The 72089-nt window shown below is 34.5% G+C and overlaps 2 protein-coding genes across 3 annotated transcripts; both read right to left on the bottom strand.

Annotated features, from left to right (window-relative positions):
- Positions 1-16143: 16143 nt before the first annotated feature.
- On the bottom strand, positions 16144-36071 carry ak7b (adenylate kinase 7b). 2 transcript variants are annotated; one of them, XM_022673280.2, is made up of 18 exons: positions 35949-36071; positions 34958-35134; positions 34534-34642; positions 34331-34425; positions 33331-33441; positions 33151-33234; positions 32016-32104; positions 31821-31911; positions 31638-31715; positions 29666-29815; positions 29411-29539; positions 26411-26516; positions 24267-24395; positions 24083-24148; positions 22644-22841; positions 20897-21117; positions 19626-19784; positions 16144-17388 (listed from the first exon to the last, which is right to left on the bottom strand). In XM_022673280.2, the coding sequence occupies exons 1-18, from the start codon at positions 36036-36038 to the stop codon at positions 17350-17352; spliced, it is 2121 nt and encodes a 706-aa protein (XP_022529001.2). In that variant the 5' UTR covers positions 36039-36071; the 3' UTR covers positions 16144-17349. The 2 variants fall into 2 exon arrangements, with proteins under 2 accessions (XP_022529001.2, XP_022529002.2); XM_022673281.2 differs by lacking the exon at positions 16144-17388 and adding an exon at positions 17439-17532 and having other exon boundaries at positions 35949-36051.
- A 3769-nt stretch (positions 36072-39840) lies between these two features.
- galcb (galactosylceramidase b) lies at positions 39841-59595 on the bottom strand. Its single transcript, XM_022673282.2, has 17 exons — positions 59410-59595; positions 58027-58095; positions 57844-57907; positions 56782-56895; positions 56125-56264; positions 55971-56009; positions 54687-54817; positions 52827-52982; positions 52563-52687; positions 51725-51852; positions 50090-50179; positions 49901-49990; positions 49386-49530; positions 48041-48221; positions 45457-45620; positions 42404-42480; positions 39841-40335 (listed from the first exon to the last, which is right to left on the bottom strand). Exons 1-17 carry the CDS (start codon positions 59572-59574, stop codon positions 40192-40194), a joined length of 2022 nt encoding a protein of 673 aa, XP_022529003.2. The 5' UTR covers positions 59575-59595; the 3' UTR covers positions 39841-40191.
- Between the last annotated feature and the right edge of the window lie 12494 nt (positions 59596-72089).

Below are 72089 nucleotides of genomic sequence, written 5' to 3'. Positions count from 1 at the left end.
AATCATCTGAACACATACCTGTATGCATTTCAAAAATGCCACTTTCACAGAAGTTACTGTTTTCTTATTGTACCAACCCCTATTTCTACTGTTTTGTGTAATTGCTACAATAAAGTATCTCTCTATCTATGTCTGTCTAAAAAAATGGTAGTTTCACAGAAGTTCTTTTTTTTTAAATGTCGTAACTAAAAGTGATTTTAGTCCAAATTACTTTGGAGTATTTCTATTTCATCATGAAATTTAGACTATATAGTTTTTCGATCTAAAAAAATGCCAATTTCACAGAAGTTACTGTGTTTTCTTATTGTACCCACCCCTAGAGAACAAGCCAAGATGCATAAAAAAACTGTGATTAAAACCATGGTTATTCCACCAAATATTGATTTTGTAAAACTTGAATATGAATATGAAAAGCTCTGCATTTTTTTTTCTTTTTTTCAGCCATATATTCATGTATATATTCTTCATTCAGTATTTTTTTTTCACTTATATCTTATAAGGTATAGTTAATATTTTAAATCTCAGTTACTGTGCTTTCTTATTCTACTGTGTTGTGTTGTGTAACTGCTACAGTAAAATATCTATCTATCTATCTATCTATCTATCTATCTATCTATCTATCTATCTATCTATCTATCTATCTATCTATCTATCTATCTATCTATCTATCTATCTATCTATCTATCTATCTATCATCGCTTACAGGATGAGTTCCTGATTGAAATCCAGAAGACTCTCCTGAGCAGGATCTCCGAGCTGTGTGCGGCGAATGCGGCGGCATCGGCAGCGGTGGCAGCAGCAGCGGCGGCAGCAGTGGCAGCAGCGGCGGCTGCCTCAGAGATCGACGCTCAAACGGTTTCGCTCTCTTCGTTCTCTCCGCGTGACGGAGACGAGACGCCGGCTCCCCTCCCGCCGGCTCCCTGCGACGCCACCCAAACAGCTGACTAGCAGATATATAAGAATAATAATTCTATTGCAAATAATGATAACCATAAAACTCCAAATCCCTGTAATAAAGCCCGAGCCCCTCGCCCTAATGAAGCAGCCGCCTCCCCGCTGTTTCAGGCCTAATGTTTCCGCCGAGGCCTTCGCCACTTTCCATAAAGCAATTTCGCGAGCCCACTCCAAATGTGAATCACCTAGAAATGAAGAGAACGGCGTTCCAGACCTCTTATTCCTCCCTCTCCCTCTCTCTCTCTCTCTCTTTCTTTCTCTTTCTCTCTTTCTCGCTAAATCTGTGTTGATACAGTGGTGTGCAGTAAATCCTGTTTGCAAAGCTCCTATATTCTCTAACTACTCTCTCTCTCTCTCTCTCTCTCTTTCTCTCTTTTGTGCTCTCTCTTTTTCACTGTTCACGCCTGTGTGTGTGCTAATGTAGCAGAACATCATCCGGCGGAGGAGAGAGAAACACACGGCGTGGGAAGGGAAACATATGTGAGGATAAAGAGGCCGTGATTCACTCTGTTCATTGGTTTACGTGGTATCTGATACCGTTGTTTAGTACGTTTAGCGCGTTTAGCTTGTTTAGTGCGTGAGGCTGTACACTGAAGCCCACGTAGGATTTTTCTTTTTTACTTAAGGGCTTGGTTTTGCAGTGTAATGCGAGATATGAGTGTGTGTGTGTGTGTGTGTGTGTGTGTGTGTGTGTGTGTAAGGTTTCTGTGTGTTTGAATATAAAACCTGTACATTAGCATCTCAAACAAGGGCTGGACCAAACCATTTTATTAGTACTGGAGTATATCCATTTATTACTCTGTAGGTAGAAGTATATTGTAGATACTAGGAGTTTAAAATACTTCTGTAGAAGTTGAAATATCAACTCAAGCTTTTTACTCTTTAAATAAAAGTACTGTAAAAGTACTGCTTTCAAAACTACTTATAAAAGTATAAAAGTAAAAGAAATTAAAGCAAAAGAAGAAAAAAATTTGGCCGCACCACAGAGTCCTATAGTGCACTGTAAGGAGTGAAAAAGTTTGGATAATTGTGTGTAAATGTAAGGAGTAGGAATAAAAAAATAATTACTCCAGTAAAGTACAGATAACTAAAATTTCATATACAAATTTATATTTGACTCCTCTTCTTAGGGTGAATCCCATTTCTCCCCTTGGCCCTACCCCTTACCCCATTCCCCTCTGTTTTGCGCGTGCACGTCAAGGGGTAGGGGTGTCCCGATTCCTGTTAGGATGAAGTGGTAGGGGTAAGGGGTAGGGCTAGTTAGCCCTTCAAACGGAGATTTTCCAGACCCACACTTCGTACCGAGGGGTATGAGAATGACTGGCAAGATGGCGGAACAAGCGACCAAAGAAAGTATTTTCCATGTTAAAAATTACGATTAGCACTGTATTACCTTAGTTTATTGTGTAGTTTTGATGTTTTATGGCTGAATTCTTCGTAACAAGCATAAAAAGTTCGCCAGTAGTTCGTTTCGGTAGCTAGCTAGCTAGCTAACTTTCCCGTTCCACCTTAAATGGTGCAACAGACGGCAGGCGCTACCGCATTTAAGGCGGAACGGACAAAAATAAATCAAATAAAAAATAATCAGAGCTAATTTCAGCTCCCCATCACAGAGGAATTAAGGAATGGACAATATTAATTAATTTCTGCACCTCCTGCCCCCTTTCTGTACACATACCATGCCCTAAAGTTAACTAGTTAACCAGCAGCTAGGCTACTGAACTTTAGCGCTCCACTGCTATCATCACATCAGCCCAGCAGGGTCACCTACACACCACCGCTAGTAGCCTGGTCATAAATCAGTGCTATTTATTTATGTATTTATTGTTCATTGACAAACGTCATTGTGATATACCAGTGATTCCTCTGTCACTGAGGACCCATATTCTTGCACATTATATTGTTTTTGTAACACATTACCTGCTCCAGGACCAGTGTTGGGAACCAGTGTGATATACAATTTCTAGTATATTATGGAGGCTATTTTCAATAAGATTCACCTTTCACCGGGTGCTTGAAGGGTTGTCCCAATTCCTAGGGGTAGGATTTTACCCCTTCCCCTTGTAACTCCGTTCCAAGGGGAAGGATTACACTCGAAAAGAAGGGGTAGGGGTAAGGGGTAGGGCCAAGGGGAGAAATGGGATTCACCCTTATTCTCTGTCTTCTCAATTAAATTTAAATCGAGTTTATCCTGCTTTTGTTAAAGTAATTGTCTATACTATGAAAGGATTCCACTCAATTTCTTTTCTTTTGGGACCTCCTGGATGAGTTGTCCATGCCCTTTTGGAGTAATTTCGATCGGTCGCTCACTCATAGGAAGGTTCACCAGTGTCATGTGTTTTCTCCATTAGTGAATAATAGTGAATCACTGTGGTTCTCTGGAGTCCCAAAGCTTTAGAAATGACTTTATAACCTTTTCCAGACTGATAGATGATTAGTGACTTCTTGTGTTTTCTTATCTGTTGTTGAATTTCTTTATATCACAGTATAATGTGCTGCTTTTTGAGATATTTTATCTGGGTTGGTGCTCATCTTATCCAACATTCTGGCTGAAATGATGCTCTAGAAGTTGCTGAATGCAATCAAATCCTCACAGCAATGCTCCTTCAAAATGTACTAGAAATTTCTCTGGTCAGTAGAGACAGTAACTCCAACAAAAGCAGGATAGACTCCTTTTATTAACCTTGATTTCAGAAGAAATTAACAATATAAGGAAGTGTTCCAATACTTTTATCCACAGCCACTTCAAATACAGCTCTGGAAAAAAACAAGAGTCCACTTAAAAATGATGAGTTTCTTTGATTTTACCAAATTGAAAACCTCTGGAATATAATCAAGAGGAAGATGGATGATCACAAGCCATCAAACCAAACTGAACTGCTTGAATTTCTGCACCAGGAGTAAAGCAGCATAAAGTTATCCAAAAGCAGTGTGTAAGACTGGTGGAGGAGGAGAACATGATGCCAAGATGCATAAAAACTGAGATTAAAAACCAGGGTTATTCCACCACATATTGATTTCTGAACTCTTAAAACTTTATGAATATGAACTTGTTTTCTTTGCATTATTTGAGGTCTAAAATCTCTGCATCTTTTTTCTCATTTTTTTTTTTTGCAAATAAATGCTCTAAATGACAATATTTTTATTTGGAATTTGGGAGAAATGTTGTCTGTAGTTTATAGAATAAAACAACAATGTTCATTTTACTCAAACATAAACCTATAAATATCAAAATCAGAGAAACTGATTCAGAAACTGAGGTGATCTCTTAATATTGTTTTTTTTTCTCCAGAGCTGTATATTATTATTATATATATATCATAGAATATTAAGACTTGATTTGAATCACCTGCCTGCATCATCAATAGAGAATTAGAGAGATAATTAGCATTTATTTATGGTGCCCTACTTTTTATTAAGCTGCATTAAACCCACTTTACAGATATACTGATTAATTAATCTGACTGACAGACAGTTTTCTAATGTATGTTTGATATGTATTTATTGATGATTGTGTATTTGTTGCTGTGCAACACTCGAAACTCCCAATAGATGCCTTTAATTGCTTTAAAATGAAAGAATAAAATGTTGAAATGAAAGTCTGTGGATGCTGTTGATGTTTATCGCACTCTTCCAGGTCATGCGCTATTATGCATATTAACAACCGCAGCTGTTTTTCACCACTTTCACATTCAAATGCTCCGTCGCACGAGTCCTAAATTACTCAGACAGCTCCTGATTGACAGGTGAGGAGAGAGATGTGTTTAGCGACAGCCTCTTCCCCTCGTCTGGAGTGATTTGGGATTTTACGCAGGATTGTGCCCCTCGTTTTCTGCCCCCCTCGGCACGGGGCAGGGGCAGATTGACAGAGCAGCATGGGGCCAAAATCCGCTGTGCCAACACACCCCACCCCGCCCCCCTCCCTCACTCTACCTGATGTTTTTAACAAAGGCTTCGTCTCTCCAGCCTCAGCCTGAACGCACCGCAGCTCTGGAGCCGACAGCGGCTGAAACCCGAGCGAACGGATACGGGAACAGATGCCCAGACAGTGGGAGAAGATCCTCTATACGGCAGCGACGTATGGAGATAAACCTCTTAACTCTGTTCATTTACAGTCCAGTTACTCAACCAATCAATTAATCAATCAATTAATCAATCAATAAGTGAAGCAGTTAATCAGACAGGCTTTGTTTCCACACCAACTTTTATACAAGCAAGCAAGTGCTTAACTCTCCTGTTATGTTCTGGGTCAAAGTGACCCGTTTTAAAGATTAAAGATCTAGGAAAAATGGAAAAAAAATATATATATATATTTTCAGTATGAAAATTCGACTGCTTGCCTTAATTAGTGTAATCAACATATCATATGAAAATGTATATATATGTATATATATGAAAATCTCACATATTTGCAACCACCCCCTGCAAAAACTTAAACTAATTAAAACTAATTACAATGTTATGTTTTAATGTTATGTAAAACTATTGTTTTATATGTTGGTCTTTTAAAAGTAATACAGTTTAAACATGCATTTTTTTTAAATGGAAAAACGAGTGAATTATCCTAATTAAAGCACTACCTGTTAGAGGTCAGATACACCATTGCACTAAATATTGACAGAATAATTAGTAATAGAGTTAGTAAAAAAATATTTACACTGCTTGTTGATTAAAGATGCACCAGGTCAAATTAACCCCAGAACACCATTGGTGTTCGTGACAAATGAACATAACAAGAATAACGTTTGGTGCAAAAAGGAGCTCTACTCAGTAATAAAAATCCTGCATCAGGACTGCAATTGAAAAAACAGGAGGACCAGTGAGTTTTTTGGCTTTCTATGTCACATGACCAAGAACAACGCGTTCAGTAGCTCCTCCATTTCCACTCGCTGTTGTGTTTAACATGGATCTCCGTGGAAACACACATTCAAAGTGTAATTATGGTACGTGGCAGTGGACAAATACTGTAGCTGTTTAATTAAACACAAGGAGAAGAAACTCAGAGATGTGAGTCCGGACAGGATTAAAATTACCGGAGGACCACAAAGTTCAGAGAAAAACAGTAGATAATTCACCCTGTAATTTTCTCAGAGGACGTCTGAGAAAAACATGTACATGGTCGTTCTGTACAGGAATAAAATCACAGAAGAGAGAAAATTACCCCAAGACCCCCTGAGAAACTAACCCCATCCGGATAGGGCTTTAGTTTTCTTTCTGTAACTGGAATAGGTAAAGACGAAAAGTCTGTGTAATACATATAGAAACAAATATGGTAACACTTTCTATGAATGTCATCTCTATAAAACTCTATAAACATACTCATAACACATTAAAATGCATTCATAAGGCATTAAAAACATGGCTATACATATTTATAAAAATGTATAATTAATCATAGCCATGTTTATTATGCATCATGAACTGTGATTATAAATCATTCATAGCTGTGTTTATAACATGTTATACATCGATACCAAGAAACTCAGTCTCAGCTTATGACTAAAAAAGCTTCCAACTTATAAACACACCCTCAATAATAACCACTCATAAAGTATGCTTGTTGTGAATATAATATTTATTATATTCATTATTTTCAATTATAATGTATTATAACAGGTCTTTGTGCACTCTAAGTAAAGTGCCAGACTTTTATTGTGGGACTAGATTATTAACGATAGCTATATACTATTTTAACATATATATCATAAACACAGCTTATATTGTATTATGATCAAAAGTTATAATGCTTAATAAACATGGCTATAATGCTTAATAAACATGGTTATGCATTTTCATAAATATTTATAGCCATGTTTATAATGCCTTATGAATGCATTATAATATGTTATGAATGTGGTTATAGAGTCTTATAGAGATGACATTCGTAGAAAGTGTTACCAAAAATATTAATATTATAATCAATGGCGTTTTCCTTAAAGCATCTCCTAATCTCTCCTCCTTATCTGAGTTTATTAGAGTTACTGTCTTTCTATCAACACCTGGTTTGGTAAATTGGTAAATGTGGTGAATCAGGTGAGCTGCTGACGGAACTGAACATATATATGTATATATATATATATATATATATATATATATATATATATATATATATATATATATATATATATATATATATATATATATACACACATGCTGGCTGAGGGAAACCATCCAGGAGAAATCTGGAGAAACTATACTTTGTTCTTCAGCTTCAGGCTCACAGGATATATCATACTAATAGATAAAAATGAGAAAAATTCCTTGTCACGTAAATCGTAATATGTAAATCATATGTGGTGCTTTTTTTCAGGTAAAAACACTCATATTGCTGAGATAAATGGATTATTGTAATTTGCTTTGTTGCCTAAAACTTGTGCTCAGTACTGTATATTTTTAAAGCACTGTATGCAGGTTAAACAGCACTATTTGTAAAGGAAATTGGCTTCAGACAGTTAAGAGAAGCATCCAGAACAATATGAGGCTCCTGTACGCAGCCGAGCAGCAGAGGTCAGAGAGAAATGTATGTTTTATCTCAGTTTGACATCAAGGTAAGCAATTAGTGAAGACCGTCTGATTCATTAATAATGAGCGCCAGTGTTCTGACTGACCTCATCCAGAAGCATCATCAATCACCGCTCAGATCTGCCTGACTTTCCAGAGAGAGAGGGATAGAGAGTGAGAGAGAGAGAGAGAGAGAGAGAGAGAGAGGAACACAGACCTGGTGTGACGCTGCACACTGCACTTCTTGGAGGAGTTCCCCGGCCCTGATGGATTTCCGGCGCGGGGGTCTCAGCAGCCCCTCTGCACGCCCCTGTCTCTCCTCCTTCCTCCTGTCAGCTCGATCCCGAGCGCGATCGCTTCTGATTCGCCGGCTCGCCGCAGGCCGTTCCGCTCCTCGTCGTGTCCTCTGGCCTCTCTCGCGCGCTTTCTTCTCTCTGCGCTAATGCTGCAGACTCTCGCGCACCCCCAAACCCACTTTTACACTACTCCTGTAGATAGATCACACTCACTCACAGTACAGCTGACAATTTTTATGAAGATCTGGATTTCATTTTCCAGCAGGACTTGTCACACTACCTACACTTACAAAAGTATCAGTTGGTCTTATATAATATTCAAATTTACTGTCTGACCTGTCCCTGGTTGAGAATGTGTGAAGAACTCTTATTTTGAATGCCTAAGATTTTGTAAGAAACGGTAATTCTGAGAACTTATCTGACTTTGATGGGGAGAAAGTTTCATAAATAATTATTTGATATTCTCTTTGAGCATATGGTGCCTTATATTCCAGGGACATTTCCATGGACATCTCTTTCCCTTCTATCAACAAAACTACACTTTTACACTTTTACACTTTTACACTACTCCTGTCGATAGATCACACTCAATCACAATACTGCTGACAATTTTTATGAAGATGTGGATTTCACTTTCCAGCAGGACTTGTCACAATGCCTACACTGCCAAAAGTACCAATTGGTCTTATATTGGTAATATTCTAATTTTCCACCCGACGGGTCCCTAGTTGAGAATGTGTGAAGAACTCTTATTTTTAATGCCTTAGATTTCAGAAGAAATGGTAATTTTATATGAGCAGGTGCTAAAACAATTAAATAAATATAATTCAGACGGGGGGAGAAAGTTTTTCCCACTCTTACATTAATAATTCTTTCAACGCTCTTTGAGTATATGGTGCCTTATATGCCAGGGACATACATCAACAAAACTACACTTTTACACTTTTACACTACTCCTGTAGATCACACTCACTCACAATACAACAACTTTTATGGAGATGCAGATTTCATTTTCCAGCAGGACTTGTCACACTGCCTACACTTCAAAAGTACCAATTGGTCTTATATAATATTCTAATTTTCCTCCTGATCTGTCCCTAGTTGAGAATGTGTGAAGAACTCTTATTTTTAATACCTCAGATTTCGTAAGAAACGGTAATATTATATGAGCAGGTGCTAAAAAAAAAAAATAAAAATCAGTAAAAAAAAAAAAAGATTTTTTTTTCTGAGAATTTATCTGACTTTGATAGGGAGAATTTTTTTCGCTCTTCCATTCATAATTCTTTCAACACTCTTTGAGTATATGGTGTCTTATTTTCCAGGGAAATTTCCATGGACATCTCTTTCACATCTATATCAGTAAGACTACAGTTTTACACTTTTACACTACTCCTGTAGATGGATCACACTTACAATACTGCTGACAATTTTTATGAAGATGTGGATTTCATTTTCCAGCAGGACTTGGCACACACAATATATCAAATAAAATGCTTATAGCAAACAAGAGACCTGCAGAAATGTTATTTATTATTATTATTATTATTATTATTATTATTATTATTATTATTATTATTATTATTATTATTATTATTATTATTATTATTATTACTGGACTGTTTCCTCACTTCCACACACACACACACTAGATATCTGCATATCTACATAGCATTGTAAATTTATTCATTAGGTCTTTAATTAAAACAAATCTACCATTATTTAATTCCAAATAACATTATAATAAAACACAGGGAAAAAATAAATAAAGTCTGTGGTTAATGATTAGAGTATTAGAGTATCTAATTGTTATTAAGTCTATATAACATTAAACTAAAGTAAGTGTCTATATAATATTAGAATAAATCTACATAAACAAAATCAGTGGTAGGTGTGAGTGCCTACCTGTAATTAACTCTATATAATGTTCAACTAAATTGAGTATATACCTTTAACTAACCCTATACAACAGACTAAAGTGAGAGTGTCTACCTGTAATAAACTCTATATAACATTAGACTTAGATCTACAGTACCTGTAATCATCATTAGACTAAAATGAGTGTCAAATAAAGGCATGAAAGTATAAAGGCATAAATATATCAGATAAAATGCTTATAGCAAGAATTATTATTATTATTATTATTATTATTATTATTATTATTATTATTATTATTATTATTACATAGCATTGTAAATTTATTTATTAGGTCTTACTTAACATTTTTCTGTACAATATATTTGTCTATAGTGTAAGTTGTCATGTGTATTGTTTTTGAGTATATTGTGTATATTGTTTATACTGTTATCTGTATGTCTTATTTTATATTATATTTTATTTTATTATACTTCTTGTAAATATTATTCTCTGCACATTGGTGGGAATCTGCACCCAAGTTTTCTCTCACATGTACACCTGTCTATTATTATTATTATTATTATTATTATTATTATTATTATTATTATTATTATTATTATTATTATTATTATTATTATTTCAAACCAGTTTAAAGCCAAATCTGAGCTACTCTCTAAAAAGAGATTGTGTGAAAAAATAGTCCTGAATTGTCCTCACTGAAAGCAAATTGGGCTGAAGACATTAAGAGCGTGAAAGTTTACTTTCCCCAACTTTGGGTTTTGCTTCGTTAAAGCACGTCTTTCTTAAAGAATGGAGAGACATTATTTAGATAAGCTATTATTCTGATACAATGATAGTCATCATCGGCGGCCGTCTCTGCCCCCTGATCAATGAAAGCGTTTTCAGGCCACAAGAGAGAGCGCAGCCCATGATAAATATTGGCAGTCAAAGAAAATGTGTGTTTTCTGTCGATTGAAGAGGACATAATGATATTCAGCAGGAGATCCCCCGCAGAGACGAGGAGAACACTGTTCCTAAGCAACAAAACACATTGTTCCTCTACGCGCCAGCAGCTTCTGAGCACCGTCTACAAACACTGAAGGATTCTGGGTACAGACAGTGAAGATATCACCACACATAGCGCAGTAGAACAGCACTGACCAGCACTGACCACAGTGGACTTACAGAGTCCATATATAACCTTTCCAATTAAATTCATTTAATTAAAACAAATCTACCTTTAATTAACTCTAAGTAACATTATAATAAAACACAGGGGAAAAAACTTAAATAAAGTCTGTGGTCAGTAAGAGTATCTAATTGTTATTAGGTCTATATAACATTAAACCAAAGTAACTGTCTACCTGTAATTAACTCTATATGACCTTAAACTAAAGTGTAATTAACTGAAATGACATAAAACTAAAGTAAGTATCTACTTGTAATTAACTCTATGTAACATTAAAATAAATCCAAATAAACAAAATCAGTGGTCAGTGAGCATGTATAGCTGTAATTAACTCATGTCTACCTGTAATTAACTCTATATAAAATTAAGATAAAGTAAGTGTCTACCTCTAATTAACTCTATATAACATTAGACTAAAGTGAGCGTCTTCCTGTAATTAACTCTATAGAACATTAGACTAAAGTGAGGGTCTACCTGTAATTAACTCTATATAACATTAAACCTAAGTAAGTGTCTACTTGTAATTAACTCTATATAAAATTAGATGAATGTGATTATCTACTTGTAATTAACTCTATATAACATTGAACTAAAGTAAGTATCTACTTGTAACTAACTCTATATAACATCAGAATAAATCCAAATAAACAAAATCAGTGGTCAGTGGGAGTGCCTACCTGTAATTAACTCTATATCACATTAAACTGAAGTGAGAATCTATCTGAGAGTATCTACCTGTAATTAACAATTTATAAAATTAGAGTGAGTATCTACCTGAAAGTGCATACCTGTAATTATCTCTATATAATGTTCAACTAAATTGAGTATATACCTGTAACTAAGCCTATATAACAGACTAAAGTGAGAGTGTCTACCTCTACAAAACTCTATATAACATTAGACTTAAGTGTACATATCTACAGTACCTGTAATTAACTATCAGCAGACTCAAATGAGTGTCTACCTGTAATTAACTCTATATAACATTAGAATAAATCTAAATAAACAAAGCCAGTGGTCAGTGAGAGTTTCTGCCTATAATAAACTCAATAGAACATTAGACTAAAATGAGTGTCTACCTGTAATTAACTTTACATAACATTAGACTAAAGTTAGTATCTACCAGTAAATGACTCTAAATTACATTAAACTACGTGAGTATCTACCTGTAATTAACTCTATATAACATTACACCAAAGAGAATGCACCTGTAGTTACCTCAATATATAACATTAGACTAAAGCGAGTATCTACCTGTAATAACTCTAAATAACATTAGACTAAAGTAAGAATCTACCTGTATGTAACACTACATAACATTAATCTTAAGTGAATGTCTAACTGTGATTAACTCTATATAACATTAAAACTAAAATAAAGTGTGTACCTGAAATTAACTTATGTAATATTAAACTAAAGTGAGTGTCTACTTGCAATTACAACAAATACAACAAATACAAATAAACAAAGTCAGTGGTCAGTGAGAGTGTCTACCTGTAATTAACTTTATATAACATTCGACTAAAGGGAACAGGTATACCTGTAATTAACTCTATACAACATTAGAATAAATCTAAATTAACAAATGCAGTGGTAGGTGAGAGTGTCTACATGTAATTAACCCTATATAACATTAGAATGATCCCAAATAAATGTACATAAATTCAGTGGTCAGAGAGTCTATCTGTAATAAACTCTATATAACATTAGACTGAAGTGAGTGTCTACATGTATTTAACTTTATATAACATTGGAATAGGTGTGGTTATAGGATCAGAGGTTTGTTTGCTGTATAGATCTTTCAGGTTCTTCAGCAGTGAATCTGATATAAATGTAAATTGCTCTGATTCAGAGATGCTGCATAATTAAACAGGTATAAGATGTGAATAAAGTCATTGGGAGGGTTTTGGTGTGAAAAGCTTTGTTCTGGAGGAAGTCAGGACTGTTGGCAGTGGTGATGAATGAAGACGTCAGAAGAGTTTACGCCTCTAAAAGCTGCTCACGAAACTTTACAGCTGATGCTCTGAACCTTTCAGAACACTGTCTGATGTCTGAGACACTTTTTTATAATCAAAAATAATATTTTTTACATAAAAACATCAGCCTTAAATGCGTTATTTTAGTGTTGCCAACATTAATGCATTAACACACATGATTATTTTGTAAATATTAACATAATAATATTAATATTAATAAACATGACACCAACAGCGTCCCTTAATTCACTGTTTTACAGGTATATTAAGTGTGTGTGTGTGATGTATTAGTGGATCTATGCTGAGTTCTGGAGGTAGTTAACTGTCGATTTGTATTGAAATATGGATTAAATCTCATAACTAACTCTCACTACTCTACATCTAATCGCTCTCTCTCTCTCTCTCTCTCTCTCTCTCTCTCTCTCTCTCTCACAAACACACACACACACATCACGGTTGCATAAGTCTATGTTTTTTCTCCTACCTGCTCTGAACCCCATTTATCAGTTTTACAGTAGGAATTTTACTATTTGAGCTGAGAGCTGCTGCTCTGTGTTTCTCACCATTTTTTTATTTCTTGATTTAATTCATTTTCCACATTGTAGATTAATATTAAAGACATGGCAAAATTAAGGGACCCATTCTGAATTAAATACTAAAGAGTAAAAATGTTTAAAAATCCTTCAAATTAATCCACTAATCTAATCCTGATGAACTGAGATGGTGATTTGAGGCGATTTGATTGGGATGAGCTGGAGCTTCACAGCAAAGTGAACTATAGTTCAGCACCTCCAGGAACTCCTTACTTCAAGACGCTGAGAAAACTATTCCAGGTGACTCTCCCTCATGAAGACACTGAGATTACTATTAAACCAAGAGTCTGCAGATCTGTCCTCAAAGATACATCTGATACTTATTTAAAAGAATCTAAAGTATAAACTATAATATTCTGGTTTCTTTAACACTTTTTGTTTGCAAAAAATATATAATGATCATATATTTTTTGTTTTATCATAAGTATATCTCTCTGATTTAAAAACACATTTTTTAAATAAAATTAAACCCATAAAAGACAAGCTTTCTCATTGTGATAGCATGGTCACATGACTATATATAAAGGTTAAAATCATGTAAATACAGTTTTATAACCTGTATTTCAACATTTTGCTCTATATAATCAGGTCAGATCGAATGTGAAACATTTAATTAAAGTATTTAAATTGTTAAAATGTTAGAACAGACCTCTAGAAGCTAAACTACACTTTTAAAATGATCTAGTTTAGTTTTATCTCCAGCACTAACCCTTAAGCTCTCCTACATTCTGTGAATAAGCTCAGATGATTCTCTATTGTAAAGTGCTTTATTGCTTATAATAATGGATATATGGATAGTGGATCATAATAATAAATAATTGATCACAAAAAATAAATAAGGTGAGATAAATGAAGGTGAGATAAATGAAGAAGGTGAGATAAATGAAGGTGAGATAAATGAAGACAGCACATACCCTGTGCTGTATGTAATAATGCTCTCAGCATGATCATTATATTCTAAAAGTAACTTATAATGAAGGACAGAGTGCTGTAAGGAACTATATATGCCTTTTAAAGCATCTGTTAAAGATTACATCAAAAAGGATCTTTCGATAGTTAGTTAATTAAAGTGTAGAAATGAGATATTATATGTTAAATATAAATACTAAGCTTTGCCACATAAAACAGCCCAAAAATCACTGTGTGCTTGTGTTTATTTATTTATATTGTACAGTGTATTATACAGTAATACAGTAGTATTATACATTATACAGTGTATACAGTGTATATCAGTCTAGCAGTCTATAATGGTAGTCTATAATATTACACCCAATAAAGTTACACTATACGTAGATACTGCATTACTGATGTATAGTCAGTGGAAACCGTAAGAAGGCCAGACTGTCCCCCCTATTGCTTTGATAAGACTGCCATCTAGTGTCAAACACTCCATTCTGAAGAAACCCCTTCAGTTTCTGAATCAGTTTTTCTGAGTTTGCTATTTATAGGTTTATATTTCAGTAAAATGAACCTTGGTTTTTTATTCTATAAACTACAGACAACGTTTCTCCCAAATTCCAAATAAGAATATTGTCATTTGGAGCATTTATGTGCAGAAAATGAGAAATGTCTGAAATAAAAAAAAGATGCAGAGCTTTCAGACCTCAAATAATGCAAAGAAAACAAGTTCATATTCATAAAGTTTTAAGAGTTCAGAAATCAATATTTGGTGGAATAACCCTGGTGGTTTTTAATAACAGTTTTCATGCATCTTGGCATCATGTTCTCCTCCTCCACCAGTCTTACACACTGCTTTTGGATAACTTTATGCTGCTTTACTCCTGGTGCAAAAATTCAAGCAGTTCAGTTTGGTGGTTTGATGGTTTGTGATCATCCATCTTCCTCTTGATTATATTCCAGAGGTTTTAAATCTTGCAATATAAAGATACTATACATGAAATATTCAGTATTAATCAAAATAATAAGGCTACATTAACTGTACAGTACTTTTTTGTCTCAACTAATTATTAATTGACACAATTTAAGACATTATTGAACATTACAAATTAATCATTACAAACTAATGTCTCAATTCATTATTATTATTATTATTTTTTTTTTTACAAATTCTTAATCATTAAATGTAGTATTGTTTAATAATGTCTTATCTTATCTAGTATTTATAGTTAATAATTGGTTCAGATATTTGTATGTACTGTTATGTGTGACTCTTATTGTAAAGTGTTATCAGTTTCTACAGTCTATTATAAACTGAGTATTATTGTTATTTTAAAATTTGCAAAAAACTTTAAAGTCAATGTTAATTCCACAGTAAAAAATTATATTTACTATGTTATACATAAAATAAGTTAATTTGCTACATGAGGTTTCAATTAATCCAGTAAAACTCACTTTAATGTTTAAGCAAATACTGTTCATATAATTTACAGTATATAACATCCACTAACTATTAAAAATAATCAATAAAAACAGTAAAATAAAATAAAAATATCAGTACAAAACTTACAACTAACAATTTTCTGCGATTAATCGCGATTATTAATATTTTTCCTTCTTAACGCTGAATCTTTTATAAGAGATTTTTATGTAAAATAAAATAATCCATGTGAGATCATTGAAATAGGATTTTATTCATATTTAACTTACATTTTAATTTTGAACACAGATTGTTCTATCATCCAGCCTTAACTGAAAAACCCTCTTAGATACACTTGATCACTTTCACATCACATTACTTACTACATTACTATCACCATTAACATTAAATTTAATAGGCCCTACAATTAAACCTTGGGGAACACCACAATATATACTCTATCAAACTATTATTAACTTACTTATAACAGTTTAAAAAAATAAAAAACACCTAGGGTTCAAAAAGTTAGTGTGTCTTACTTTTGTTTTCCATTGAAATGATTGGTGTGTAGTAGAGATTTTATATCCAAAAAAAAAAAAAAACACATTTAAGCATTTTTCTCTTATTGTTTGACAGGGTGTTTATTAGGACAATAAACAGGCCAGTAATTGTCAGCCGTGAATTGTGAATACAAATCACACAGTACTGTAAATAGAAATAGTGTGAAAAGGTGTGGTGAAACTTTATAAACGGCATCGACCCCAGCTTTCATTCTCGTAACGACCTCGACGCCCAGCCCTGCCTGAAAGGGCGGCTGAATGGTCTTTTTGTTTAGCTATAGATCCTGGAAGAAGAGCCCTACTTGACTAGTTTTAAAGGTGTGGGTTTGCTCCACTTCAGCTTCTCTCCATCACTTCATTTTCACCCGTTCTCACACAATCTCACGAGGACTTTTTGTACTTTTTCTTTTTTGTTTGTTTTAGTTTTTATTTTCTTCTTTTAAAACCAGTTACAGAAGAAACGCGAAGGCCGACTTTCCACGGGGACGGATGATGAAAGCGTATAGGGTCATAAACAATGAGCCCATTAAAGAGCCGAGTCTGGATAATGAAGGAGATTTCTAAAGATACTTCAGCCGTCGTTACTACATTCAGCCCTGTTCAATAATCATGTCTGGAAACAATGAACTGAATGAGCTGCTGTAGTCGCAGAAATGGAATAATTTTGTTTACCGGTGTAATTAATTATGTGCACTCTCTGAGTTGTGTATGAAAATATGATAGAGCTATTTAATTATCTGCCATTTGTAACATTTATCCTCTGAAAGCACGGGGCAAATCAAAACAATTATGTCGTGACATGTCTACTTTTCCAGTTACAAAGCACTCCCAACTACATTATATTAATGAACTTTTAATTAGCAGCTGGCTTTTATTCTGCTCCCGAAGCTTTTAAATGCATAGGTACACAAACAACAAGGTCAGAACTGAGAAACTTCACAATCAGTTTCCCGCGCAATATAATCAGCATGCGATCGCGGTACTAAAATCTATTATCAACCCGTGACGGAGCGTCTTTTATATCCCACTGTAAGACTTTAATAAACATCTCAAAGGAATAGGAAACAGTATTGAGATTCGTCCTTTATGCAGATGTGCCGGCGGACGCTTTACTCCGCTTCCGGATTGTTTTTCAGGAGATATTCAGCCTGAAACATAAAAGATAATGAGATTTTTGTGTGTATTTGTGAGTGCGTGTGAAAGGAAGAAACACTTTTATGATCAATTCATACAGATTATTATTACATATTTATTCTGCCTGGATCCTGAACACGCTGCTAATGCTGCTGCTCCTACAACAATAATAACGGTTAAAATAGAGGTTAGACTTTTGTTGTAGTAAAACATGATAAAAAGTAGTACTTCTGTTCTCCCACAGCATTCTGAGATCCAAAAATGTAACAGTTTGTCCAAACACCCTTCAGACTGGATGATACGGGGCATTATTTGCCCCAGTAAATCGCTTTTTCCACTGTTATCCAGCTCAAAGTAGCTCCACACCTCCTTGCTAGAATCTGGAGAGCCCTGACATTTAAATTTGAGGCATTAATAACTTAAAAAGTGCACAAGAAGCTTATTAAAAAACAATTTTTAGTTTATATCCTATAATGCTAGCTTCAGCTCTGAGCGCCGCCATCACTGTACTGATAATGACATAGACATATATAAACATAGACTCCGCATAAGGTAGCAGCTGGCACCAGGAGGCAGGCTATGTGGAGTCTATTTATATATATATATATATATATATATATATATATATATATATATATATGTCTATGTTATTTTCAGTACAGTAATGGCGGCGCTAAGAGCTGAAGCTAGTAGCGTTATAGGATGTAAACAGTAGTCTTTAATAAGCTTCTTGTGCACTTTTTTAAGTTATTAATGCCTCGTTTTAAATGTCAGGGTTCTCCAGATTCTAGCAAGGAGGTGTGGAGCTACTTTGAGCTGGATAACAGTGGAAAAAGCGATTTATCAGGGCAAATTATGCCCCGCGTCACCCAGTCTGAAGGGTGTTTGCACAAATTGTTAAATTTCTGGATCTCAGAACACTGTGGGAGAGCGGAAGTGTGCTATCCATCAAAGGTAAGTACTTTTTATCATGTTTTACTACAACAAAAGTCCATTTTACACCGGAGTTCTTCTTTAGCAGTGACGGATAACCATCTTTTATTTAGTTCTGGTCAAATTTGAGACAAACACAGTCCTTTAAACATGATTCTAAGTCATAAGCTTCCATGACTTTGACTTTTGTCCACATCAGGTGTATAAACACACTGATCTGGTCCTGATCCGACCCAGCTATCAAATATACTCCTTTTATTTGAGCTAAACTGCGGATAAGGCGCAGTTTATTCTGATATATTAGCCAGATAATGCTAATTATCACAGCTATGAGCAAACGCTGTTCTGCTGCTCCATGCTGTTTACACGCGCTGTGTGTGCTGCACTCACTGCTCCAAGCCGCATGTCTCCATTTACTATGTGTACATCTTTTTCAGTGTTCTGTGTTAAAGAAGCTTCACACTGCACAGATATATGTGCTGGAACACAGAATGTTCTCACTATATTTACTTTTTCAGAGGAGACAATATGCTCACATGGTTTATTTGTGAGCATTTTGGTGTGTTTAGTTTTATGCCCATGTGAAATCAAACCGAACAGAAGGAGTAAAGGGTAACACTTTACTTGGATGGTCCATTTGATGGCCTTTTTGATGCTCAAATGACATTCAACTAATATTCAACTACATGTCTATTAAATGCAAATGAACTAAAAGGTGAAAGTAAATGATTCTCTATTGAATATAACCCAACATTCAACTCTAACCCAGGAGAGTTCTGGAGGGTTAGGGTTAGGTGTAGGGTTAGATTTTAGGGTTGATTAAGGGTTAAGGTTAGGGTTAGGTGTAGGGTTAGATTTTAGGGTTGATTAAGGGTTAAGGTTAGGGTTAGGGTTAGGTGTAGGGTTAGATTTTAGGGTTGATTAAGGGTTAAGGTTAGGGTTAGGTGTAGGGTTAGATTTTAGGGTTGATTAAGGGTTAAGGTTAGGGTTAAGTGTAGGGTTTGATTTTGTGGTTGATTAAGGGTTAAGGTTAGGGTTAGGTGTAGGGTTAGATTTTATGGTTGATTAAGGGTTAAGGTTAAGGTTAGGTGTATGGTTAGGTTCTATTTTTAATAATTTACATTCAACATAGGGTTAAGTTAAATTTAATGGACATTCAATTCAGTGTTAGTTAAATGTCAGTTGAGCATCAACAAGGCCATAAAATGGACCATCCAAGTAAAGTGTTACCGGAGTATTTTCTGGTGTTATAAATTACAACTGCACTAATACTACTTAACATAACATGAACATAATAGGAGAGATGAAGTAAATGTACCAGAAAGTCCACTGGGTCTTCAGGCCGGATCCTGCAGCATTCGATAAGGCCCTGAGTAAGAGTGGGCATCACATCCCTCATCAGGTACTGCCTCAAAGGAACTGACTCTGCCTCCAGCAGCTCATCCTCCTGCCTCTGTATCTCCTCCAGACGCCGGCTCTGAGAACACACAGACACACACACAGTCAGGCAGAGGAACAGGGTGTTCTGGAGAAGTTTCTGCTGGTGATGGTTTTGGAATTTAAGCTAAAGTGTACAGTGTTTTTAGTGGGAGCTGGTTAGCATAATGACATTATGATGGTAGACGTGTGGCAGAAAAGCAGATATTTCATTTTTCTCTTTCACAGAGAAGAACTGGAAAATCTTGCCACATCCATTAAGATTTCCCAACTTTTTTGCATTAGAATAAACTTTTGTTCTTTTTTTTCTTTTATTAATTCAGACACTGACATGTCGTCTTTCCTGGGCTTCCTAGAACATTTCTGGACGAGCCCCAAACCCTGAATGTAATGTTTAAAAGCATTAACACACACATTTAATTTGGAATCAGTAACGCATAATTTTTTTTTCATGCAAATTAATTACGCTACCAAGTTTGACACGCAATCCGACTCAGCTATTAAATATACTTAATTTAAATTGTGCTAAACTCATTGATGATAAGCCGCAGTTTAATCTGATATATTAGCCAGATAATAAACTGCTATGAACAAATGCTGTTTCTGCTGCTGCTCCATGCTGTTTACACACTGAGCGTGGTATGTGCAGCGTTCACTGCATTCACTCCATTAAAAACACTGTGTTTCAAAAGCACAGCAGCACATTTTCAGCGTTCTGGGTTAAAGCAGCTTCACACTGCACAGATATACGTGCTAAAACACAGAAACGTCTCGCTATAATTACAGCTCTGACCAATCAGAAAAGACGATGTGCTTGTGTGATTTATTGGTGCGCATTTTGGTGCGTTTAGGTTTTTATGCATGTGTGAAACCAAACCAAACAGAGGGAAAAACACTCCAAATAAACAAACTCATCAACTGATTATACTGTGGATGGATGCATGTTAAACACCCATACCACACTAGAATCACCACAGAGCAGCTATTATTATTATTATTTGGGTGGTGGTGTATAAGGTGTTAGTGTGTGTTGTGCAGGTAAAAATGGATCAGATACAGCACTGGACATAATGTTATGCTTAATCGAGGTATAATCCTAATATTATATAAGAAGGGAATATGAATGAAGCAGTAATCTCCACTCATTCTTACCCATTCCTCCCACTTCTGAGTTCTCTGAGCCGCCTCCTCCGCCTCATTCCGCTCCATCTCAGCCTGCAGGGCAGCTTCCTCCCTGATCCTGATCTCCACCTGCCTCCGCTCCTCCAGCTCCACCTCCTCCGAGCTCGGCCCGTAGTTCCTGGGCTGACCCACGCACTTACTGACCTTCTCCATCACCAGCAGATAGTCCAGGTCATCACTACTGGTGATCTCTAGAGGAGTATCATTGAATATCATTGAAAGTTACTTTATTTCAGTAATTCAGCTCAAAATGTGAAACTCATATATTATATAGATGTATTACAAACAGAGTGATCTATTATAAACTTTTAACACAGCATAGAACACAGTGGATCAACACCAGCAGATGACATGTCTCTCCATTAAACCATCACTGATCATCAGTACATTTTACATTTCATTTAAAGTAAATCAAGGGATCAGAGTCTGGAGGAAAAGTGGAGAGACACACAGTCCAAACTGCTCGAGATCTAGTGTGAAGTTTCTACCAATCAGTGATGGTTTGGAGAGACGTGTCATCTGCTGGTGTTGATCCACTGTGTTTTATTATCAAGTCTAAAGTCAGTGCAGTTTTGTTTTCCCACAAAATCTTACAGCACTTCATTCTCCCCTCTGCTACTGACAACTTCTATAGAGATGAGGATTTCATTTTCCAGCAGGACTTGGCACACTGCCCACACTGAAAAGTACCAACTCGTCCGAAATAATATTATTTTTATTTTTTTTTTATATACCCCTCCAACCCACACCTGACATTTGGCATGGTGTCAGTAGGTTTGTTTATCTGATCCAGAGAATCTTATTCTATTGCCAATAATTCTCTCCACGGAATTAATTAATTAACTAATTAAATGAAGTCTGGCGTAACCTAAACAGAGCTGTTAAACTCTAAAATCTCTTATGTGAATGCTGCATTTTTTATTTCGCTTTACTATTTTGGCTAATTGGCACCTGATTTGTGTAAAAAACAAAGAATTATCTAATTATTTAACATGATGTAGATTCTGAGAAAAACAATGTCCACATATTTTGATAGAACACAATGTCACAATTAGTAATTATGTGCAAAACATTTATTTTGCGCCTGAACACAGCAGCATTTTTTGCCTCAAAAGTAGAAACAACAATTGGGCCCCACTGTTCATTTAAATTTCTGAACACAATCAAAACTGTAATGTGTTAAACTTTTCTGCCACCACTAGGTGAGACAGTATAATGGCCTCATTAGAGGACACCAGGCCCTTGTACAGCAAAATTTAGTGTTGTGGCCTAGACAACCTAAAATGTGATGTCCACACATGTGGACACCAGGTCTTAGGAGGTTAAGGCTAAATACAATGGTTACTTACTGATGGAAGCAAGGCTAAAATAATTAACTACCTGTTAACTGACCGAAAAAAGGTAAAAATTAGACCAGAGGAAGCGGCTGAATAATTAGCCATAATGAGCCATAATTGAGCCATAATGGTGCTGTACAAGCCAACAAATAAAATCAGAGGTTATAACTTGTTAAATAAAAAGGCCATTTGAAAAAAAGCCAAATGACAGGGTAAACAGTCTTATAAAACCACATCTGTGCATTTTGAACCCCAACCAAAATAACGTACCTATCACTGACACATCAAACATCAAACTAAACACTCAATAAAATCTTTTAAATGATCTTTTAAGTTATTCCACAGTAATAAAATGAGTTAATTCCGTGTTCCAGCTCTACCTATATGCTCCAGAGGAATCTCCAGCTCATCAAAGAAGTTGAGAACAGTTTCATCCTCTGAGTTGTTCTCTCTGAAGCTGGCCAGCCGACGCAGGAACTTCTCCTGAGAGTACGACGTGCCCTCCACCACGCTCTCCGGCAGGTTTAACACTCGCTTCTTCAGAAACGCATCAGTGGCGTCCAGAGAAAAGATAAACTCTACATACATACATACATACATAGAGTCAAAACAGAGATCAGTAAGGAAACGGTTAAATCCTTTCTAGCTAGTCTATTATGTATTGCAGCTATGGATGCTTTAAAACAAAAAGTAAAGGAGTTAATGGGTGAATTATTGTAAGAAAATGGTAATATCAAATGCAATATTTTAGCTGTTTTAAAGTGCTCTGGAGATTTTTAATTTCCACACAGTAGGTGAAGTGGTCCACGTCTGATTTTTTTCACCACATCCCTGATATTTTTTTTAGGCTGTTCATACTATTTTTTTCGTGTTTCTAATATTTGTATGAACAGCTGACGTTTTAAAAAATGCACTAAAGAATAACGCTTCATGTGTTCAAATTTAAGTTTAATTTTCTCCAGCATCACAGGAGATATCAAGAAGTTTAAGTGACTGCAGCTGGGCTTATTAGTGAGGATGTGTTTAACTTGTTGTTAAGCTTTTAAAAAGAGCAATTATATTTAAGCAATAATACACAAGAGGGAGTGCTATAACATGTAATATTGGCACTGCTGTGCTGCTGTCATAGACCAAGCAATGCCAATATGACATGTTATAGCACAAACCTCGAGTGTATTATTGTGGTTATACCACAGTTCTATTATCACTGTTTACTGAAAGATTTTCAGTTATAGAAGACTATAGAAAATATGATCTGTTTGGTTATAAACACTACTGTTTGGCTTGTAAGCGGTGCATGGTTGCTAGGTTACCTGTATGAGTAATACATGGAGAGCTTCGGTTACAGTGCATTACCAGCTGATAATGTCATTCATTGAATGCCTTTCAGCCAATCACATTGCAGGGTCGGAACTAACCTCTGGTATAATTGAGCTTCAACAGAGGCATCAGTCCAAATAATTATGAGGTCAGTTACTTTGCTAACCTACCACTGAAACCCTTACTCACTGCTGCCATCCATTTCCATTTCCCCTTCTTATCTATATATGTCAAGTTGGATTGGTGTAAAAGTCATGGCATGGCTGACTGTTCAGATTGAGCTGCATTGTTGCATATTGGATTTTAATACCACATATAAAAGCGGCCCAAATTAGTGGTCCAAATTTTTTGAAAATGTCAGATTCAATGTGCAATTCACACTGCCAAACCTTAGTTTTCACAGTTTCACAGTATTAATTTATATAATCCTACTTACTATAAAAAGACATTTCTCATGTTTATCCGAGAAAACCAAACCCTGACAAAACGATCTACAGACCTGGTATGATCTTCTTGTTGTGTGGTGGGATTTTTGACCGTGCATCTTCCAACTCATCTTCTTCAGCTGCACAGCATAACAAAATAAAAAAATATTACAACCTATTACAATTAACATATAATCAATTCATCAATAAATACCTTATTAAAAAAACAAATAAGTATAATAAAAAAGTTTCTCCCACCGGAAAACAGCTCTTTAGCCTGGTCATATGTCTTCGGAAAGCCGTCCAAAACAAAGCCTTGATTTGTGCAGGGTTTGGACTTCAGCTTGTCCTTCATGATTTGGATAATAAACTGATCATCTAAAAGACCTGAATAAAGAAGAGATGGATCATTAGTAAAGCTGAGTCTCTTAAAGTTTTGTATAAAAGTCAGAAAGCAACTTGTATCATTTGTATCTGTGAACTTTGAACCTCTAAAAGCTTTAATTAAAGGTTAGACCCATTTTTTTTATATATAGTAGTCGTGTCAATCGATTAAAAAAATATCATCAGATTAATTAAGACAATATTCTGTGATTACCGGTGATTATTGCATTTGTTCTTCTTAAAATTTACATTTTATAGTGGATATTTAAATGTAAATAAAATAATTAATGTAAGAAATGTAAAATGCAAGTATCCGAGAAGAGAACATGCTTGTGTGGTTTATTGGTGCACATTGTGGTGCGTTTAGGTTTTTATGCCTGTGTGAAAACAAACCAAACAGAGGGAGAAACACTCTCTATTGATATATATATATATATATATATATATATATATATATATATATAAAATATATAAATATAAACTAAATGCTACAAATGTATATATATATTAAAATAAATAATAATTCAGATTTAATAATTCATATAATATTGATATTATAAATAATTTATATATAAATAATATTTACTTTCTCATGTTTATCCGAGAAAACCAATCCCTGACAAAACGATCTGGTATGATCGTCTTGTTGTGCGGTGGCATTTTGGACCGTGCATCTTCTTGTAAAATGCAATTATATTTATATTAGTGGTGTCAATTAAAATGCTAGTATATACTTGTATAATTTGCTCTGTACAAAAGAACGTTTTTACGCCTGTTGTTGGTTTTTATTATTATATAGTTGTAATAAAATATTCAGAATGTATCATGTTAAACAGAAAATAACAATAAATGAACATTGTTTATATCATATCAGCCAAAAAATATTTATTTTACTCCAATACTGAGTAAATAGACTAAAGCATTATTATTAGTGTTAAAATATAATTTGGTAAAAGTTCTATAAATATCTATATTACAGTACATATCACAGAATATGTCAGCATTTCTCAATATCATCAATATCATGCAGTACTGGAAAGGAAATATTATTTATATATAAATTATTTATAATATCAATATTATATGCATTATTAAATCATAATTATAATTTATTTTAAATAACTATATATTTGTTGCTTTTTTTTTTTGGTTTTGTATAGCGTAGTTTATATTTATATAGTTTATATATTCGGATCAATTGATGATGTGTTTCTCCCTCTGTTTGGTTTGTTTTCACACAGGCATAAACTGGCACCAAAATGAACACCAATAAATCACACAAGCATATTCTCTACTCTGATTGGTCAAAGCTGTCTGGCACAGGAGCAAGAAAGTAAATATAGTGAGGAGATTCTGTGTTCCAGCGCGTATATTTATATATATATATATATATATATATATATATATATATATATATATATATATATATATATATATCTTTGCAGTGTGAAGCTGCTTTAACACAGAACGCTGAGTAATTGCTGCTGCACTTTTAAACACAGTGTTTTAATGGGAAGTGCAGCGCAGATGTGAGCAGTGAATGCTGCACATTGTTCACTGTGCTCAGTGTGTAAACAGCATGGAGCAGCAGCAGAGACAGGGTTTGTTCATAGCAGTGTATTATCTGCCTAATATATCAGATTAAACTGCGCCTTATCAGCAGTTTATCTCAATTAAAAAATAAGAATAATTGATAGCTGGGTCGGATCAAAACCAGATCACATTTGTTGGGTCAGAAAGATTCAGAAATGATAAAAAATATATATATTTAAAACCTGATGCTGACGTTATTTAATAAAATGGATGAGTTTGGCTTGAGAAATGGATGGATGAACTGAAAACCAGACAAAACACAGAGAGACAGAGACTGCTATAACTGAAAGCACTGGAAGTAGTAATCTTCCTCAGATATAGTCAAACACATTTAAAATACATCTCCACAGGCTCATGCTGTCAGTGTGAACAGAAAAGAAATAGAGTATTAACTTTCTATAAATAAAGAGATATTTTTTTATTACCTCCATTCTGCTCCATATTCTCTCTGAGGGTCTCCAGAAACTCCTGCGCTCCCCCTGATGATTCAGCGCCTTCGTTTTCTCCCTCATCCTGATATATTCCCGCCTCCTGCAGCACAGAAAAACATCTCAACATAGCCATCAATAAAACATGTACACATCACTATCGTTTATCATTAAGCATCGAGCCACTCAGTGAAGTTTCAGAGTAAAAACTGGACACAAAATATGTGGAGACAGGACTCAAGAACTGCTGTAGTAATATAGACAGTGTGGCAGTATTTGATATGACTTTATAACAGTATGGTGGTCTGAGACACACTTAAAACAGATACAAATCCAATCACTCAAACCCCTTCAGAAGGTGGTCTGAGATGCATTTAAAACAGATTCAAATTCTATCACTTTAACAACTTCTTAAGGTGGTCTGAAATGCATTTAAAAGACAAGACATTCAAATCTGATCACTCAAACCACTTTAGAAGGTGGTCTGAGACGCATTTAAAACAGATTTAAATCTGGTTGGACAAACCACTTTAGGAGGATGGTCTCAAACGCATTTACAAGAGACTCAAATCTGAAAACTCAAACAACTTCAGAAGGTGGTCTGACACACATTTAAAACCGATTCAAATCTGATCACACAATTTACTTGACACTAGATGGTCTGAGATTAATTAAAAAATTACCGACCAACTTCAGAAGATGGCCTGAGACACATTTAAAAGAGATAAAAATCCAATCACTTAAACCACTTCAAAAGATGGTCTGAGACGCATTTAAAATAAATACAAATCTGATCACTGAATCCACTTTAGAAGGTGGTCTGAAACGCATTTAAAAGAGATTAAAATCTGATCACTCAAACCACTTTAAGAGGTGGTCTCAGACACATTAAAAACAGATTAAAATCTGGTCGGTCAAACCACTTTAAGAAGCGGTCAGAGATTCATTTAAATCAAATACAAATCTGATCAATTAAACAACTTCAGAAGGTGGTCTAAGATGCATTTAAACAGATACAAATCCAATTACTTAAACCACTTCAATAGATGGTCTGAGACACATTGAAAATAAATACAAATCTGATCACTGAATCCACTTTGGAAGGTGGTTTGAGACGGATTTAAAAGAGGTACAAATCTGATCACTCAAATCACTGTAGAAGGTGGTTTGAGACGCATTTAAGAAGATACAAATTTGATTACTCAAACTACTTCACTAGATGGTCTGAGACACATTTACAAGAGATTCAAATCCGATCAATTAAACAACTTCAGAAGATGGTCTGAGACACATTTAAAGGAGATACAAATCCAGTCACTCAATCCACTTTAGACGGTGGTCTAAAGTGATAAAACAGATACAAATTTGATGACTCAAACCACTTTACTAGATGATCTGAGAAAAAATTTATTTGATAACTTTATAACAGTATGGTGGTCTGAGACACATTTAAAACAGATACAAATCTGATGACTCAAACCACTTCAGGAGATAATCTAAAATTCACTTAAAAGAGACACAAATTCGATCACTTAAATCACTTCAGGAGGTGGTCTGAGACGCATTAAAAACAGATAAAAATCTGATCACTCAAACCTTTTTTGAAGGTGGTCTGAGATGCATTTACAATGCATTTTGAAGGTGATCTGAGACACATATGTAATAGATACATATCAGATCACTCAATCCACTTTAAAAGGTTGCCTGAGACGCATTTAAAAGAGATTCAAATTTGATCACTTTAACAATTTCTGGAGGTGGTCTGAGGTGCATTTAAACAGATACAAATCCGATCACTCAAACCACTTTAGGAGGTGGTCTGAGACACATTAAAAACAGATAAAAAACTGAGCACTCAAACCACTTTAAAATGTGGTCTGGGAAACACTTAAAAGAAGTACATATCTGATCAGTCAAGCCATTTCAGGAGGTGGTCTGAGGCACAGTTGTAATAGATACAAATCAGATCACTCAAACCACTTCACTAGATGGTCTGAGACACATTAAAAACAGACAAAAATCTGATCAATTAAACCACTTTAGGAGGTGGTCTGAGACACATTTACAAGAGATTCAACTCTGATTACTCAAACAAGTTTAGAAGGTGGTCTGAGACGCATTTCAAAGAGATACAAATCTGATCACTCAAACCACTTCCGATGGTGGTCTGAGACACATTTGTAATAGATACAAATCAGATCACTCAACCCACTTTAAAAAGTTGTCTGAGACGCATTTAAAAGAGATTCATAATTGATCACTTTAACAGTTGGAGATGGTCTGAGGTGCATTTAAAAAAGATTAAATCCGATCACTCAAGCAACTTCAGAAGTTGGTCTGAGACACATTTAAATCTGCCATTCCATTGTTTTTTGTATTCACTTTAAAATGTCAAGTTGTGGTCTCTAGTATGAATGAATGTCATGTGAGCTGGTTTTGTTTTTGTGAAAAAAAAAGTGCTCTGGTGATCCGATATAACGCTGTTTTAGTCCGGTGAAGGAGTGTGCAGGGAGAAACGATAGAATTTCAGCTCTCGCTCATAAATATTCATACATGCACACATATCGCCTCTGATTGGCTAACAGCACTGCGACACCAGCAAACGGACAATGGTTAGAAAGCAGGAACCCTGCTAAGTGCAGTTCAGCCACTGATCTAGTCTTCGAGTCTTTGTAACGCAAAATCCACCGGGGATCCTATGTTAACCTATAGTTACACACAGTGGTGGAACTAGTTTAAACAGAACTACCTATCTCAAAGAACAAAAAAAGTGGATTTTAACAAATGGGCACCTTTAAAAGAGACTCAAATCCAAACAATCAAACCATTTCAGAAGGTGGTCTGAGACGCATTTACAAGAGATTCAAATCCGATCACTCAAACAACTTCCGGAGTTGGTCTGAGACAAACTTAAAAAATCCAGTCACTCAAGCTTCGTCTACTGCTATTATTCTGTATATAAATGTAAGTGTTAAACACATTGTATTAAACACATACGAGGTTAGCGAGAGTCTCAGCGATGGTCTCTTTGAGTCGGACATGGTGCAGTTTGTAATGCTTGCAGATCTTTTCAGCTACAGTGCTTTTCCCAACAGCAGGAGGTCCGAGGAGACAGATACGGACAGGCTGAAAAACAGAAAACATACAGTATCTGTGGGAGTGAACAAGCATCATAATCTGCCCATAAATAGACTGTAATTAATGTGGAACCCATTTAAAACCACTAGCAGGGCATGGTTGACCTTCACCCACCAGCAGCCCTCTGGAGAGCTTGTACTCCTCTGTGACCCGCTCAATGTTTTCAACAATGCCAGTCTCAGAAATCCAGCGCATATTAAAATTCTCTTTCAGGAAAGCTGCTTCCATTCGCAGGCTGACAAACAAGGAATCAATATCTGCTTGCTGAGAAAGAAAGAAAAATCGTGCCAGTCTTAAAAAGACAATAACTCTGAGTCGATATCAAAAAACATGCAGAACTGTATCTACAGAAATTTCACAGGTAAAAACTGGGAAGATAAGGGCTTTCATATTTTGGGATAAATACTCCAGAATATGGGTTTGAAAAACATAATCAACAAAATCAATGGTTTCCTAACAAGCAGAACTGATCTTCAAATGCTTCCTGTTTTGTGTTCCAAACGCAACAGAAATGTATTAAATTGGTTGGAATAAAATTGCACAAGATGGATGTAGCCTAATTTCACACAATAGTAGGTTTGGATTAAAGTAATTAGATCCAGAAGTTGTCTCAGATAACATTTAAAGACATGTTTTAGTAATTTTTAGGCAAGCTATCGACCATGAAAATCAACTGTGCACTGTGCAACTTGATTTAGGGCATATCGGTGTGTCGTTGCTATCATAACGACAGGAAAAGTATGCCTTGTGTGGCTTGAAACATGTGAAAGTCATGTACTAATTCTCTTAATTAATCATGGATGTGGTTAATTTTGCTCATCATTATCTTTAAGAGCCAGGTGCGCTCTGACTTTGGCGGATTGCTATTTTAATGGCGCAGCTACCTGGATGTGTACAGATCCATTTCTCAGCAGAGGAAACTAAACTGATCTTTCACACTGTGAAGGTGCACAAGTATGTAATTTACGGGAACAGCAATGTTATTTTATTTAGTATTCTGTTTAATGTTGGTTTTGTGCACTGCTGCTAATCCATATGTGCATAACAAGCAAGAATGGATGCACGTTGGGGATGCATCTGTGTTGACAGTTCACTGCCAAGATAGCAATGATATCAACGTCTGACTCAACTGTTGACATCTGTCTAGGTTGTATTCAGTCAGTGGAGCACCTGTGTTGTCCATTGCCAAGATAGCAATATTCCAGAAATGTACCTGAACACACCTCATTTCCGGACCACCACGTTTATCTGCGTAGATTTATTCAGAAGCACTGTTGCTATTTAAACGAGGCAGGTGCAAAAAGGTATGAAAATAGACTGATGGCACGGTGCCAAATACAGTTTGTACTTAAGCCGAATTCTCTATTATACTCAGCAACCGGGGTGTTGGCACGTGCAGCACCTGGCCCAGATATAAACCGAGCATTAGGGCCAGATTAGAGCCTGGATTCTATGCCAAAGCCAGACCTATGCATCTCAGGATTACTTTGTGGTATTTGGTCTGTATGTTTTTGCCATCTGGGGTGGTTATCGCCTGTTCGAATCCTGTTCATGTAGCTTGCCATCAGCTGCCAGAGCCCTAAAAGAGCACAATTGACCTTGCTCTCTATGAGTGGGTAGATAGCGCTTTTTCCCCTCATCACTCCTTGGGTGATGTGGATCAGCACAAGACTGCGTCTGTGAGCTGATGTATCAGAGTCAGAGTCGCTGCACTTTCCTCCGAGCGTTAGTGCTGTGATGATACTCGGCAATGCTGCATCAGCAGCAGTTTAAAAAGAGGCGGAGTCTGACATCACATGTGTTGGAGGAGGAGTGTGCTAGTCTACACCATTCTTGTGTGTTTGGTCATCACTAGTGATAGATGGAGTCCTAATAAGTGAGTTGGGTAATTGGCCAGCTTAAATTGGGGAGCAAATGGGAAAAAAATCTAAATAAATTTATTAAAAAAGGAAATTTTTGAGTGTAAATTGCAATTTTTGCAATTCTGGTTCTTTTGGCACATAGAGAACAGAAACTTTTTATAGCAGAGCACTTTTGAAATCTTTCTGGACTAATATAATATAATATTATACTATTTCAAACTTACAGTCAGGTCCTGTGTTAGATATAGATCATCTTTTGGAACTGTCTGTGTTTTTCCTGAGCCAAGATTATTTGCTATTGCCTGTTACGAAAAGAGAAATATACTGTATTTAAAAAGTACATTAAATCCAAAAACAAATAGAAAAAAATATATATACATATTGTTTCTGTGATTAGGGAATCTTACTCTCACAATTTCCTCCATAGTATGTTTTGAATCATCTACAGCAAGAAAGTACTGTGGGTTTGGTTTACGGTCAATTATATTCTGGACAATCCTTTAAAAAAATAAGACACAAGTTATTCAAATGTTTAATAAATCTTCAGAAGCATACAAACTCTGTACCACTGTATTCAACCAAACTGTGTGAAATCCTCTGACCTCGCCAGATCTGTGACGTGAACAGTGGGAACTATATTGGATCCGTCTCCAAACACCGGCACTCCCCCAGCCTCCCCCAGCCAGGCTTTCTACAGAGAGAGAGGACAGAATTTACAACAATAAATTACTGATATAGAGTTAAAACAATTACTTTATTTATATAGACTCATATTACTTTAATTTTTTTTTTTTACATTTAATACTAAAAATTAAATAAAAGAATAAAAAATATATTTAACCAGTAGTTTCCAATACTGAGGTCCACAAGCAACTTCCATATAGAAATCAATAACATGTATAAATATGGTTTGTGATTGCAATTTTTTAATTAGGAATGCCCCAAACATCCAGTAATTTGGCTAATTATGATGGATGTATGGATGGATGGATAGATGGATGGACGGACAGACAGATGGATAAATAGATGGATGGATGGATGGATGAAACGATAAACAGACAGGCAGGCCAACAGACAAACAGGCCAACAGATAGAAAGACAGGACAAAAGATAGATAGATAGATAGATAGATAGATAGATAGATAGATAGATAGATAGATAGATAGATAGATAGATAGATAGATAGATAGATAGATAGATAGATAGATAGATAGATAGATAGATAGATCAGTCAGACAGATGGACAATCAGAATGTCAGACAGACAGACAGTAAAACAAATAGAAAGTCATAAAGACAGACAGCCAGACTGTTAGACAGACAGACAGATATATAGACACAACGACGGGTAGATATACAGTCAGTCAGACAAACAGATGAACAGACAGATTGGCGGGCAGACAGACAAACAGACAGACAGTCTGAACGATAGATAGACCGGAAAACAGCCAGATAAAAAAAAGGCAGACTGACAGAGATAAAGACAAGCAGATAGATAGACAGTCAGACAGATGAACAATCAGAGAGACAGACAGATGGACTGACTCAGAGACAGCCACAGTGAGAATTGCAAGCTGACTGGTTTACAAACCGGATACAGAGATGCATCAATTTATAACTTTGTTATAACTAAAGTTGAATAAATTGACATAATCACAATAAAAGTTTTATTTTTACAGCTACATGATATTAAATGATAAAGAGTAAAATTAGAACAGTAATAATTTCCCTTATTTACCTTAAAAAACAAATGAAAGACTTGCTCCTCCAGACCGTACTGCAGTCCAGCAGCAACAACGTACGTACAGAACTGAGAGCGGTTCTGAAATTAATCATAGATATAAGAGGGTATCAGAGAAACACTGAGAATTAACCCTAAATAAATAACACAGTGAACTACCACCCAATCAGAGCTCACAGTTTTCCCCAGTTTAACCACCAGCTTCTCCAGAGCGATGTGGTCTTTAAAGTTGGGATGGGCTTTCCTTCTCCGGTAGTCTTCCTCTGTGAAGGGAATCTCAGGATCATCCTACAGTGAGAAAAACACACACTGAAGAGTTTATACAGCTGGTTCTGCTGAAATTGGTGGTCTGGGGTTCGGTTCTGCTGCAGGTGTGGAAGATATCCACTCCCGGTGCTGTGTGTGTGGTTGTGTGGTTGTTGTTTTTTTTTTTTTTTTTATGTGACAGTGAGCGGTGAGCAATATGTCTCCAAAGTAATATAACTATATTTCAGAGCATTTTTGCGATAACAACATTCTTGGACATATGACAAAACATTGAATTTCAGGTATATTATTTCTAATATTTATGTATCATTATATTTATATTTAGCTTATGTTACACAGTTTGAGAAGATTTTAGTGTAAAGTAGTTCTAGTATGTTTGACCTACATATGTTCTCTTAATTAATCATGGGTGTGTTTTGGGAGTAACGTGAAATAGCAATCAGCAGAGGATACTGACCTGCGTGTTCACGCTGTGAAGTTACACCAGCAGCTCATTTAAGGGAACAGTAATGTTATTTTATTTAATATTCTGTTTAAAAGCTGAATTTGTTTGTGTGTGTAACAAGTGGGGGGGGGGGGGGGGTACACACGTTGAGCGCACGCAATACGCACAGCGCTCCTGCATAGCTAAGATATGATTGGGCGGCATGACAGATATGACAGGGTTTTAATCAGTCAGTGGCGCACCTTTGTTTCCCACCACCAAAATAGAAACACGCGAGAAATTTACCTGAACACATCTCACTTCCAGACCACCACACCCATCAGTTTAGACTTATTTCTAAACTCTGACGCTATTTTAACAGTAAGGGCCCAAGGCGTAAAAACAGACTGTTGACGGGGTGTAAGATAGTAATAAGCATCGCAAAGCACCTTGGACAGGGTGTATGATAGGGCCCTAAATACTTACTGGATCCACAGGTTTACTCAGAGCCCAGGTCATAACTGTGGAGATCAGGATGAACATCTTCGGGCCAGTAAACTCATCTATTTCTTTATGAAGAGCTGTGAATAAATAGAGGCGTTAATCTTTATACATTTTGAACATAAGAAAGTAAAAAAAAAACACTGAAACAGTGAAAAGCACAGTAAAGATGACACGGTCAAAGATACCTGAGACCGCCCAAGAAGCCTCTGCTATCTGATCAGCATGCTCAGTTATATTGTAAATGATGACATCACACTCCATCAGGTGATGCAAAAGCTCTGTCTGTGTTAGGTTCTGAAAATAACAGGTTTTCATAACGAAACATAATATTAAAATAATAAACATGGTTATATTATATGAGACAATATAACAATATTTTACCCATGGTAATAATGATACCACAGTACGATATTATTCTGCAATACTCTAAAGGTCGCAAATGCAGTGCATCTGCAGGTTTACCCTATTTGATTATAGCGTCACCACGTGTTTCAATAAAACTATCCACATTGCACATGAAAACTATATGAAATATCGCAATATCAATATTTTTCCAACCCCTAGGCAAGAGAGTCAGAGATGTTTGACCCTTTTTATTCTGATACTCACATTATATTCTGCTGCAGCAAAACTGCATTTCTGCTCTGCTTTGCCTGAAGTCGTTCCAACAATCTGGAAAGTTCCTTCTTTAGCTTTAGCTTCATTTGTTTGGTCATCTTGAACTCCCTCCCGCTCATCCACTTCTGGATCTACAAGAGATGCTCCAAATCTACACGAGCTTAAATACTGTGAGGAAAGAACAAAATCATATTGTAAAAAAAAATATATACATATATATATATATATATATATATATATATATATATATTCCGGGTGACTAAAACTGCTAATAGTTGGAACATTCTTAAAACAGTCACATCCTAGGGAATTTTTTTATCTGGCTAAAAACATTAAATATGTAATAAAAAATGGAACATTTGATAATAACAGATAATAAACGGCAAACAATTTAAAAAAATATTGAAACATTAAAAATATACAATTTAATAAGAATTACTGTATTTTAGTACAGAATTTTTGCTTTTATGTTGGTATATATCTATATGCCTAATTTACTTTATTGCTGCAAGAAAAATACTCAGGAAAATAAATGTATGTAGCATTAGTGAAGCATTAGTGGTTTTCTTTAGCGAATATTTATCAGTTTACATTAAGTTTATATTAAAATATATCGATTAAACCCATTTCCTTCATCCTTTATTCATGGATTTTGGTATTAAGAACGTCTCCTAAAGCTTGGTAGAGTTAAATGACAGTTAACAGCTGGGTTTAACCAGGTTAACCATTTTTTACTAGCAGTAAAAATAAGTCTTGAGCTGGAAATGGTGTTTATTGAAGTTAAAATTAGATATCTAAAGTCTTTATAGGTATTTAGGCTATCTGTATATCTGTAGTTTATATTAGTAGTTTAATAAGGTCAGTGGTTAAAGACAGAGTGTAGAAGTGATCTGAGCCGGGTTTAACTGACTCCAGGCTCTGTATTCGGAATATAGCAGCAGTGTGAGGTAAAGTATAGTAGAGTATAGTGAGTATATCTGACCTGTGAGATGTGTTTAGAGGAGTAAGAGTGAATATTATTGATATAAATCCGGTTATAGAGCCGGGCTCTTCCCGCTGCTTCCTGTGCCATCCTCCGTTTACACCCCGTTACCTGGCAACCGCTCTGGAGTCACGTGGGGACATTTACAACAGACCTTTTTTTAAAGAAGCTTTATTGAGAAAATATGGTAAAAATCCCACTTTTTCTATAGATATATATTTTATTTTCTATATCTACATTATAATATGCGTTTATCAGTTTTTATTATATATATATATTATTTAATGCATTTTCTCAAACTAATTCATAGAGTTTCATTTACAGGTTCCACCTTTCTCCTTTAACTGTAATTGTTTTATACTTTTATTTATTTTATTTGTTTTGTCTTTTTATTCATTTCGTCATTTATTTATTGTTTCCTATTGTTTTACTTTTGACCTTTTTTATTTTATTTATTTTACAATTTTATTTTTTTATTATTCTAATTATTTATCTCTTTATTTTATTGTTTTACATTTTAGCCTGTCCACTCATCCTTTTATTCTGAATAATATTTAATTTCTATAAATCTTATATTGTTTGCTTGTTTTAACATTTAATTTAGATTATTTATTTTTTTTGTTTCTGACTTATTTTAGTTCACCTGAATTAATACTTAATTTTAATTTAATTTTAATTTATTTTTAACTTCTAAGTTGTAAATGCTCGGCTACATTGACAAAATTGGGGTTACCTTCAATGTATTACAAAGTGAAAATAAAAAATGAATAAAAAAGTCTAAAAACTGATTTTATTACATTTTAGGGTCTTTTATTTTGACAAAACATCATTTTGGACTCTGGTCAAGTGTTGCTACAATCATAATGCTGTTTGTTTGCTTTGTGTTGTAATTTCTGCTGTGGCAGCAGAATAGTAATATAGATTATACCCACAGTTTTAATAAATATAGAGAATGACTAATATAATACAGGGATATATATATATATATATATATATATATATATGTATATATATATATATATATATATATATATATATATATATATATATATATATACATATATATATATATATATATATATATATATATATATATATATATATAGGTTTAGGGAGTCACAGTAATAGGTTGTTGTCATTCACCTGTGTTTACTACAAGAAACATCACCAAACCGCCATGTTTAAGGTATAGTTTACTGTAGAAGCACTACAAACTGAACTGCATTTATCATTTTTGGAGAATTTAAAGCTATAAAACTGTAGAAACAGAAGTAAAATGAGGAAATACCTTCCTATGAAACGCCATTCCCGCCACCTAATATTATAATTTATTTCTTATTAAATGAGATAGTAAGTCTATATTTTGAGACAGTCATTATTTTGAGATAGTAAGTTGTAATTTTGAGATACTATCTCATTATTGTGAGATAGTAAGTCATTGTTATGAGAAAGTAAGTTGCTATTGTGAAATACTTTTTTTATTTTGAAATAGTAAGTCTTTATTTTGAGATAGTAAGCCATTATTTTCAGATAATAAGTTGTTTTTTTGTATTTTTAGATACTATAACATTATTTTGAGATAGTAAATCATTATTTTGAGATAGTAAGTCATTATTTTAAAAAGGAAGTTAATATTTTAAGATACTATCTTATTATTTAGAGATTGTAAGCCTTTATTTTGAGATAAAATCTCATTATTTTGAGATAGTAAGTCATTATCTTTTAGATAAATTGTTATTATGAGATACTATCTTATTATTTAGGGATAGTAAGTCTTTATTCTGAGACAGTAAGTCTTTACTTTGAGATTGTAAGTAATTATTTTGAATGCTATAACATGTTTAAATGTAAATATGTATATGTGCTTTAATAGGTAATTCAATATATTTTTAAGCAGTGCTTGTTTTTTTCTCTCCTCAAAAATAAAATAAATTGAATGCCACAGAGGGTTAAATGCGACTCTGGACAGAAGTTAATGTTGTGAGATTGCAGAAGCTTGTGGAAACAATGCCACAAAGAAATGCCACAGCCATAATTAAAGCTAAAAACAGTCCAAATTAAGCATTAGAGTGTGACCGTTTTTGGCCAGGCAGTGTATAGTACTTAATTCGATAAATGCAATATTAAGTGATTTAAAAGTTAGACACCAAAGCATGCTAAAAATATTATATCATAACATTGCTTTTCCTTCACAGATGACCACGGTGAAATAAGTGTGGGTTTGTCTCCATCCAGCTGCAGGCAGTAAGTCCTCTTGTAATTTTGATATTTAACATATTTAATTAATTAATTCATTGATGTTTAATTCAGGACAATTAAATAAATACATAAATTCACGTTAATTTAGGACAATTAAATAAATAAAATGCAGTGCATACAGTATAAACAGAGCTAGTATACACATTTAGGCAAATACTAAGCTTTCCTTATTGCAGTAACTTTGTTTCTCCAGAAGATGGCAGCAGAAGCTAAAGTATTATTAGTCAATGCTCTTCCTGTATATACTGTGGGTTATATATCCTGTAGATAAGAGTCTATGCCCTAATTCTATAAATGTAAATCTGTCTGTATGTAATTAAAAACACAAAGAGATTTGTTCATGTAAAATATTCTTTTTTTATTCAAAATCAGTTTGTTAAGGCATTAAAATATAGAAAAATAACAGTGCTACACCTTTAAAACAAGCACACCAGACAAAAAATCAGAATTAAACTCAAATGTTTTATTATATAAATTATAAACAAGCGATTTATTGTTCTCAAGTACTTCAAGTTTATTTATATTAGATTTATATCTGTAATTTACACCATTTACAAACCAACAAAAGGCAACAGTATAGTGTAGGATAGTATGTTCATGTAAAGATAAATGTTTGTGGGTTTGTGGACACACCTTTTCATTCAAAGTTTGTCTTAATTTCTGTAATATTTTAATACTAAAGACATTAAAAACATTAAGGGACTTAATGTTCAAATTCAGTTCAAAATGTGAAACTTATATTATATAGATGTATTATTAGTATTTATTTCATAAATTAGAATATTATATAAGACCAACTGGAACTTTTGGCAGTGTGGGCAGTGTGCCAAATCCTGCTGGAAAATAAAATCTGCATCTCCATAAAAAAAATGGTCATCAAAGGGAAGCATAAAGTGCTGTAAGATTTTGCAGGACACTTACACCTACAGTTACTCCAACAAAAGTAGTATAAACTCTTTTTATAGCCTTAATTTCAGAAGAAACAAAGAATGAGCAGATATATATATATATATATATATATATATATATATATATATATATATATATATATATATATATATATATATATATATATATACACATATATACATATATATATATATATATATATATATATATATACACATATATACATATATATATACACACATATATACACATATATATATATATATATATATATATATATATATATATACATATATATACACATATATATACATATATACACATACATATATACATATATATATATATATATGTATATATATATATATATATATATATATATATATATATATATATATATATATATACATACATATATATATATATATATATGTAACCCAATACTTTTGTTCATATAGAGTACAGAGTATAGAGTACTTTTACTTATTAATATATATTTACTTTCAATAGGGTAGCTTTAATTGCATGTTGTTTTTAGACTCCTGCACATTTTTATAATTATGGTTTCTATATAATATGAGATTTAGACAAAAAAGTCAATAAACTGAATATTATAATTTGGAGGTTTCTGATACATAAAATCATACCATATTTGGCAGATTGCTCATCTCTATTATCTAGTCACAGAGTGCTAGTTATGTAAAAACAGGGCTTTATGACAGAATGATCAAACTCCAGTTTATTTTTCTGCCTTCTTCTTCTTCAACACAAATAATTCAGAGCATCAATGAGCAATCATATTAATACTATTAATATTAACAATAAGCAATATTTCACAGTTCAGTATTTTAATGCATTCAAATTCACCACATTCACTCACTCTCACACACTCCAGTGCATTTAACTACCGCTATCTTCACATTTTCATTACATCTCAGTTTCTGTGGAATCTCTTAAAGAAGTAATGATTCAAGTTTAATTGTGTAAAGCTTGTAATAAAGCCGAGTTTCTTATTAAATTTACAGACAGACAGTTCTGCTATTAAAGCGATAAATCAAACCCGGGACAGGGAACGTTACTCTGCCTGTACTGCAAAGTTATCAAACTGAGCCAGCTCGAACGAGCTCGTGCCGATCGCCGCCCATCCGTTTTTTGGCACCAAATCTACTGTATTCTTCCACAGCAGATAACCGTTCAGCTCTCCAGAGACAAAATTACCCTGGAAAAAAAAAAAAAAAACAGAAATATTAATTATTATTAACATTTCTTACAGTTTTATGATAAAATGGCCAAACTTCTAATTCCTTTCTTTACTGTTGAAACTGAGACTTGAGCTAAACTGAGCCAAATGCTAAAGCTGCTGTTTCCATGTGGGTCAGCCAGACGTCTTCCTGTAGCAGTTTTTTTTCTCCAGTTTCTAAGACTCTTTATTTGAAGGTGTAGGAAACAGTCCTCACCGCTCTCTGACTTTCTTCTATCTGTAATTTCTCTAAAGAAAAGAACTTCTACTTCTAATAGTTTAAACAGAGTTCTCTGTGTTTCTGTGTGTTTTTCTAGTGATTATGATGATGAGAGTGTGAATGTGCTGTGTGTGTGTGTGTGTGTGTGTGTGTGTGTGTGTGTAAGTGTGTGAATGCTGCAATAGAGATTAACAGCAGTAACACCAGCCAATGTTCCAGCACTGCTTTACTACACACAGACAAAGGCTTTAGAAATTGACATTAAGACATAATTATTTCCAAAGTTCAGTTTCCCTATTTCTATTGCTACATTCCAACTGTAAGCTGTTAACCAATGAACTGATCGCAAAAAAAAATCACCATTATTTTTTATTTTAAAATACTAAAATTAGTTTGTAGTTCATTTGTTTCCCTGCTATGAATTAATTCCTAAAAAGCATCCCATTTTTTTTTGTTTTTACTATATACCTTTTTTTTAAATTATTTTTTAGTTTATTTTTACTATATACCTTTTTTTTTATTATTTTTTTAGTTTATTTTTCTTAGAAGTCCAGTCAGTATACTACTAGCTTTTATACTATTTATGTTCACTGAATTTTTTCCATTTCACTGAGAGAAAAAAAAAAAAAACTGGGGGTGTTCTAAAACTTCTGACTGAAAAAAAGCTAATTTTACCATAATTCAGATTTTTTTTAAATAGATTTTCAAACTGTTTTACAAATAATAACCTCCAAAACCACAATCATAATCATCACACAGTCTAATTTCTTCAGAAAAAGAAATAAAAATAAGTACTTAAATAAATACATTATTATAAAGAAATAAAAGATGATCAGAGGAGAGCAAGAAAAATATCTATTGTAAGGTTACGAAAATTTCTATATAGTATATATTAAATTATATACATACTTTATTTCTATAATTTAATAAAATGAAACAAAGAAAATTAAAATGCATTTTAATTACATTAATTATAATAGTCAAAAACATAATAAACAATACCTTTAGTAGGATGGACTCATACATGTATACAGTATATTGTCAAAAAAACTTTCACTTCATGAAAAAATTGAGTCTGAATGAGTTTCTCTGATTTTGCTATTTATAGGTATATGTTTGAGTAAAATGAACATTGTTGTTTTATTCTATAAACTACAGACAACATTTCTCCCAAATTCCAAATAAAAATATCGTAATTTAGAGCATTTATTTGCAGAAAATGAGAAATGGCTAAAATAACAAAAAAGATGCAGAGCTTTCAGACCTCAAATAATGCAAAGAAAACAAGTTCATACTGAAAAAGTTCAGACTTTTAAAAGTTCAGAAATCAATATTTGGTGGAATAACCCTGGTTTTTAATCACAGTTTTTAATCATGCATCTTGGCATCATGTTCTCCTCCACCAGTCTTACACACTGCTTTTGGATAACTTTATGCTGCTTTACTCCTGGTGCAAAAATTCAAGCAGTTCAGTTTGGTGGTTTGATGGCTTGTGATCATCCGTCTTCCTCTTGATTATATTCCAGAGGTTTTCAATTTGGTAAAATCAAAGAAACTCATCATTTTAAGCGGTCTCTTATTTTTTTCCCCAGAGCTGTATGTGATTCTGACTTTTCTTAACATTGTGTTAAATTGACTTCCACCTAAGAATTTAAGAAGGAAAAATGATTTTTCTGTCAAGTTGCTGTTTTTTTTTTTTTTAACATGATCTACATTATACTCTAATCATTAAACTCATTCCATTCAAACCACATGTAGAAGATCTGATTTATCAGTCGATCTCCTAATGACAAATCCAGCTGCTGAGTATAATACAGTTCCACATACCTTCACAGTCAATGTGAGTGTGTTCCAGGTGTTGGCTCTGGTTCCGGACAGTCCCTCAGCCAGAACACTCAGCCCACCTTCAGATCAGAATAATGATTAAACCAGCAGCAGCAAAGGAAATCCACATGTATTTTAAAGCTGATCATAGTGCATTAAAATAATGTTTAATTTCATAGGACAGAAACTAGTACAGTGTCCCATGACCCTGCACAGACCTGTGGGATGTGTGTGTGGGGTCTCCTGCATTGAACGTGGTTGTGTATTATGGATTATGGAGTCGCTTATCTGTATGCAAAGACAGTTGTAGCCAAACACAGCAGGTCATAGGGCTGCTCGATTTGGGCAAAATATTGAATTGCGATTTTTCCACAGAGTATTGCAATTTTTCTACAGAATATTGCGATTGCGATTTAAATTGTGATTATTTTTAATCAATTAAACCCTAAACCTGTATTAGTGGTTGACATTATATATTAAATATAATTATAAACTTCTTTCCACATAAAATATTCCAAGAGTTATCAGATTAAATATAGTTGTTATTTTTTTATTTTTAAATGTCAATGAAAAAATACACATATTACGTATTTATATATATATATATATATATATATATATATATATATATATATATATATATATATATATATATATTGCACTATAAGGCGCACCAGATTGTAAGGTGCTGAGCTTTAAGCTATAATTCTTATATAAAAATTAAATAAATAAATAAATACATAAATAAAAAACATTTCACGAGTCAAAGGAGTCAAATGAGCGCTGGATGTAAGTCTATCCAGATTTCTCTCCTGAATCCTGTAGTGGTTCAGATTTTATAAAAAATCTGAACATAAAAAAAAAAGAAAAAAAAAAGAATGTTGTGTTGTGTATTATGTCCAGTCTGTTTATAATCTGCTTCCACTCTAAAAGGAGAAATCTGGTATAAAATAAACTTGAGTTTTAGTGAAACATGATAACAAGTATAAACTATCGTCAATTAGCCCACCTTCATTGTCCCCCAGCATTCCAAAATACAGCACTTTTTACCATTTTAGCTTCCAACAGGTTTACAATGCTAGTGACGGGAGCATAGTGTTGCCCAAGCAATGAAATCACTATTTTTGCACCATTAACAACAAGCTCAAAGTAGCTCCACACTTCATTGGTAGAATTCTGAGGGCCCTGACAACTTTGAAAGTGCATAGATATTTTCATAGTTTATTAAAAACACTGTTTATACACACAGTACCTTTAGGTAGTGAAGGTGTGGGTTGTGGCAGCTTAAAATTAAGTCACAATAACGATCATGACTGAAGAACATGAACGAAGAGGTAGAATAGGGGAACAGATTGCAAGTTTAATTCAGTAAAAGATTAACTAAATTAAGTTTGCAATCTTTTCCCCAATCCTACCTATTTATTTGAGCCCATCAGTCAACTTATTGGTGCCTGGAGTATTACATGTACCTTGTGTATATAAACAGTGTTTTTAATAAAGTTCTCAGTGCCTCGTTTTAAATGTCAAGACCCTCTTGCTTGCTAATGGTATAAAAACAGAAATTATTTTGCATGGGTAATTATATGCCCCTATTATTTTTTATTGTAAGCCTGTTGGGAGCATCGGCTAAAAGTGCTGTATTTGGAAATGCTGGGGGTTGGTTGGCTGTTGGGGTTTTATTGCCACTTCAGTACAAATTTAACTATGCCTGGCATACACTGGGTTTTATATGTCTAGATAGAGTGCAGCTGTTCAAAGGTTATATCATGATAAGGGAAATATAACTCGCTACATATGTATTACATTAGATGTTTGAGGTTAAGATGTGATAAAAACTTTAAAACCTTCCTTGGTGGGTTTTTCCAAAAAGGTCTTTTCTGTTTTTTACTTACTACTTTACTTAAATCGACTTATATGGTCATAAGCAGGACAGTCAATGAGGATGTGTTTCATTGTTAGCAGGATGTTGCACAGATACCAAGATGGTATTTCGCCATTTGTTATAAGGTGTCTATGTGTTAGTTTTGAGTGACCATCGGCATCTTGTGCAGATTGTATGCTGTGGGAGAATGAGGTGGGCTATTCTACAAAATACTGTATTTGTTATCATTAGGGTTGCCACCCATCTTGTAAAATACAGAACATCCTTTATTTGACAATTAAATGCTGCTTCCTGTATTGAACCAATATGCAAAGTGATACGTTCTTTATTTCCAAAAATGTCAATTGAAATAATAAATATATGCATGTATTAGGGGTGGGCAATATTATATCGCATACCATATATTGCGACACAGAAATATTATGATATTAAAAATCCATATTGTGATAATAGGGCTGTTCTGTCTTAAAAGTAGTCTATTATTTACTGTGAAGCTTTAGGTTTATTTATTGTATAATATATTGTTTTAGTTTACAGTTTATATGCATGCACTTAATATTCTGCAATATTTTTTGCTGCTTTATATTATTTTATGCTATAGTATTTATTTTGCCACATTATGATTATACTGTTATTATACTATTATACTATATTCCTGAAATTAATTAATTATTTATCTGTTTTCCTATATCGCCAAGTATATCGTTATCGCAAAAATACCCTGCAATATCCTGATATTATTTTCCAGCCATATCGCCCACCCCTAGCATGTATACATATATCGTCGCTGTCCTATGAAAAACACTTTTCTCCATTTTTGGTGATTTTTAGTTTACTACATAATTTGAACAGACAAAATGTCCGTTTAACTGTGCCAAAATTTCTTGATGAACGGACTAATAGAAACTGTTCAAAATGACCTGAAATAAACTCTTTATACATCGACTTCCATTGAAAGTTGACAAGGTTTTTTCTCTCTCCTGTAAAGTTGCTGTTTTGGAGATAAGTGTTGTTCATTGGACAGCGACGATATATGTAATTACCTATTTTTTTGGTGGGCGTCCCTTATTTTCATTTCTGAAAAGTGGAAATCCTAGTTATCATGTTTCACTACAACCCAAGTCCATTTCAGACCAAAGTTCTGCTTTAAAACACTTGACGTTCTGATACTTACTGAGATCACTGGTGACTCTGTATGTGCCGTCTGCCAACACCCAGAAGAAGATTCCCCTGGCATTCCTCACAGAACCTCCTCCTTTATCCAACCTCGCTGCAACAAACACACCTCCGCTGTTCTCCTTCTCCATAAACACGTCACACGACACCGTCATGTTCTGCCTGCAAAAACACAGCACTTCAGTAAGTCATAAACATCCTCGAAAAGAGCTTTAGATCACAGAAACCGTCCTCTAGTGTATATTTATCTAAATATAGGACCGGATATACAGTATTACTGCACACAGACACAGCTGTGGGACTCGCGGAACTGAATACCGAGGGCTCTTATATGCAGGAGGGCCGATTCAAAGAATCTGAGTGTTTGCTTTGGAGCAGAATTTTAAACGCAGCAGAAACAGCGCAGTCAGCATCTTCACCGGTGCCTCAATTCGCAAAGTATAAACTGCTGCTAACAGAAATCTAACCATTAATTTTGAAGAACACAATTTCAGGGTTTATTAAGGGCTGTTCTTTGATCAATAAAAGCCTAAATTGAACATTTTGAAATAGTTCCTTCTGTTAAAGCATTAAGATTTATTCATTATCGCCTCTATTACCACATAATAGAAAGCGTATAATGGGAAAAAAAAAAAATAATTGCATAGTTAGTTGTAATAAATCAGTAAATGTAGAACACATGCTGTGTACAATAATGTGCAGAACAGGGTGGTGCATAACAATTAGTGCATCTCAAAACATTTTAATATCATTGAAAAGTTACTTTATTTCAGTAATTCTGTTTAAAATGTAAAACTCATATATTATATTACACACAAAGTGATCTATTTTAAGATTTTATTTTTTTTATTGTAGAGGATTATGGCTTACAGCCAATGAAAACGCAAAAATCAGTGTCTCAGAAAATTACAATATTATATTATATTATATAAGACCAACGTCATGTCATCTGCTGGTGTTGATCCACTGTGTTTTATTATCAAGTCTAAAGTCAGTGCAGTTTTGTTTTCCCACAAAATCTTACAGCACTTCATGCTTCCCTCTGCTACTGACAACTTTTATGGAGATGCGGATTTCAACCCGAGTAGGATGGGTTCCTCGGACTTAGTCTTGGTTCCTTCCCAGGTTTCTTCCTCTTAAAGGGAGTTTTTCCTTGCCACTGTGTCACCATAAAATTGGCATCTCTGTGGTGCTGCTCATAAGAGGCGTGGACCTGTTTTTCCTGTAAAGCGGCTTTGTGACAACCTTTGTTGTAAAAAGCGCTATATAAATAAAATTGAATTGAATTGAAATTTCATTTTCCAGCAGGACTTCCCACACTGCCCACACTGCCAAAAGTACCAATTGGTCTTATATAATATTTTTATATAATTTTCTGAGACACTGATTTTTGGGTTTTCATTGGCTGTAATCCATAATAATCAACAATAAAATAAATAAACGCTTAAAATAGATCACTCTGTGTGGAATACATCTATATAATATATAAAAGTTTCATATTTTAAACTAAATTCCTGTAATAAAGTAACGATTCATTGATATTCTTTCAATGATTTTTTGCAATGCACTAGTATGCTCCATACTACTAGGAGGAATTTAGCCTCCTTCTGTATCCCATCAATAAACACGCCCACTCTAACCTGAACTGATGGCTATTCCATGAACTTTAAAGACGCGACTGTTTTTGGGTGTTTTTTACAATGAATTTCTCACATATGCTTCATTGGATCACAATGAATCTGCTATTTCTAGGAACTAATAATACCTAGTAATTCTTAAGGAGACAAGGTGCGATTTTGGACTCTAAATGAGACCATTGGACCCCAAGGGTTAAAAAAAAACAGGGCTGCACGATATTGAAAAAAAAATTACATTGCAAATATTCTTTTTTCGCTGTCTCGCGTCCAGACCAATCAAGAGTCAGTGCCGAGCGCTCAAAACTCGAGGAAAACAGCAAACTAAAAGTAATCGGCCCTTTAATAAGGCATTTAAATTGATTTTTTAAAAGGTAAATAAGATCGTTTGTTTTTCTGAAATTAAAAGCGTGAATTCAGCTGTAACTGGAAATATCTGCACTACAAAACTGTGCTGGACTCTGAGATGCCCAGTTTTCCACACATGCTTACACTTTACAAGCACGTGCCCAACCATGTGGATTAAGGCCATGCGGTTACCTCCTGTTCACTCCTACCTCCCCCTCGCGCTTCTCAGGCAGCAGCAGCCTGTCACTCACACAGACACAGAGACAGCGCTGTGTATCTACTTCTTGTGGCAAGAATCAAAACACTGCAACATTACATGTGTGATATAATTACTTTAAGTGACATCACACGTCCTGCGACGTGACCATTGCACATGTGCACATCGCGATGATGATGCTTAAACGATATATGTGCAGCCCTCTAACGAACATTTCATGAATGAAGCCCATTGGAGAAGTTTTGTCTGTGGAACTATACACGCTGCATTAGAGCAAACAGAAGGCTTATCCCACCTCTACAGCCCAAACAACACAAACTCCTCAATCAGACACTTCAGTGCAATCACAGAACAGCTCTCAGCTCACAGCCCTCAGCACACACCAGCTATAATCCCCAATCACGCTGACGGTCTGATCCGCATCCGCCACCCAGGTGATCGGCCGCTGAGTGACCACCTGCCGCAGCGTGTAAACATGAGGGCCGGGGTCCGTCAGGTTCATGAAGTACTCAAACACGCCCGTCTGATCGGCGAAGTCTGGAGCCTCAGAGAAGCTGGGGTTCTCTTTCAGGAGAAAAAAAAACAATTAAATGAGATATCTATACATCTATACATTGTATATATAATTTTTTTTTTTACAGCAGAGAGGCCTATGCAAGTTTTAGATTAGTCTATGGTCAGTGATTGGTTTGATTCATCAAATATACATTATCTTATTTCAAAAGATGGGCTTGATATAAGTGATGCAAAGTGATACAAGTGATCTGTAATACACCACATTAGGCACTAATGGCCAAATTTAAATAATTTAATTACAATATATATGTAATGCCATCTAGTGGTTTTTATTTGGTAGCAGCAGTGTACGCTATTAAAACAGCAATGTGCAACATAACAAAATAAATAAAACAATACAGGAACAGTCATGTACAAAATAATAGAACAATTAGAGCCTTAACAAACTGAACTCTATCCTACTATAACAGTTAAACATGAAAAATAAGACTCGGTCCCTGAGAATGATATACGTGCTTGCGGAGCTTAAAGGGAGAGATCGTCAATCATCTTTCTGACTTTGAGGCTCGAGACCATGACATAATTTCGATCGATTTTGATGATATATATATATATATATATATATATATATATACACAACTTTAAAATAAGACTACCTTTATAAATGGTTTATAAATGGTTTATAAAGGAGATTATTAATGGTTATTAATTTAGTACAAATAATACTTTAAAACATTAATAAGCATTTAATAAATAATAAACAACATAGATGGAAATGGCAACAGTGAGATAAAATGTTGGCAAAATAGTGATTCCACACTAATTTTTACTGTCAAACCTCAGATCTTTCTAGATACTGATCTCACTTTGTATTTTCCATTTTTCAGCATTAACCTGTCCTCTTAATATATATTTTTTAAAAGTATGTTTAACTATTTCCTATAAATTAAATGACTAAGCAAACAATGGATCACTGTTGCCTTTTCAATTGATGTGTTGTAACTGCTTATCAATGTTTTTTAAGGCATCTACAACCTAATCAATAATACTTAATAATCTCATTTATAAACCATTTATAAATGTTAGTCTTATTTTAAAGTGGTACGAAAAATCAATGGAGAAAATTGAAGCCAAGTATTTCAGCTGTGATTGTTAGTATAAAAAAAAGAAAACAGAACAAAGGAACGATATTGGAAAGATATGAACACTTACTGACGTTAAAATCATCTTTATAGGTTTTAGGGAAGGGAGAGGATGGAGGAGGCTCGGGATAAGATCCTTTCAGACCCGTGGGAATGGTGGTCACTGTGTAAACTTCATCAACATCCAGGTCCAGCGTAAAAGAGCCATTAGACACCTGAAAATATCATATAGATTATTTAAAAATAAGAGACCACTTAAAAATTATGAGTTTCTTTGATTTTACCAAATTGAAAACCTCTGGAATATAATCAAGAGGAAGATGGATGATCCCAAGCCATCCAATCAAGTTAAACTGCATAAATTTTTGCACCAGGAGTAAAGCAGCATAACGTTATCCAAAAGCAGTGTGTAAGACTGGTGGAGGAGAACATGATGCCAAGATGCATGAAAAAAAACTGTGATTAAAAACCAGGTTTATTCCTACAAAATATTGATTTCTGAACTCTAAAACTTTATGAATATGAACTTGTTTTCTTCGCTGATTGCATTACTAACTGTGAAATAGTTACATTATAAAAGCTTACCTTTATGGGCGCGAGTTTCTGGAAGAAGACCGGCTTCTTCGTCTTGAAATCGAACTTGGAATTCCACAGCTGCAGCTCACTGAGTGACGCCTGTAAAATTACAGGACAGAGCTCTGTTAATAACGGGGGTCTTAAATCAGCTTTAACTAAACTTTCTGTAAAAGCAGTTTTAACATAAGCAACACTTACAAACGATCCCTTCAGACTGAACGTGGCTGTCTGCGCTGTGACGTTATAGGGAGGCAGAGGAGGTCGGATGCACACAGAGTGATCGTGAGTCTGGAAAACATAAGCAGGATTAAAAGTTTATTAATAAGTATAAATTAATAAGTAAATGTATTTTTTAGTTTGTTTTCAAATAAAAAGCATTTACAAAACTAGACTTCAAAGATACACAGCTCTGGAAAAAAACACTTCATTTTTAGGTTTATGTTTGAATAAAATTAACATTTTTGTTTTATTCTATAAATTACGGACAACATTTCTCCCAAATTCCAAATAAAGATTTGGGAGCTCTTAAATAATGAAAAAAAAAATCATATTTATAAAGTTTTAAGAGCTCAGAAATCAATATTTGGTGGAATAACCCTGGTTTTTAATCACAGTTTTCATCCATCTTGGCATCATGTTCTCCTCCACCAGTCTTACACACTGCTTTTGGATAACTTTATGCTGCTTTACTCCTGGTGCAAAAATTCAAGCAGTTCAGTTTGGTTTAATGGTTTGTGATCATCCATCTTCCTCTTGATTATTTTCCAGAGATTTTCAATTTGGTAAAATCAAAGTTACTCATAATTTTTAAATGGTCTCTTATTTTTTCTTGTTGAACTTTTTTTTATATATTCAACTTTTTTCTCCCAATTTAGCTAGGCCAATTGTCCTACCCCTATTCAGCTGCCACTCAGCTGTATATTTTCCATCACTAGTGATGCCACAACACAAGGACTATGAAGACTAGAACACGCCTCCTCCGATACATGTGAAGTCAGACTCCGCCTCTTTTTGAGCTGCTGCTGATGCAGCATTACTGAATAGCATCATCACAGCGCTAACGCTCGGAGGAAAGCGCATCGACTCGGTTCTGATACATCAGCTCACAGATGCAGCCTTTTGCTGATCCACATCACCCTAGGAGTGATGAGGGGAAATAGCGCCATGTACTCTACCCACCTAGCGAGAGCAAGAACCATTGTGCTCTCTCGGGTCTCCGGCAGCTGATGGCAAATAGGATTCGAACCGATCATAGAGATCTCCCAATCATAGTGGCAGCGCTTTAAACAGCTGGACAAATCGGTGCCCTTATTGAACATTTATTTATTAATTATTTGGTATGTTCACACAAAAAGAGCCTTTTTTTCTTCAATTTTCAGACAGATAAGTTTGGTTGTTGAATATTCGGTGCATAGAATCCCAATATTCATCAGGACTGTTCATAATGATTCATTTTATCGCAATAAATTCAGCTCTTTTGTTATTAGCTGTTATGTGATGTTAATTGAATTAATTTAAGTCCCTCAGAATTCTACCAACAAAAAAAAAAGTGTGGAGCTACTTTGAGCTTTTTAATGGTGTAAAAATAGTGATTTCTTTGCATGGCAATGCTACGCCCCCATCACTAGCATTACAATCCTGTTGGGAGCATCGGCTAAAAGTGCTGTATTTGGGAATGCTCTATTCTATTCAATAAACTTATCATGATTCACTACAACCCAATTGTATTTTACACCAGATTTCTCCTTTAACATGCATTTTGAAGCCATTGAATATCTTTAGATCACATTAACACACAGTACATCAAAAGATTTCTGCCAATTAACATCTTACCATAGTTTCAATCACTATGGTCAGGTTCCCCTTCTGGTCAGTCAAAGCAACGTAGCTCCCGCCGTGGGTCAGGTGACCTACAGTCTGCAGGTACTTCCAGCCAGGCTGAGAGAACTGTGTGGTGTGGGCTGGAAGACAAGATTTTACATATTATTAGATAAAACTTTTTTTTCTTTTTCTAAGCTGGACTGTTCATTGGTCATTGAGTGCATTCAGGGCTGCACTGATTGGTTGATAAAATAAATGTAGTTGTCTATTATGGAGAGAAGCTTATGTGTTATTAACAGTAGTGTGCAAAAAAGTCAATTCAGTAAAAGGTAATGTGGGAAAAAAAAAAAATATATATATATATATATATATATTTTTTTTTATATATATATATATATTGAGTAAAACGAACATTGATGTTTTATTCTATAAAATACAGACAACATTTCTCCCAAATTCCAGAACTTTCAGACCTCAAATAATGCAAAGAAAACAAGTTTATTATTATAAGTTTATTATATATTTTATTATATTTTATAAATTCTTTACTTTTTATGTGTTATTTTGTTTCTTTGTGGTCTTTTAGAATTTTCTATTGTACATACATATTTGATTCATCTATATTAAATTTTGATTTAAATTAGTATTTCTTTTCTTTTATTTTTTACTATTTTATTCCATATTATTTCTAGTTTCTGTTTTCAATCACTTTGATGCTGTAAATGCTTGGGAACATTGTAAATGAGGGTCACCCTCAATGTTGTTCCTGAGTGAAAATAAAGGGTGACTGATTTATTGATTGATAATGACCCATTTCAACATTTTTCAGTTTCAGGAATGACTGATTTACCAGTTATCCATATTGGAGACTCCACAACATAGTTGCCGCTCCACGGTTCCTGAGCAGTCATCAGCCCATCTCTTCCAAACGGGAGATTCTGATAATAACTGGCAACCAGGTTCCAGGAAATAGTGCTAAAAGACAGAAAGGTACTATTAAATATCTATTAAATTATATTTAATGTATTAAACTATTTTAGTACTCACATGCTCATGTTTTTAACACAGAAAATAAACAGCAGTTGTTGTGTATATTAATAGAAAGCTCTCATACGCAGACATCAGGCCGTTGACGTAGTTCTGGTTGAGGATCCGAGCCCAGCAGCCTCCTCCCACTTCATCGTTGAAGGTGCTGTAATCTTCAGACGCCCACAGCTGCTTCCCCATCTTCACAGCTGCAGGTACTGAAGTGGTTCCTGGGTAGTGAGCCCTGGAACACAGTTCACAGATATTTCATTTAGCCTTGAAGTTTTAGACAGTGTTCCAGGCACTTTGAGATATTGCTGCTAATTTTTACTTATTCATTCATCAAATAATTAAAAAAGACTGTGCTTCACTTGCTCCACTTCTTAACTCCTATATATATATATATATATATATATATATATATATATATATATATATATATATATATATATATATATATATATATATATCACAAACTAACTATGGCAAAATTAAAGCAACTAATACAAACCAGAAAATGTCACAATAGCAGTCACTAATACCAAAAACTACATGGTGTCAAAAAAGGCACAATTACAAACAACACAGTAAAACAAAATACTTTCACTGTGAAAGCTAAATCTTTAGCTTTGTGTCTCGCTTTTCCTTTGTTTGCTGATTAAAAAAAAATAAGAGTAAGAGTAAATGTTCTTTAAAATGTTGATGTGGGATTTTTGTGACCTCCTAGATGAGTTGTCCATGCCATTTTTTAAATACTTTTTTTGGGACTAGAGGGAAAGTAATTTTGACAGTTTTTTCCTTTTATAAATGAAATCATCATTTAAAAAAAGTTTTTTTATATTTACTCAGGTAATACTTGTCTGATATTAAAGTTAGTCTGAAGATAATCTGAAATATTTAAGTATGACCAAAAAATGCAAAAACAAAAGAAATCTGTAAGGGGGCAAATACTTTTCTATGCCACTGTATTTTAGCTATTAATGTTAAAATGTATTAGAGCGTAGTTACTCTTTTAAAAGACTTTAAAAAAATCACCTGAAAATAACATACAATCTGTGTGAACATTTCCTACTATACTATAGTTTGTAATCAACTTAGCTTAGGTTAATATAAAGCTCTGGACAAAAAAAAAAAAAAGAAACCACTTCAGTTTCTGAATCAGATCCTCTGATTTTGCTATTTATAGGTTTATGTTTGAGTAAAATGAACATTGTTGTTTTATTCTATAAACTACAGACATTTCTCCCAAATTCAAAATAAAAATATTGTCATTTAGAGCATTTATTTGCAGAAAATGAGAAATGGCTGAAATAACAAAAAAGATACAGAGCTTTCAGATTTCAAATAATGAAAATAAGCAAATAAAACCAGTTCATATTAATAAAGTTTTAAGAGTTCAGAAATCAATATTTGGTGGAATAACCCTGGTGGTTTTCAATCAATTTTTTTTATGCATCTTGGCATCATGTTCTCCTCCACCAGTCTTACACACTGCTTTTGGATAACTTTATGCTGCTTTACTCCTGGTGCAAAAATTCAAGCAGTTCAGTTTGGTGGTTTGATGGCTTGTGATCATCCATCTTTCTCTTGATTATATTCCAGAGGTTTTCAGTTTGGAAAAATCAAAGAAACTCATAATTTTTAAGTGGTTTCTTATTGTTTTCCAGAGCTGTAGGTATGTAAGACTTTCAAAATGTTCTACAAAAGTCTAGGGCACTAAAACATACATTGGATTGGGAGCCAACCAATCAACTATTCGACAAAAATAATCAGCAGATTAGTCAGATTGCAGTCATTAGTTGCAGCATTACTGCCTAGCGGCCACATTACCACCTTAACCGTGGTAAAATCACTATAACTACATGCCCATCACTTTATTCTCATCCCCAGCCTGTTGGATAGTAGTGTGGTGCAGAATGAGGGATAATGAGGGGGCAGCGTGTCCTACCCCAGCACATCCACCGCCTCCCGCAGCTCCTCGTCCCCCAGCACACTGAGGGTAATGGGCTCCCAGAGGTTGTCACTGGCGATGATTCTGACCCTCTCCAGGCCGGCTTTATCCAGCGTGTATCTCAGCAGCTATCAGCCCAGCAGAGACCAGAGGGAAAGAGCATTATATTCAACATTCATACGAAGCCTGCTGTCCGCAATCACACAACCTAATGGCCTTAATTTCTGCAGCATTTACTAACCAAGGTCTCTAAGAGCTAAATGATGGGCGAGTGTGCTCGGGAACAGCACAGGAAAAGAACTGAGCCCAAAAAATGACATCCACACTTTCCTCAGACGCTTTTTCTTCTCAGAGAAATCGATGGATCTGGTTCTGATACAGGTTACATACAGTACAGGTCACCATCATACACCTTAGTTATCTGGGGAGCTATTAACTTGCGGTTTCTGGGGCTGGTAACTCACGCTGGATGAATTTATCCTGTGCAACAGTGGAAACTCTCGCTCTTCCTTTTCTGTGGCGCTCCTAATGAGAGCCAGTTTCATAATTTGAATGTGTCTTTTATTACGTAAAGTTCGAGAAATTCTTCTTTTCGGATTGACTGACCTTCATTTGTTAAAGTATTTTGTTCTTTACTTAGTTTAGTAGTCGTTGCTTCTCTTAATCTGGATTAGAACATTACTCAAATAGAGTTAATCACTGTATACCTGTAACTCTACCTCTTCACTACTTTACAACTGATGCTCTCAAACACTTTATTAAGAGACAATAAATGCAAGTTATGTGTTAAGACGAAAACCAATTTCAGGTGACACTACCTTAAGCTTGCATTGATTTTCTAATACTCTGAATGTAACAGCCACCGAATTTAAGGTGGAACAGAAAAATGCTCATCCACTAAACTCAAATAAGATAAATTTTATAACAACGAGAGACATTTTGTTTAACTAGTCTAGCAGACTTTAGTAACTCTGAGTGAGAGAAAAAATAAAAAGTGTGGCTAACATTAGCTAAACATTAGCTAAACTTCTATAAAACTACAGCACAATGTTTATGAACTGCTGATCTGAATCATCATCTATCTGCAGCTAGATGATGTGGACACACAGGAAAACAGGTTAATTTTAAAGATTGGTTTAAAGATTTTTAAAATCCACCTTTAGAATCATAGGATGGCAGGTAATTTTTACAGATACAATTTTGGATGCAAATTCGTTTTTTTTTTTTCCTCTTCTAATTTAGGAAAAGCATAAGGATAAAAAAAGATAGGAGACATCCTACCTTTATATATTTGATGTCAAAATTCCTCTCATTCCATATCTGTGTACAAAACATAAAAGATATGTCATAAATTTACAAATATAATATAAATAATAATAATAATAATAATAATAATAATAATAATAATAATAATAATAATAAAAATAATAATTACTCCAACGTAATCAATGTCTAGGTCATGGTACTGTTTCGCTCCGATAATCCAGGACACAATATAGGAAACAGTAACATCAGGAAAGTCATAGGGCCAATTCACCCCACGTCCAATCCATCCTGGAAAAGCCCAAGGCAAACCTAAAGCACACAAATATCAAAATATGACATAACTTTTACAACTTTTTACACCTTATGATGGGGTGTTGCAGTAAAAAACATTTATTTAATTTATGGGATTAATTTGAAGCTAATAGAGTGCATTTTGATTGTTCAATACTATATATCACCCCATACCCCTAATGTCAACAGGATTAAATTGTTTAAATAAAGGTTAAATAAAAAATAAAATAAATTAATGAATGTAAGCTTAGGGAGATAACAGAATCTGATCTGAGCGAAGAAACAATCAAATAATGAGGCCTGTAATGTGAACATACAGTAGCAGAAAACATTTGATTACAGTACTTTACTAAAATAGCAACTAAAATGACTTTTATACTTTTATAGAGTGCAAACAAATTATATCTTGTTATAATTTGTATCCATTGCTGCTCAAATCTCCTGTTATTTGCAGGTCAATTGAGGAAATGCAGCAGTATCTCTAACAGCATGTCTGTCCTTTATTAAGAATATAATGAATATAAATATAAGAGACCGATCAGGGTGATGTTGGGGTTCCTCTTCTTGGCCTCGGTCATCAGCCACCACTCATAACCCCTGAAGTAATTCTCATCATCCTCATAGTGCATGTGAGACGGCTCTGTTCCATCTGCAGAAAAACAGACTCAGCACAGAGCTTTACAGGAATTTAACACACTGTTGGTGCTGATTGGTAGTACTGTGGCAGCATCTCCAGATAATACAGTGTTGCTAAGTGGTTGCTTAGTGTCTGCTATGGTGTTAATAAGTGGTTGGTTGCTACGATGTTGCCAAATGGTTGCACGGTGTCTGCTATGATGCTATAAAGTGGTTACTTGATGTGTGCTATAGTGTTGCTATGTGGTTGCAGTGGCATCCTTTGTGGTTGCTAAGTCGCTAAGTCATTGCAAGTTTGTTGCTATGATGTTGCTCAGTGGTTGCAACAGTATCCTATATGGTTGCTATGGTGTTGCTTTATCATTGCTAGTTTGTTGCTATGGTGTTTCTTAAAGATTAGCAGGTGGTTGCTAAGTTGTTACCATGATATTGCTATGTGGTGGCTATGGTGTTGCTACAGGGTTTCTATGCTTTAGCCAAGTGGTTGATATGTTATCCAAAGTGGTTGCATAGGTGGTTGGTACAGTGTTGCTCAGTGGTTGCTTGTTGTTGCTGTGGTGTTGGTAAGTGATTGCTAGTTTTTTGCTATGGTGTTGCTTAATGATTGGCAGGTGGTTGCTAAGTGGTTACCATGATATTGCTATGTGGTGGCTATGGTGTTGCTACAGGGTTTCTATGCTTTTGACAAGTGGTTGCTATGGTACGTACTATGTTGATCAGTGGTTGGTAGGGGGTTGCCACAGTGCTGCTAAATGATTGCTATGGTATCCAAGATGGTTGCGGCGGAGGTGGTTGGTATAGTGTTGCTCAGTGGTTGGTAGGTGCTAGCTAATTGATAAGTAGTTGCGGTGGTGTTGCTAGGGGGTTTCTATGGTATCAAAGGTGGCTACGTAGGTGGTTGTTATAGTGTTGCTAAGTGGCTGTAAGTCTGATCTGCATTATGTGATGTTTGGAAATGTACCTGTCGACTGGGCATCTCCTCCAATTTCAACTTTCAGGATGTGCAAAGAGGCTCCAAAGTTGGGCTGAAGTGAACATTAAAGATAAGGTTACGAAGATACGGCGCCAAATAACCAACACACACACACACACACACACACACACACACACACACACACACACACACACACACACTTGAGTTTACCTTAAACAGGTAGTCCAGTATTTGAGTCCGGTAAGGTTCAGCATAGTTAATGAGCAGACGGGACGTGGCCTGGGAATACAGGAAGCATAAAGCATATTAGAAAATCCCAAAATGCCAATCTATATCATGATATATTTCTTATTTTTTGGTAATACAATACAATTTCAATATTAATATAAATACAATAAGAGCCTACACCCCTGGTGTATATAATCACACAATGATAGATCTGCTGGGAGATATGGTAAAATATATTATATCACAATATTTAAAGACTTTTTTTTTTTTACAAGATTATCAGTTTTTTAAATATTTTGACAATCAGACAAAATACAGTATCAGCAATGACAGCATCTTATTCTGCTGCTCATTAATTTTGAATGAGAACCCTTAATGGATAAGATTGACAAGTTCTGATGCCATGGCAAAGCTGTTGTAGTCCAAAATAATTATTTACTATTAAAACTCACAAACTGAGATCTGCTTTTACTTTTTAATAATAATAATAATAATAATAATAATAATAATAATAATAATATTAATAATAATAATAATAATAATAATAATTATACAGATCTATAAAGATTTTACTATAGTCACATTTAGCTTTAGAGGTGAACGTTTTAAAAAAATACACTTAGAAAAAATATAAATATACCTATAAAAATGAGTAAATAAACACATGAATATGATACTAATATAACTAGTTTTTCTAGTTCATCACTCTGCACATGCGCACTTTAAACCAGAGAGTCTCTAACCGAAAGAACACACTTAAAGAAATTATGGCTTCCTGGTTTGTTTGACCACTAGGCGGAGCTCTCAATTAAGACCAAAATGAATGGGTTCCTATGGAGCAACTGAGTAAAATCAGAGTTTTTTAATGATTAACTTTCATTCCTGGAATTTTAACAATTTCCTCAAGACAGAACAATTTAAATGTTTTATTACGGAAATTGTAATATTCAAAAAACTTTTAAAATGTAGTTATAAACCTTTTAAAGTCAGCATCAGCTCTCCAACTAATCAGCTAAGAGTAGTTAGCACTAATGCTAGCGACTTCATTGCCTGAAACCTGCTTTCTGAAGAAGAACGGAAAAATATAGATATATTCTATTTGCATTTTTAGGACAATACATCTGAATACCTTCTTAAATCGAAGGAATATCCTGGTCAAATGGATATTTACTATTTTTAATTTGAGGTTTTAGCCCTTTAGCTCCATTCACGCCCATTCTTTAAGGTCTCACTCTTGGGCTCCCCCTAGCGGTTGATAGTGATTTTCTGATTTATAAAGTGGGAAGGCTCGCCAACAACAGGCTCTGGCTGGACCACACAAAACAGAAAGCACGCGCTCACACGCACACACACACACACACTCACCCCTCCGCCACTTAATCCTCCGATTCCGTCAAACACGCGCCCTAATCCCGCCTGATCATCTATAGAGTAGTGTTCTGCTGAAGTGAGAGTAAAACAAGCTGAAATCAGCAGCAGAGTGCACAGCCTGCTCACTGCACTCATCTCTACTCTTCCCCCAACACACATCACCTGACCTGCACTCACACAGGGGGCGGAGCATAAACCACTGACCACGCCCCTCGTTCACATCATTGGCTAACAGGTTTGGAGTGTACCTTTATGGAAAATTATTATTATTTTAATTGTAAATTTAATATTAAAACCTAATAAAGCTATACAGAAACTATCAGTGTACCGTTTAGTTCAGTTTAACATTTAGCATTTTTTAAAATTTCTGACGGTTTGTGACCAAGTGCAAAATTTTAAAAATATTAATATTTTTTTATAAAGCGTATAGGTACAGGTACAGGTAATAAGCTTTCATAATTTTTTCCAGTTTTAGTTTTTTCATCTCTGCCTCTTAGAGTCTTTAGGAATTTTTTAAGAAAAATAAAAAAATGAATCGTTTCCTTATTTTTAGATTTTTAAATTTTTGCATTTTGCAAGTTAGATTATAACATCACATATGTGTTACAAGACATAAAAATGGACAAATCTGAAAATCTAAATAAGATTAGACTTTTTATTTTTCTTGAAATTCTGTTTGTGAAAGGCTGAAGTGAAAAACTAAATAATTGAAAAAAAAATAATGAAAAAAAAAACATTTAATCTTCACTATTCTTAATGAAAAAAATAAATAAAATAAATATATATATGTATATAAGTTTTATACCCAATTTTCTATTTTCGAATTAAGCTTGATAGTCAGAAGTTCATTTTTCTTGACTTTCAGATTTGTCTATTTTTGTGTATTGTGACACAAATCTGAATATATTATCTAACCTAAAGAAAAGATAAATTTTTGTTTTTCCTGAAATTCCAATTGTATTGGGCAGAGATGAATAAAATAAAATTGGAAAAAATGATATAAACTTATTTTATGTACACTGTACAACATCAAAAAAGTAAATGAATGAAATAATCAGTTTTTAAATCCAATTTTCTTTTTTGCATTTAGCCTCTAATGGTCATAAAATTAATGAACGTTTTTTTTTTAGGTTTTATTATATTTCGCTTTTTTATATACACCATTTTATTTGAACAAAAAATAACTTTGCAAGTAGTACAGATATTTATATCACTGTTATATGATAACTGTATAAATTAGTAAGTAAACAAGAGAGGATAATTATATAAATAAATTTACACAAGAGGCCTTAATTAATTGGACAGGTGAGTACGCAGATCACGTGACCCCAGCGTGGCCCCGCCTCCTAGTGGAGGTGAGCCAACCGCATGTCTCGAGCAGCAGCTCTAGATGGAGCTGTGGTTTTGGATCGAGACGCTGGAAATGTTTAATATATTAAATATAACAATTTAAAAGCGACTCTTATTGCAGTTTTATGGAGATACTGCCAGAGGACATCAATATGTGCAGATATGATACAGAACACATATGAGTAAGTACACAAATATGCTGTTTTAATAAACATTTGTGCATATATTGATAAACATAGCTATATATTACTCTCTAATTTGAATGCAATTTAATATTGTTTAGTCCTACAAAACTCTATATGTATATATATATACATGTTATAAACGTATACAGTTGTGCTCATAAGTTTACATATAAGTTACCCTGGCAGCAGAATTAATGATTTATTTTTTGGCCATTTTCAGAAACTATAAATAATAAACATGAACATAAAACGTTTTTATGTATTTATTTACGATTAGTTTTAGGGTTAAATACTATAGACAAATATGGTGTTTTAATTATTTAAAAGCGAAGCTTTTTTTGGGATATTTGCATATGTTTAATTAACCAGTCCACCTTAAATGCACTAACGCTAGACCAGCAGTTTTAAAACATGCTGTAGTTTTATGTTTAATCGAGTTTTTAAAGTTTTATTTCTCACTCGGTGTCACTAGAGCCTGCTTAACAAGCTAATCAAACAAGATGTGTCATTTTTTACAATATTTAATGTATATGAACATGAACGCTATAGCGTTTTCCCCAACCTCCCCGTTCCACCTTAAAACTACGGCCCGCCTTGCTTAACCGCGGTTGGCTCTCCGGCTCTGCACACCTGCAGAGAGGTAACTACTGTTGAAGTAAGCTAAGCTAATGAGAAACACGGTGCTAATTAAACCTCAGTAGTCTGGAAATAATTTAGAAAACATGAGTCCAGTTCTACAGTCAGCTGAAGAAATATGTAAGATATACTTCTACTATAGATAATCAATAATATAATAATACTTATATAATCATATCAACATTATGCACCCGGTGCTAATCACAAACAGCTGTGGAAGCAGGGTGGAACATGCTGTCTGGAAAAACACACGTTAGCATCATAGAGTTTTTAAAACATCATTTATGGTTTAAATAAAAAGACAAGTCACCAGTCATAAATTTCTTGTACCAGTGAAAAACACTTTTTAAGTTTTTTTTTTTGTGCGTTTTTCTGTATTTTTATTATTTTCTACAAAATACATTGTAAAGGCCATTCATATGTGTAAATATACATAATACACATACTTAAACAGAATTGTTGCAGATATGCTGTTTTAATAAACGTATATATATATTATAACATGACTACGGAGACAACATTTCTCCCAAATTCCAAATAAAAATATTGTCATTTAGTGCATTTATTTGCAGAAAATGAGAAATGAGTTTTCACACCTCAAATAATGCAAAGAAGAAAAGTTCATATTCATAATGTTCAAAAATCAATGTTTGGTGGAATAACCCTGTTTTTATGCATCTTGACATGATCTCCTCCACTAGTCTTACACACTGCTTTTAGATAACTTTATGGCTTGATGGCTTGTGATCATCCATCTTCCTCTGGATTATATTGCAAAGGTTTTTAATTTGGTAAAATAAAAGAAACTCATATTTTCTAAGTGGTCTCTTATTTGTTCCCAGAGCTGTGTATATGTACGTATATATTTTAAAAAACGTGCAAATTAATCGTTTGTTATTGTAACGGCATAAACGGCTTAACTTAAGATCAACGTAATGTAAAGAGCACAGTGGCCTCATTCTGATAAAACAAATCAGCTATTAATTCATCTCAGAATTAATTTTAGCATCGTGGCTAACATGCTCTAATCTTTACTGCTGAGTTTAGCTGTTAGCTAGCATTGAGCCGCTAGCTGAATTCTTGTGTTCTCTCTCTCTCTGTTCAGCCTTACTCACAAGGTAACACCTCACAAATTATACAGGGGTGGGTGTACTCAAGCCATCCCTTGAGTTAAACTTTATGATGGGTTTACATACTGATGTCCCATGACTTTTGGCATGTCACTGTTTTTGTGTTAAATTATGGATTTCCAGAGAAAAGTTGCAGGGAAACACGTTCAGATTTATCGAAGCTGAAATCAGCAGCAGAGTGCACAGCCTGCTCACTGCACTCATCTCTACTCTTCCCCCAACACACATCACCTGACCTGCACTCACACAGGGGGCGGAGCATAAACCACTGACAACCACGCCCCTCGTTCACATCATTGGCTAACAGGCTCTGAGTGTACCTTTATGGATTCTTTTTTTTTACATTGTAAATTTAATATTAAATTCTAATAAAGCTGTACATGAACGGTCAGTGTATCGTTTGGTTCAGTGAAACATTTAGCAGTTTAATTTTCTGACCGTTTGTGGCTAAGTGCAAAATTAGATGTAAAAAATAATTTAAAAATAATAACTAATCTTCACTATTCTAAATGAAAAAATATATATATATATATATATATATAAGTTTTATACCGAATTAAGCTTAATAGCCAGAAGTTGCATATTTTCTTGACTTTTAGACTTGTCCATTTTTGTGTCTTTTAACATAAATCTGATGGTATTATCCAACTTGCAAAATGCAAAAATCAAAAACTAAAGAAAATATTTATTTTTAGTTTTTCCTGAAAATCCGATTGTAAGGGGCAGAGATGAATAAAATAAAATTGGAAAAAATTATATAAACTTAATTTATGAACACTGTACTACATCAAAAAATTGATTAAATGACAATCAGTTTCTAAATCCAATTTTCTTTTTTGCGTTTAGCCTTTTTTTTGGAGGTTTTATTATATTTCCCTTTTTGGTATATACTGTTTTATTTGAACAAAAATAACTTTGAAAGTAGTATAAATATTATTAAAAATGATCTGAAACAAACTTTTTTTTATTGACTTCTATTAAAAGTTAAGAAAGCTTTATCTCTCTCCAGTAAAGTATATACACACACACACACACGATCCTATAGAACCCCGTCAGTAGCCTCAGGTCTGCAGGTGTGCTTTAAGAGCTGGACGCTGTGGTTTGAGGCTGACTGATGGATGCGTCTCTCACACATTGCTCTGTTTGAGTTTGTGGAGCTGCAGCTGTGTTACGCATTACTGAGATCATGTGATATAAAGGGTTTTTATATGAATGACCTGCAGGATCTGAGACACAGCTCTGCACTGTGATTTATAACAGACACATTTTGAGAATCAGAATAAAGCGTATTGAGTATCATTTTATTATTCATAGAAATAACTGTGTTCTGCTTTTCCTCACACAGAGCCGTCAGACAAGGAGTGATGCTGAAGATATAAAGCCAAAGGTAGGACTCTGTGTTTAATAGGGGTATGGGGTGATATGGCCCCATAATAATATCATGATTATGATGATCATCAAAATTAAATAAAAATAAATAAATAAATAACTACACAGTAATACTAATAAACTGAATATATATCCATATATCCAGGATTAAAGTAAAATTATATTGTAGATATATAATTAACTGTAGAGCTACTCATATGAGCATGTTGTTGTTCACACTTTCCATTCCACCTTAAAAAATATACATAAGTGGAGACTGTGGCTAAGGTGTTTATAGCACTGCTCTGAACTAGTACACTTTTTTATTTACTCACTTTTTCTTTTTCTTCAATATCTCATTGTTTTTGATGAATAGTGTTTTTTTTGGCTTGCTCGGTCACGTGACAGTAGTTCAGTAGCTCCTCCATTTCCACACCCTGTTGTGTTTATGCGGATCTCCGTGGACAAATAGCTATTTTATTAAACGGTTAATCAGAGGACGTCATTTTTACAAAAAGCAGACGTGTTTATTGATCATGTTTATTGATCTCTTTAAATATATATATTTTTAATGATTCAAGGTCTTCATGTCCTTTAGAGCGACCACTCATCATGTGGTGTAACCTATAATAACAGTAACTGTATTACATTTAAAATAAAATATCCATTTTCTGTTGCTGAAATATTAATTATTGATACTGTATGCTTAAGTTAACGGTATTTTAGAAAACATTTTTAACAATTTTATGGGATTTACAGGAAAAATAACCATAGTAACTACATTTAAGCCAGTGATTGTGACACTATAGACCAAATTAGAGATCATTATTTACAAAAATTCGAAAGTAATGCAAATCAAATACTTTTTTTTTCTAGACACTTTATATTAGTGAAAATTTGCAAAATACATTTTAAGTATGTCAAGGAAAGGTATTAACTTAACATCAATCACAGTTGCACCACATGACATTTTGTTGTTACGCCGCCGTGCTCTCCACACTACCGGACTACATTTCCCAGAATCCTATGATTTATGATGTCACCATCAGTCGCTCTCCTTCGCCCAATCACGTTACTCTCCGACGCTCAGATTCACCTGTGTTCTGAGGAAGTTCCGGGTTATGCTCATCATGTATTTTGTATTTAAGGCTGCATTATGTATTCTATCTTCACGAGGTATTGGCGACTTTGGTTGCATACTAAGCGTTCTTTTCCCTCTTTTCTGGTTTATCGGTTTATGTCTCTTGTTTTGCTCCTTTTGGATTTGATGTTTGGTTGGACTCTCTTTTGGTTTCGAACACGGACTGTTTACACTACTGCGGCTCTGGTATTTGGTTAGATTATTGTTTGTAAGGCTCTGGTATCTGTAATATCTGGTTATCAGCCTGTAAATAATCACTAATCAATAAATAAATAAATCAATAAAATCACTGATCAAAAAATGGTAAAAACCAGCAGCACTTGTTGACTGGAGAATTTCTGATTTATTAACAATACAAAAATAACCAATGCGTTTCAGCGCTCAGGCCTTCATCAGGGTTAAAAGACAAAAGTTAATAGCATTCCTGCTTTTAAAACACACATGATTACAAAACAACCAATGAGAACACTCCAAATACTAAAGGTCACATGATCAGCCAATGAGAGGCTGGCAGCTCAATTCCACAGAGGAACCACTTCCACCCAAAACTTCTTAAAAGTCCTTCTGAAATTCATAAACACAGTTAATCATCCATTTTAGGGAAAAATACTTTTGCTCAAGAACACACACACACACACACACACACACACACACACACACACACACACACACACAGGTAAAAAGGTAAAATACATTTGTAAAGCCAAGGATAATTCTTCTAAATGAAAATACACTAAAATTACTCAATCAAAAATTTTGATATATTTTCTTTTTATTTTAACAATTGCAACTGATACTCTTATTTTTTTGTATTTTAAAATTGGTATGTTGAAAATCCTTATGTCATTGACCTATATATATATATAACACAACAAGTTTTAATATACAGTGTCACATATTAGTCTTTTATTGTGGATTTCCAGAGAAAAGTTACAGGGAAACACATTCAGATTGATTAAAGCTTCAATGCTTCTCTTTAGGCTCTAGGTGTCAGAAAAGCTTCACAGTTCAGAAATCCTGAGCACATGCAGGAGAGAGGCACAGCTTTTTTAATCATTTATGCATCAGCTTAGATTCCACAGTGCCAAGGATTTCCTCTCATCAGCAGATCCATTCATCAGTCCCAGACCCAAGTGTTCTCCTACATTAGATTATGGGCAGATTTATTATATATTTATCAAGATTGTGGGGCTCGTGGGTTTACCACAGGTGAACTGTAACTGGAGTTAGTGCTGGAAACCTGAATTATAACATGGCTTTAGGTTCAGTCCAATTAAACCGCAGCGCTGTATTGAATTTTCCATTAGAGTGCTGAGAATGGAGGACGTGTTTTGGTCCATGGGGTGAGGAGATATTTCTCTTTCCTTGCTTTTCTCTGAAGGCTTCATTCTGTTTGGAGAAAAACTCAGAAATATGGTGCAGTTTATTGTGGTATTAAGGTCAGTCTGCTGCTGTTGAACGGAGAGGGAGGTAAACAGCATAGCTGGCCTGAATGCTGCTGCTTCATTTCTATTACATTTATTCTGTTTATAATAGAGCTGCACGATATTGTGCAGAAAAATAAATAACTTTTCACCAAATTTTGCCAGATATCAGTTTTCCAGCATATCACAATATTAATAACGCAATCTGTGTATTAAAGATTGGAGTAGCATGAAAAAAGGACATGATTGGATATAATATTATACTATATTATCTGTAATCTGTTAGATATTGTCAGTTATACCACGTTTATTTCAAACCCTGCAATGTGATTGGCTGAGAGGTGTTCTGAGTGCCCTTATCAGCCGGTAATGCACTGCAACCGAAGCTCTCCATGTATTACTCCACCACATACAGGTAATCTAGATACAATGCAGCGCTTACAAACCAAACAGCACAGCTACAAACAGAGCAGTAATGGTACTGTTTTAACTCGCAGAGTGTTCATAATCAGACATATCTTTTTTTTTTTGTTCAATGTAAGCATAAGCAATAATCATATTGCAGAACATGTATGGTTTTGAGCAATGTCAAAAAACCTTTTTTTTTCTTTTCTTTACAATGTGACACAAAGAAAATTTTAAGCCATTCTCATTATGCTAAAGCAGGGGTGTCCAAACTTTTTTTGTTGGGGGCCAGAAGGAGAAATATATTTGAAGTTACGGGCCACAGACTCTGTAATAAAACAAATAATGAAATATACCACTTTAAATAATACATTTTTCCTGATTATTTCATTTACACACCATTTTACTTGACTTACTATCTTTATCTTTGACAGTGTTGTGTAAACTAAGATTTTTCTAATTGATGTTTAATTTCATGATGTCTCTTAATATAAAACTCCTTAATTACGGCAACTTTTAGACTCATTTGCCCCGTTTTTCTGCGCTAGAAATGCGCACTCTCTCCGCTTTTAGACTCTTTGGCCCGTTTTTCTGCGCTAGAAATGCGCACTCTCTCCGCTTTTAGACTCTTTGGCCCGTTTCTGACACCTAGCTTTCAAACTTTGAATCTCACATTATAAAAACCTGCTTAACAGCGGGCCAACTTTCATTCTAAAATATTGGGCCGTAGTTTGGACACCCCTGTGCTAAAGCAATAATACAATTGTTCGTGCTTTAACGTGTAGTATTGACAGTCGTAGATGCCGTAGATCAGCACAGCAGTTTCGTTCTTGTCGTTTATTGAAGGTTTTAAGTAAAGCGGACGAAAAAAAATTAAATGGAGGCAGACAATGATACAATGAGGCATGTAACATGTATTTTATGGGTGCCATTTACCTGATGTTGGTGTTTGTGTGTTCAAGCCGCTCACAGAAATGTCCCAGGAATGGGCGGACCAAATACCAAGTTTCCAGCAGCATTATACATTTTTTTTTGTTACCTGTTAAGGATTACCTGATTTTTCAATAATTTTTCTGATTGTTTTTGTAGGGTCATCCAAGGGTATCTTTTTTATGTTTTTATTTTATGTGATGATGTAAAACTAAAGAAGGTTCCCAAAACTTGTGGTACAGTGTATACCCAACGTTAGTGATGGTATACTAATTTTAACGTTAGGGTTCTAGGGTTAAAGTAGTTTTTCTTTAAATCGCTAAGTTCATACAGTATTGTGCAAAGGTTTTAGGCACCTGTGGGAATTTTAGTAAAGAAAAAGCTTCTTATCTGTAAAGTGTTTCTAGAATGACAATAAATACAAACAGCAATTTTACAAAATGCAGAGCAGCTTTACAGCCCTGTTTTCCTTAAAAAAACATCTCCTAATCTCTTCTCCTCATCTGAGTTTATTAGAGTTATTTCTAGTTCTCATCATATTAATCAACACCTGGTTTGATAAATTATTGGTAAATGTGGTAAATCAGGTGAGCTGCTGACGGAACTGAATATAATATACACATGCTGGCTGAGGGAAATCATCCAGGAGAAATCTGGAGAAACTACACTTTGTTCTTCAGCTTGACTCACAGGATATAACATACTTAGTTAAAAATGAGAAAAAAAATCCTTATTTCATTTTACTGTATGTATGTTTTTATTTGCATCTGTTTTAAATCATATATGGTGCTTTTTCCAGGTAAAAACACTCATATTGCTCATATTGAGATAAATGGATTAGAATAATCTGCTTTGGTGCCTAAAACGTGTGCACAGTACTGTACATTTATAATGCACCCCCTGATTATTACCTTTAATAACAGTGAACGTATACAGTGTATAATGTTCTATGGTATTAGAAAGCCCGGTTTTATCTACAGTATAACCCAGGCTGCAGTGTAGCAGGCTGGAGCATATGCTGTCTGAAGTGGTGATGAGAAATTGCGGAGTTTCTGAGCCGAAGTCCAGCTGTGTCCTTTTCAGCAGATCAGTACAGCAGCTCCTCTTCATCGTGTAAGCATTAGAAGAGTCACAGGTGCTTTTCTGGCTTTTCTCTTCATCCTGACTGACCAGACAGCTGTCTGCACACGAAGGAGGAAGATGTGAAATGTCAGGAAGTCCGTGCTCACTTTTGACTCGTACTTTCACAGAGCAAAGTACGTGCTATTTATAAATCATTGTATTTTATGTGATTTAGAAATGCCAGAATATGATAACTGCAGATTATCGGAGTTTGTTAATAATCTGATCAGTATGTTTCCATAGGCTTGGTATTTTAGATGTAAAAGAAAACATATTAGGCAAAACTCACTTTGTATTTCCGCTTGGGTCTCGACCGCCTCTAAAATAAACACCCCAAACGGCAAAAAAAATCCATCCATCCATTATCTGTGAACCAGCTGAAAGAGTTTGGCACCATCCCTCACCCACTAGATCAGTTGAAAACCTCAGACGGTACACAGCAGGATTAGCCAGCAGACTTCTTCTGAGGGTGGGATCTGTACGTACCATCCATGGTGAGTCAGCAGATATAGGAGTTTTAGTGTGTTTCTATCGCAGTTAAGCATAAACTAGCTTGTTCTTGTTCTGCCATTTATCATAAACTAACACTAACTTGTGGTAAACATTCAGTGTAAACACAGGGGCGTGGCCAGCAACGGCTTATTTGCATAAAAGTGAAAGAACCCTTAAATAGCTCATACTCAAAAGGACCGGTGAGCTCTTTATCTTTATGCAAGAGTGATTATGTGCAAAGAGCTTCATGAACATGTTTTGTGTAGCACATAGACCTACAGTATTATAACCTGTGTAAAAATAGCTATAATTTGTCCCCTTTAAAACTATGAGTTAGACCATAATATCGAAATCAGATTGTTGCTTTAGCACCAGCCAATAACTTGAAGTAATCTGATTACTTATTAAAGGTCTCGTTGCATCGTTTTTTTTTCATTCACTTTAAGCTGTCTAGTTGTGGTCTGTGAAAATAGTTATCCGGTGATCCGGTATAACGCTGCTTTAGTCCGGTGGAGTAGTGGGCGAGGAGGCACGATAGGATTTTGGCTCTTGCTTATGAATATTCATACATGCAAACATATCACCTCTGATTGGCTAACAGCACTGCGAGGCAGTGAGACTGACAGCAAATAAAATGTTTTAAAATAAAGACATTTTTACACTAATAACAGTCTTTGCAATGTCATATGTTACTTTACAACATGTGTAATAATGCCCTGCTAAGTGCAGTTCAGCTTATACTGACCTAGTCTTAGAGTCTCTGTAAAATCCACGGCAAATCCACCGGAGATCCTATGTAGAACTTTAGTTACTTAAACATACAGAGGTGAGTAGTCCAGGTCCTATACACCTAATACTCCTACCTATCTCAATTATACTTCGCTGGTGGTGTTCCTCCATAGACTAATTCTAACCATTTGTTCCTTAGCTCTGAATTACTGGGTAAAGCTTAAATATAAACACTGTTGTGTTATTCGCACAAATAACACTAGGAATGAACTGCATGCTGTTTCTAGCGCTGTTAGCGCCTATCTGACGAGACAGCGTCGCTGCCCGGCTTCAGCTCTGTCTGTGGGCGGTCCATAACTGAGGTGGGCGGGGCCATGGATACTCACAAAACTTATATAACTTCAAAATAGAAGGAAAATCCTATGAAAGTCAGTGGGGGGGGGGAAAGAAATATTTTATTATAATTTTCCACGTTTTCCACTGGCACTATGAAGAAAATGGAGATTTAAGGGTTTTTACACGACATCAAGGATATATAATTCAATTAATGTATTAATTTGTGATATTGAAACATATATAATGTGTTCTATTGAAAGGAATGCCATGTATCTTTCCTGTCCCCCACTCCACCCATTTATAATTCATATTCCGATATGCAAATAAGATTTTGTCTTTTTAAATATGCATGGATTTGGGTGTTTAAGAGGCCTTTGGATGATGGTAAAAATAAAGTGCTTCTTCAAAAAAAAATACTGAACAGATTGCTGGTTTTAATTGTTTAATCATTAAACAGCCATTATATAACGTTTATAGGGCTGCCGACATTCATAATAACAGAGTTACACACACTCGCTTTAATGAAGTGATGAAAAGAATAGTGTCGTTATCTCAGGTCATTTTTTTACCTTATGAATCATTTGTAGATTTTCAGCAAAACCATTAACAGTTTAGCCCTGCAGGTGTGTGTGTTTGATGTTTCAACAGATTTGAGTAAAAAAAAAATACAATTAATCATGATTAGTTAAACAAAGTCAGTGCACACTCTTGGTTAACTGTATAACTTTGTGTAGTTAAGTATAATAAATTGCGAGAATTTACTTAATAGCAATTCATTTTCAGCCTTAGTGTAATTAATATTGAATAATTGCATGAATTTATATGTTGCAAGGCATTCTGCAGTTAATCACAATTAATCGCCTGTTTGTTTGCAGTTAATCATGATGTTGTGTAGTAAAACAGTTAAGTGTATTTACTTTGTGTACTTTATCCCAATTAATCATGTGACTGTAAAGTTAATCGCAATTAATCGTGACATTGCATAATAAATCACAATGTATTGCATGGCTTTGTAGTTTATCATAATTAATTGCATTTGTTTCTATAGTTAATCCTGAATAATAGCAAGATTTATACAGTTAATCACAATTGATCATGTAAATGCGAAGTTAATAGCAATTAATTGTGGCGTTGTGCTATAAATCGCAATTAATTGTGCGGATTTGTTGTTCATTGTAATTAATTGCGATCTTCTCTGTAGTTCATCTGTAGTACGATTAATCATGATTAATTGAATTACTTTTTGTAGCTAATTGTGATTAATTGCATGACTCCATTTATGATGCTACTTGTTTAATCACATGACTGCAGTTAATAATTAATGTTACAAAATGGTACATGATTAATTGTGTTTATTAATGTTGCTAATCACAATTAATTGCGAGAATTTGTGTAGTTAACCACAAACATGTAACATTTTATAGGT

This window comes from Astyanax mexicanus, chromosome 14 (genome assembly GCF_023375975.1).
Source record: "Astyanax mexicanus isolate ESR-SI-001 chromosome 14, AstMex3_surface, whole genome shotgun sequence".
NCBI lineage: Eukaryota > Metazoa > Chordata > Actinopteri > Characiformes > Acestrorhamphidae > Astyanax > Astyanax mexicanus.
The sequence above is the reverse complement of the archived record's forward strand: the minus strand, read 5'-3'. Positions and strand labels throughout refer to the sequence as shown.

What these genes read in the sequence shown, in the direction of transcription:
- ak7b (XM_022673280.2), bottom strand. Translation starts at nt 36,038, where the DNA reads ATGGCACAGGAAGCAGCGGGAAGAGCCCGGCTCTATAACCGGATTTAT. An exon ending in TTGCTGCAGCAGAATATAAT is followed by an intron (nt 34,643 to 34,957) that starts GTGAGTATCAGA and finishes TGTTATTTTCAG; the next exon opens with AACCTAACACAGACAGAGCT. An exon ending in CACGTCACAGATCTGGCGAG is followed by an intron (nt 31,912 to 32,015) that starts GTCAGAGGATTT and finishes ATTTTTTTAAAG; the next exon opens with GATTGTCCAGAATATAATTG.
- galcb (XM_022673282.2), bottom strand. Translation starts at nt 59,574, where the DNA reads ATGTGTGTTGGGGGAAGAGTAGAGATGAGTGCAGTGAGCAGGCTGTGC. An exon ending in GTCAACGGCCTGATGTCTGC is followed by an intron (nt 52,688 to 52,826) that starts GTATGAGAGCTT and finishes TCTGTCTTTTAG; the next exon opens with CACTATTTCCTGGAACCTGG. An exon ending in CACTCACATTGACTGTGAAG is followed by an intron (nt 40,336 to 42,403) that starts GTATGTGGAACT and finishes TTTTTTTTCCAG; the next exon opens with GGTAATTTTGTCTCTGGAGA.